Source organism: Lonchura striata, chromosome 4 (genome assembly GCF_050655825.1).
Source record: "Lonchura striata isolate lonStrDom1 chromosome 4, ASM5065582v1, whole genome shotgun sequence".
Lineage (NCBI taxonomy): Eukaryota > Metazoa > Chordata > Aves > Passeriformes > Estrildidae > Lonchura > Lonchura striata.
The window spans coordinates 21,284,624-21,356,712 of record NC_140706.1 but is presented as its reverse complement, the minus strand read 5'-3'; positions in this window follow the sequence as shown (position 1 = coordinate 21,356,712).

Here is a 72,089-nt window from a genome sequence, read left to right as displayed (position 1 = left end):
TAAACAATCTTATTCATATTCTCCTGCCTTCATGAAAAGTGGCCATGCCCTGTCTGTTTTTCATGTTTATATATTTTATTAGTTTCTCAGGAGTGTAAACTATTTTTAATTGGTGGATATTTCTAGTATGTATAAGGGGATGGAGACTTATTTAGGCTTTCCATTCTATATCAGTTAAAGATTTTTTGAGTCAATTCATGTCCTGTGAAGAGTCAGGAATCCTATGCTAGTGTTAAAGAACTGCCATGGAAACACAGAAGCAATGACAAAAGAGGAGAACAAACTGAGTATCACTGTGATGTCATGTGGTGGAGAAGATCTCTGACTTAGCTGAGATTGTGGGAATTTCATTGCTGTGTAGTCATTAGACTAATCAAAGCTAGAGATGAATTTGGTTTGGGTATACACAGAACAGAGGACTGAGCATTATTAACTAATGACTGTGTGAGTTCAAATTGGTCTGCATAATGTGAGTCCTTGGCCAAAATGTTTATTTATATTTAACATTTTGGTTGTCTACTATGTATCCTGTAATAAAACATTTTATATTCTTATGAGCTATTTCAATCTCTGTTCACAACTTTGTGCAAATAATTCCACTTATATAATCCAGTTCTACTTGGTTTATACTTTGATGTGCATATGAAAGCATTTCCATGTCACTATTTAACATGAAAGACAATGACACCTGTCTCAAAGCAACTGCTTCCTAACCTTACTCAGCAGAGCACACAGAATTTCAAATTATTGGACAAATATACACAGTTCACCCCAAGTCAAATCTCTTTTCTAATAATTGTAAAGATTCAGTAATAATGAAAAAAAAAATATTTGAAGTTGTATTTTTCTATACTTACTCAGTCCTGCTATGATAAGAAAGTTGATAAAGAATGGCATCAAAATTAACCTTTATTTCTGTACTAGAGAACTAGTGCTCTGTTGCCACAGATCATAAAAATGGGGTGAGACTTTTGACACATCTTGTCATTTCTACCCTAAATATCCTAGAAACCTAGTTAATTGAAATTCATGAGGAATTTTACTGCCTATGGAGTTGGAACTAGATTAAGTTTAAGGTCCTGTCCAACCCAAACCATTCTGTGATTCTATGATCTAATGAAAATTCTTTCAAGTTCCTTCTAGGCAGATGAAATTAAATAATTTCCATTGCCATTAGAAGGTAATATCTTGCCTCTACTGTGGTTCGCAGTAAAGAATATTCCCTGCAGTGTCCTTAAAGAGAGATATGAGATAGAAAATCTGAATTTTATTTGCTTTATTTGCTCTTTCAGCTTTAGCAGAGTATATACATGTAAGAAAGATTTGTTTTCTCCCCACTATATTTTATCAGGTAAGATTTAGAGACTCCAAGTGTTTTTTCCAATTGAATGACTCTCAGGAAAGTATAAAAATGGAAATTATTTAGGTTTGTTTGAAAAAAAGATTCAGTTTTCCTGGGTATTCCCAATTTCCATTAAATCTGAAAAAAAAAAAAAAGAAAATTATGACTGTATAAATAAAAAGGGGACCTGAGACATGGTTTAATTTCAGGAGAATGAAAATATTCTCAGTTCTGAAAAGCAAGCAGAAATGAGAAAATAGTATAATAGTTTCTTAAGTATTCATTAAAATTTGAACTGTTGGGAAGCCTTAGCTTTCCTTCCACAGTGGAATGATAAATCTCTGTTGATAAGGGAAACAATGTGAACATTAAAATCATTAATGTAATTATAGAACTCATGCAATTATATAGGAAGAAATTTCATAATATAGAAATGTAACCTTTGTATATGTACTGAACACAGCATTTGCATATCAGATTTGCTGAGGAATTTGATGTTAGGCTATCTGTAAAGTACATGAGGTTTGCTCCACCACCACCCCTAACAGGCAAACAGAAACTATTTTGCTGCTATCCTGTGTCATAGCTATTTTTAACTGCAAAGAATGCATATTCTGTGTTCTTGATAATTTTCTGTGAATCTTGTAGGAAGGGTTTATTAAAAAAAGTGATGAAATTGCACTCAATGCATACTGAAATTAGAAGAAAATATGCTTGATATAAAGGTGGAGAAAATTATTTTCTAGGACAAACTGAGAGAGTGAAATTGTATTTGGGATTGTGATTGTGTGCGCCCTGCACACTGGGATGAAGCAAGATTGGACATACTCACACACTATACAAAGAATGGATTTATTCCGAGATGTGGGCTGAATTTCAGATAGATTACTCTTTTAAAGGAATGATCTTTTCTTTCCTATTCTATCACTTCAACTTCTGGACATGAAGTTGCAGTCTTGGTGAGAGCAGCACAGTTGAAATGCACATAATAATAGGTATACTTCCTTTATTCAGCAAGATATAGAGGTCAAAAATGTTGTTTATGCTGGATGGATGCTTACAAACTTAAGCTTTTCCTTATGGAACAGTTTTGACAGCTGAGATTGGTTCAGAAATGCATCAGTACATATCATATTCTTTACAGCAGGACACTTTATGATTATGTACTGTAAATTCTTCTGCAAACTGATAGGTATAAAATAATTCTAAAATATTAGGAATGAGGAAACAGAAATCCAATTAAAGAATATTGTGACCATAAAATATGACAATATTATATCTAGGGTAAAAAAGACTGTTAAAAAAAGACAAATATGCCTCTGTGAATGATTTTATTTGTACAGGTGAAAATCAGTCTTACAAATAAAACTTAGCATTATTTCATCAGCAACCTTACATATACCACGAATACAATCATGAATACAATTAAAATTTTATTTTGAGAGAAGCAGATTTTCAGAGGCTTTTGTCTCTTCTGATATAACCAAGATGAACCTTAATAATACTCTAGTTTCTTTGAGCTTGTAAAAGTTGTCTTCAGCTATGTGAGATGCGCAGCATGTGATGGAATTATTGTACTGTGTTGTCAGTAAGGAATAGTAGTCTTAGGAATGGCTAATTCTGCCAAGTATTCTCTGAGGTGATTAATTGTTACTCCTTATTTCAGTAAGTGACTAATTTATGATGCCAGAGATTTACTGCCTGTTGATTAGCATGTGACAATGTGATTACAAACTGTACGAAGTTACTTGAACTACAGCGAGGCTGGAGTAATTACAGCGTTATATGAGTGGATTTCAAGGGAAACACTATGGGTAGACCCAGGGAAGTGTAGAGTGCTCTTTTTTTTTCTCTGTATAAGATGTTAGTGCTATACCTGAGTGTATCTGCAAATAAATAATGATGAATTCGATATAGAGATTTAATTTATTTATTTTGTATAATTTATTTATTTAGTTTAAATTCAACAGTACTTTGGAAGAAAGAATAATACATTACTTATCAGCTTTCTAAAAGACTACAAGGAAAAATTGTCTGTTAATTTAGTAAAAAGTATGGTTAAAAAATGGAAGGAAAACCCATATTCAACAATTGCTAGTCAACTCTCTTGAAATGGACACTGGAACAGTATGTCAGTGTCAGATATAAAGAGACAAATTTTCTTGTCTTGGCCACATGTTCAGCTGAAAAAACAATGAAAGAGCTTCTACTAAACAACAGTTTTAGTCCTTTACTTATATTTATATAGTCTTTCAGCTACTGCCCATTAGATAAACTTCATCATATACCCACTTTTGTATTTTACAGTCCTATCTTGTTCTTTGACTTGGGACTTGAGAAAAATACATAGTATGCAATCATTTTTAGTCTATCTCAGTTCATTCAACTCACATTTCCAAGTGGTTTGTTTTGGTTGTTTTTTTTTTTTTTCTATAGCAATAAAGAACAGAATTTTTTATTTAATGGGTGAACAAATTTAAAAACATACATTGGAGAATGCACATTATCTAAACTACTTTTCAGTCTTTCACCTAGAGTAGACAGTGCTGTGAAGAGACAAAACAGAATTTCAAAGCTTGAGCTAAATACTGTGAGATCTGGGACAGAATCAGAAGACCCAGAAAAATCTCTGTTTTTATGGAAATCAAAGTTGTGGTAAAAAAAAAAAATCTTCTGGAAAGGTGATACTTGCATTATTATTGTAAGATAAACCGAAAAGACATGCATCCAAAAAAATGAATTGATCTTCAGTATATTCTCTTTGAAGTTATTGTGATGAACTAGTGATAGAGTTCCTCACAGAGAATCTACTTTTGATCAGCAGTATGATATGTCAGAGATTTTTCCTCAAAAATAGATTCCACCATAGAACACCTGTCCAGAACCTTCTATGAATATATCCAGTTTCTCTATACCAAGGCTAAATCAACAACCACAGAAATTTGAAACTAATCCTAAAGCATGCTACTGAAGTAATGACTCTGACAATGAAATTTTAATGACTCAAGAGACTTCTTTATTAATTTTTTAATAAATCAACCAGCTTTATATAAGGATCAGATTAGGGATTTTTATACTGGCCAAAGTATAAGTAAACATCTATGCAATTAGTATTTTTAATTTACATCTTAAATGAGGTGTATCACCAGAATTACTGGTATGACCTCCCTCTATTTTACTACATTGCAGTCATCTCATATATAAAAAGTAGAGAAGCATACAAATTTAGAAGGTAAAAATCATAAGATTTCCTGCTTAACAGAAAACAATTTGCACGCAGATAAGATATTTCCATGGACCATTCTAATGCAAGCATATCATCACCTATCAGAACATTGGAATTGCTTCTAATTATAATTTTTTAAATTTAGTAAATTTCATGCCAGCATCCTAAAATCTCAGGCTTACAATCTAATGTTTCTCTTTGCAACCAGAAAGTGTTGAAAGAGTTTTGCTTCACTTTTTGTAACTCAAACATTGTTTTTTAGGTTACATTAATAATGATTATGTAAAAAAGGGTTATTTTTGTTTGCTTTCTCTCTAGCACTATAAGTAGAATCTTAATATAGAAGGGTGTTTTTTTCCCTGGTGACAATCAGTGCAAATACATATGGGAAAATTCTTCTAAAATCACTGTAGATAAGGGAAAATAATGTTTCATCAAGTGTTTTCCTGGCCTTTTTCCTTCTGCCATTTCCAGTCTGTTTCCTAGTGCACAATTAATGCATTGCAATAGCTGGAGCTGCATTGAATGCCTGAGTCAGGGCCCTAAGGAGGAGTTTCAGCTACCATTATCTTCACATGTAACATGTTAGCTGACCTAATGACATTCTTAAAGATCTTACCCCAGATATCAATATTTATCTTCCACAAACAAAATATAGGTTATTTGGATTTAATGGGGCAGGGGCAAAAAAAATTTAATAAAATGTGATTCTGGACTTTAGTCTTTTTATTCAACTGTGTCTTCACAAGAATATGTCTAAGAAAGTAAGTAATATGAAAACTCATATAATAATCACATTTAAAACATATATGATTGTTGTAGTTCTGAACTATTATTGAAGTTTTCTCACAAATTCTTTTTACTTTTTTGACTTCTATTATTAATATTCTGTATGACTGCCTAGGGGAAAAATAATATATATATATATATAGGGAAAAAATTAAATCTTTCACAAGTTTTTTGTTCATTTCTGGGAGGGGATAGGTGTTTTGACCTTAGAACAAATTGAAATTATGAAGCTTTACCTTCAGCATCCTCTGTGGATTCAGATGTTTCAGCACCATGAAATGAAGCTGCCAGGAATTCAGATTTATGGAACTTTTTGTAATGTATAGAGTGAATAAGCTAATATTTTTGCATATTATATTTATAATATTGATTTCAATGTCCTTGTTTTTAAAACAAAGGCAAAAGATAAAAAAAGCAAAATTAGCTAGTTTGATTATTTTGATATATCATTCAATCAAAAAAAATCTGCTTATTCAAAATACATTAGGTTTGATAGAACTGAAATTTGTTTTCCTTGTAGTAGCAGCATACAAGACTCTGCAACACAAAAATAAATAAGGAAAGTAGGGATCTTCAGGTAGCTAACACTGAGATAAAGAGAGAAGGGCATTTTAACTCATGATGGCAGCTGACAAAGGGGAGGTAACCCTGATATGATAACCCTGCTGACTTCCTCCCTGCTGATCTGAGAATATTGTGTCTGCTTGGGGCACCCTGGCTGTACTGAGGTCTAGTGCCTGCCCTTCAGAACACAAAGTCCTTAACAGGTGAGTGCTTTAGAGGCAAAGCCATCAGCTCAACTTTCACCAAGTCCTTGGAGAAACCTAACTCCAAATCAAAATCCAAGAGTACAGGTGCTCTGGAAAGGTGCACTCTATAACAATGACACCATAATTTTTTCTGCTGAATAGATGTCCTTCAATTTAGGGTGTATATAAATATTCATGTTAATATGCAGATTATAATGTAGAATGATCCAGTATTTCCTTAACAGTAAATGTGGTCATTAATTGTATTCTTAGCATTTCATTTTGCTTAGCAATGTAATTTGCACATTATTACAAGTGCATTTATGTACATATACACAGTCTAATAAATCTATACCAAATTCTGCTATATGACTGAATAATACAATGTTTAAGTAAAAACTATTGAAAGTAATAAGGGGTAATAAAGATATGTCTGTCAGATCATGCTAAAACAGATTTCATTGTTGACAACAGTATTCATACATAGCAAAATCTGAAATTTCCCACTCTCTTAACACAGACCTGCAAGGCAAAGGAGCAGCAGAAGACATTTTCACCACACAGTACAAGGGTTTTCAAAGGCAATACTGACAGAAATGGGCTCCCTGAAATAATGTGAAACTGGACTTAGCAGGGGAATTCATGGATGATTTCTCAGATCCTGATCCATGCTGGGGATAGCGAGAAAAAGGGGAGGGGTCACAATCTGAATTGTGGAAAAGATTTTAGATTCCTGTAGAAAAAAATAGGTACAAAGATAAGTAGACTTTAGTGAACACTGACTTTCATACCATATGGTCCAGTGCAACAAGTGTAATTGCTTGCTGACTTTGGGCATGAAATTAGAAACACTAAATTATAGTGGAGTTTGAGAACTGATAGGCATCAGCACAAGTTTCAGTCACAGAGCCTCAGATCTTACTAAAGCCAATCCCAGCAAGGGATTTTAAAACTGCCTGTGGCATTTTCAAATCAATCTATCAGTCTGTAGGTAGCAGTGTAAAGAATGCACAGCCAGCACAATACCTGTTCCAAGCAGTGACAACTCTGCTAGTGCATTCTGAGCAAGCCACAAGCAATTCAAAAGTCCTGAGAGGAAAGAATCACAATAAATGAGTCTCTGTTCCCAAGAGGTTGAAACATCATTACAAGGACCAGGAAAGAGCAGTGTCGCTTGAACAAGGAATAATACATTATAAAATTTAATGCATGAAAAAAATGCTTTTGCATTCAGATCACCCTAGCTTATTACAACATTCATCTTTCTAGTAACTTTTTTTTTTTTTTTTTTTTTTTCATGGAATCTAAAGTCTATTTTCTTCATTGTTGCAATTTCTTTTTCACAATTACTCAGAGAAAAACTGTAACATTTCAGACCAAACTTAAATTAATCCAATAAGGCTTGATCTGTTAATGAAAATGTTCTCATCTGTGCAGAGCAAATGAAACTGGTTCAGGTGAACAGAAGCCAGTTGCTATTGAGGTTGTTATAACGTGCTCTGGAAGAACATGGCAAGACAGGCTTTAGAGTCAGATTTTAGTGACAGTATTAAAACAACAAGCTCACATTGATAATGGTGCTTTCCCATGAAGTAATATCTGTAGGTGAACTCAAAAATGGGCTTTCATTTCTGGAAGATGATGTTCAATTGGTAGTGAAACCTACAGATAGTGAAAAGACTTGCACAAAAGTTTCTCTGAATATTACTGGTTGAAAATAGCCATATTTCTCTGTATACCTGCATTTCCTGGAGTCTGTTGGCAGAGACATATTTTATTTCTGTTCTGTGAGTAGTCATTTGGTTGATAGTTTCCAGTACATTTGGAAATCTTATCATCCAATCATCAAGTACACAAACAGCCAATCCAAAAGCAGTATTTCCCCCCCTAGGTAAAAGCCAAACAAAATGGAGAATATTTGTTTTGAAAGTCTTATTTTTCATGGTGTTTAACTCAACATTTTTTGTTCTTGAAGGCCAGCTCCTGCCTAGGTTTACAGTGATTAGCACACTTATAAATATAATTTTAAACTTTAATATTTCTTCTAATAAAGGAAATACAACAATAAAGAAAGTTTATTTCCTTATACTAGCTCTATATTAAAACCAATATTCACAACTTAAAGAGCAATTTATGAGCCCTTGTTAGTCATACTCATCAAAATTGTGGTTAATGAGGTCTAAATCAAGTCTTACTGCCATATTCCATGATTGACTTGAGTTTAAACTGGCAGTTGTCAAACTACAGAATATTTTTATTTTATTTACTGCTCTGGATTATTTGCTGATGTAAGTGTTAAGGCAAATAATTACACCAGAAGAACTATTTAGATGGAAGTGGAAGAATGTCAGTTCATCTGTCCCACTTGACTATTCCTGAAAATGTTGAAGAAATATCAGAAAATAAGAGTGAATAGATTATCACTAAAACTGCTAAGGGGAAAAAAAGACTGGAACTAAATTCCACCTGTTATCTGCCGTGAAATCCACACAGCATTAAGAAAAGAATGGAAGAATGGAATAATATACCAGAAAATAGAAAATCATATTTGTTTTTCCTATTACATACATACATATATATATATATATATACATATATATATATATATATATATATATATATATATACACATATATATATATATATACACACACACATATGTCACCATTGATATCGTTCATATTACCTTTCGTTTCTGCATGTATCAAGGGAGTCCTAAGGATGCTTGGATACCTGCTTGCATGCAAATCTGCTTGCATTTCACAGAAAGCCTCTTCCCTGAAAGGCTTACAATGTTTAGATTAGATTTCTTTGCAGATTATATGCACCTCACATTCTTGCTAAACTTGGTTATATTATGTTTCTCTATATTAGATAAAGCTTTTAGACAAACCCATCACATTTGGGTTTGTAGGGGTTTCCTTTGTTTTTGGGGTTGTTGGCTTAGTCTGGTTTTTATTATTTCAGTGTTTCTTTTTAGTTTCACACAGTTTATCTTCTTTTCCATATTGATTTTGACTGCCTAGATTCTTAGCAGTCCAGACTTCTAGGACTTCATACAAATTCATTCTTAAAAATCATGTTTTGTATGGTCATGTGTTCAGTATATGGCTTCAGATAAATTCCCATGAGATTACTGGAGTATGAGATATAACCTAAACCAAAACTAACAATAAGCAAGTACTTAAAAATAGAGCTGAAATCTCCTAAATTTTGCAATCTGCAATATGTTGTCATCACATCCAGTTCTGCTATTACCCTCGGTTCCAAAAGGAAATTGTATATAATGCTAATACATGAGTATAGTTATTGTGACAATACAGAATGAATTTTTATACCAGAGCAGCTTATATAAGGTAAAAATTAGAAGGAAGTTACGGAGAAGGAAAGCAGGGATATTGAAATATATAGCTTTTGCCAATTCTTTCTTTAATCTTTTCCATAACTCTTTATTCAACAAACTGCATAATTTTGAAGAGCATAGTATTTATTTTCATAAAATCTAAAACAATAGAAAAAAAAAAAGAAAAATATTTATTTACTTAGGTGCTGTCAATGTCCCCTCTAGCATTTCAGTGCAAAGTAACAGCTATGCTCTAGTGTTTTACAATGGTTAATTAGAATCATATTTTTCTACTGGTGCATTTTATTTTTGATCTTTTATTAGATAAACTGGTTTTAAGTGATAACAAATTTTGTGGCATTTCACTTATGTTTGCTACAAATTACTGCTTGTCTATAAATTTGCATTAAAATAGTTTCTACTCAGGAGTAGAAATAAAACATGCATATTATTTAAAAATTCATTTAGTGCAGTTAAAGGATTTAAGTTTAGGGAAACAAAGAAGAAAAAGGTGTTTAAGAGAATAAAAGTATACTAGGGAAAAGGAGAGGTGATAAAAACTGTTTCTAAATAATTTAAACTCAAAGAAGGATGTAGATTAGGATTATGACACAAATTATAGTTTTTTTCTCCCTCTGTGAGATGGAATAACAGTAACAAAAATAAAAAAACAGGATGATGATGTCTAAATCAGGTCAGGTTAGCAACCATAAGCAGATCAAAGAAATCTACAATTTACAAGAGAAAAATCAACCTTCTCACAATGTTGTTGTAGGTACATTTTGTTCTGTATATAATTCTATCAAAAAACAACGAAAGAACAACACTAGGAAATTTACAAATTTGCAGTATTTAACATGCAGATGATGATGAAGATTTCTGGACTGTAATGGCATTATGTCCAGACTAAACCAAACCCTCTTACTAAGATATGCTGTTCAATATAGAAACAGCTACTGCAGTCATTTTCAAGTGGACTTCTGGGCATCACCTGCTGTTGCCTGCTGTGGTGACTTGATTGTGGTAAGCAATGAAAAAGCATCACTTCATGGACGTTCTGACTTCTCCATGAAAAATCATAGCATGAGACTTCAACAGTTCCAGGGTCTTGGGAACTGGGTACCAGAGTGAATTATTCCCAAGAGCCACACTCCAAAACATATATTTCAATGCTTTTAAAACAGTGATGCTCATCATGTGTTTAATGCAGGAGTGGAACTATGCACATCTGTACACAGCCAAGTGTGTGCATGCAAATTTACTCCACACAGCAAGAGCCATTCCAGGACCAGGCCTGACTCTGACTGCACTAAATTCAGTAATTTGAAAGACTGCAATGGTACAGCACTGGAGAGAAAAACAACAGTGCTCTCAAACAAACTATTGCTACTACCTTGCCTCAGAGATCTGGTTAGTGCAAAAAAATGCAGTGTAATAGCAGTTAACACTTACTGTTATCTTTTATCCTTTCCAAAGCACTTTACAAGCCTTGGCTAATTAATTAATATGTATAACTCATCATTAGACAACATTTGAAGAACTCAGTATATGATTCTCTAATGGTTGTTACTAAGAAGTCCCTTTGGGAAGCACTCAAAAAGGTTAATGATTAGTGTTGCAGAAGTCATTAACTGAGCCTTTCTAGAGAAGTTGCTCTTGTACATACTTAAGATATCCCACTTACTCATAATTTTATATAGATTTATGTGTTTAAAGCATGGAGTTTATATAATTTCTTTTTTCTAGAAAAAATTCTAGAGGAAGATATATTTTAATATAATTTTACTTATTGTTTTGTAGAAATTTATATGCAGTCTACATTGTGCAGCCTATAAGAAGATAAGTAAAGCAAAAAGCAGTAATATAAGGGTATTATACAGTGTGCTTTGTATGATGCTTTTCAAAAATATGCAGTGTGGATCAGAAAGGAAAAAATATTCACTTGCAATGTTGCTGCTTTTTTACAGCTTTCTGAAATGCTTTTTAGAAATTTGCTTCTTTCAATTAATGATAAAATCACAAGATGCTTGTCTATAGCTGTCCAAATCCAGGGAGTTTTGAGTTTCAGCCCTTCGGTGAGTTACAGCAGGAAGTCTTTAAAATCTCTACTTTTAAGACATTAGGGAAAAAAGAACCCCAAACCCCTTTTCTAGTCTTCTGTCTGGGGATTAGGTTAATATAGCTCATTTGGCCTTTAACATGCCACTTGGCAATAGTGTGCTGAAACTGATAGCTGGGGCATGACAACATCTTCTTTAACAATATTTTGCCAGTGTTTGAGCAGGTTTATGAGAAAGGCTGGCATATTTTGTCAGTAGTATTTATATTTAAGCTTCACATAATGTAAATAAAAGGAGAAAATGTGAAAAATGCACACATGTAAATAGCTACTGGTCCAATTTAAGGAATTTCCCTTTTTGAATTTTCACTGAACAAAAATAAACCCAAAACATATCCCTTGAGTTAGTGTACTTCAATTATGCCAAAGGTCACATTTATCTGGAGTCTGGATCTGTACCTTCCTGCACCCAAGCCAATATTTTCCATATTTTCTTTCCCATGCCTCAGTTTCCCTGCTTCAGGAATGAGTTTGTTTCTCCAGAACTGAACAAAAGAGAGAATTGCAATAGGCAGTATAAATGATTAGGTGCAGAAGGAGACAAGCAGAGTTATCTTTTTAATCCCATATTATATTCAGCTGTACTAAATCCTCCTGGAGGAGAACTTTTTCTTGTGTACATTAGCCTTTCTTTGGAAAAAGATTGGCGTTTTTTGTTTATTTTGTTTATTTTTAGATTGAGGCACTTCAGTTTGTTTCATTTTTAATTTTAATTTGCACAAACCCCTGACAAAAGATGAAAGAAAATATTAGGTTAAACTGTGTTCTGACTGTATTTTGCAATGATGTTAAGATAGTTGTATTTTACTGCATTACATTTGCACCAAGCTTTAAAAAAACATTTTTATGTTTTTCTGAATGTAAGACCAGATCTTTTTGTCAAACACTTCACTCATTATTTTCCAAGTACATGAATTGCAGAACAGATTGGGTGAGTTTTGCAGGTGGAATCTGTAAATATTTGAAAAGACCATTTAGCATGTGGTCTTCAGGAATTACTTAGGATTTTAAGATTGCAGAATAAAAATAGAAACAGTAAATAATTGATATTCTATAATTTCATCAATGTTTTTCTATAACTTTAATCCAGTCTAATTATAGTATTTTATTATATCTTAATTCAGATACTAAATAAAGTGAACATTTGGTATAAATTTGTTTTGGTGTGTATTTTTTTGGTTTTTTTTGTGTTTGTGTTTGTTTTTGTTTTTGTTTTTGGTTTTGGTTTTGGTTTTTTTTTCTAGTTTGGTTTGTTTGTGAGTGTTTTGTTTGTTTGTTTTGTTGTTTTTTTCTTTGTTTTTCTCTCAAGGAGGTAGAATCCAGCAAGTTATTTATCAAAGTTCTTTTGAAATTTTTATGAACAGTAAGGAGTATTTTCTCCTTTTCCCTTTCCTTTTCTCCCTTTTTCCTTTCCCTTTCTCTTGATGCTTTGTGAAGGTTGACCTAGAACAGAGGCTAGACAGAGTTAAAGAATAAAATCGGTATTTATTGAAAGGCCTCAATGGATACACCCTGGGCAAGAGCCCAGCCAGGGCTACACCCAAGATGGACTCAAAATGGTCACAAAAATGGACAACTGGTTATGAGGTTTCTCACTTTTATAAATTTTGGTGCATTTGCATATTGGGATTAATTGGCCAATTACAGCTTCAGGTTATGAAGTCCCATCCTCCTTGTTTTTCTCTCTTCATTCCACTATTGTTTATGCTCTTCGGCCTGAAAATTGTATCGATTGTCCTTGGTCCCAAGCTAGAAAATGAATTGTTTTGTCTACCTACTCTGTGAAGAGAACTTACCATCCCTTAATAAGAACCTCAGAAATGCACACTAAAGCAGCAAAGAATCTGAAAAAATATAAAAGCCAAAACTTAAGGTATAACTCTTTCTTTTTTTTTTCTTTATCCCTTTTTTTCCCCTTTTCCTTTGGTCTTTTTGGTTTCTGTAAGGGAAAAAGAAATAGTAGAGAGACTAAAATGATCCCCTATTTAATTTGCGAAAAGGAATTAGATTAAAATAAAATTAAAACATATCTAGAGACTACATTTGACTCCCTGAAAGGACTCTCGCTTGGTACTGATCTTGCCATTCTTTTACTTCACTTGCTGGTGCAGGAAATGTCTTCTTGTACTATGACATTATGATAGGTATTCCTTTCCCCCAAATTCTCTGTTTGGAGAGTACCTAGATGATGGCTAACTCAGTCTGCATTTTGCCAGTAGGATTGACAAATACTAAATTTTGGAAACAGACACTATTTCACCATGATAGTCTGGGACATTGAAGGATTAAGAGATTATTTAATCTATACAACCCATCATTTGGTCAGAAACTGGAAAAATAAAAAAGTTCTATTCATTAACTCATGGTATTTTTTGTAGTAACAGTCATCAAAATGTTCCAATTGGCTATTAGTGTACATATCACAAGTGTTATTGTCAGATTTGCAGTATATCTCATCATTGATTAACTGGGCAATCATTTTAAAGTGCTAGAGGAATTATACAAAGTAGCTATCATCTGCTTTCAGCTATCTTTAATTTAGGCTCATTACAGTTGTCAAGGATACATTTTTTCCTGCATATGCAAATGTTATAATGCTCTGTTATTTAATAAATCCAAAAAAATATTTTGACAATGGAAGTTTCAAATGCAAAAAAATACAATTTGTGCACAAGTAGTATAATATGTTGTTAGAGAGAAAAATGTTCCTACTTTCCTGTGTGTTTTAAAAAATAAAAATAAAAATAAAAATAAAATTAAAATTAAAAATTAAAAATTAAAACTAAAACTAAAAATATAGATAAAAAGAAAAAAAAACAAAAAATAAAAATAAAAATAAAATTACTCCACATCTATTAGTGCAGTGCTTGGAGGTACTAAAAACTGCAGTTAAAACCCAATTTAAAAATATCCAACATAACAATTAAAAAATAATCCAAGCAACCAGTGGAAATATTCATGTGAAAATTCAGTTAATAATGTTTCATTTACAGAAAATACCCTCATATCTCAAAAAAAGACTTTGGAACACTGATTAGCATTCCAATTTAAAAATATCCAACATAACAATTTAAGAAAATCCAAGAAACCAGTGGAAATATTCATGTGAAAAGACAGTTAATAGTGTTTCATTTACAGAAAATACCCTCATATCCCAAAAAAAGACTTTGGAACACTGATTCATCAAAAAAAAATTACCAAATTTACTTGTCTCTCAGATGCCAACTGGGCTGAGCGTCATTGCACAGCAAAACATAATTTACTTTAAATTTACTACATTTAGAGGACTCCAGTAATACATTGTCAAATGATACTCAGACATTTCCGTTCCTGTTTATGCTGCTACCTGGACAGTATTTCTTTGAAAGAAGTGCTTGAAGATGTTCCACAAGGGCACCTTGGGTACCTAGGATGTTAAACATCAGAGGGTGCACAGATAGAGGGATAGAGGCATGCAAAGACACTCCCGTGATTATGTTACAATAAAGGTTAAAGAGACTTTTCGTTTACTTCAGAGAAAAAAATATTGCCCAAACTTATTAAAAACAAACACCTGTTCCTAATGAACAGTAGGAATTAATGTCTCTGATGCAAATCTGAATACTGAAAAACGTCCAAAAAGAGGGGGTTTTGTAGTAAATATTAAGGCATGCCTGAATCTGTCTTTAACATATAAAGATAGAGAGTTCTGGGTGAAAAATCAAGGTCTTAACTTTCACACTGATTATTTTTTTTTTCTCTCTTTTCTTATAATATGAACCCTAACTGAGACTTTAATATTCATGAAAATTGAGAGTTCATGACTAGAGAGTAATGGCAAGAAATTAGCACCCAGATACTAGGCAGAAGATTATCTAGGTTGTTAGCAAATGATGAGTCTTGCAATTAATTCTATTATTTCTTTGCAGTGACTTAATTTATTCTTCTGCACGTGAAAGCATCTGGTCCATCCACTAATTGTGTTGCTTCCTCTCAATTTCGATGAACATATTTTAATAATGTTATGTAATTTGAATTCTGCTTATTTTCACCCTGATACAATGGAATTCCAACCATCAAGAAGAGAGGAATTTTGTTTTTCCTTTGTGATGTGGAATCTGTGTTGTACCAGGAACAATTTTAGCTTCAAGGAAATAAATACATTACAAGTTCAGTTTCCTTACTGCTACTTAAGACCGTCGCTTCATTTCAGCTGTAGAAACAGGTATAATCCTACCATAATCAGAAATCAACATTTTTAATCTTATGGAAAGAGAAAAAAATATGCTGTATTTTAATGATACATTCTTATGACAGATAATACTTCATTTATTAGGTAGCATCACTACTGGAAGAGCTAGAATGACCCTCATAATCTATTTGGAAATGAAACTTGTAGAAATCTCAGTAGGCAAAAAGTTATTTTAAATGATTCATTTCATTATTTAGACAGGACAGACATTGCATTATGTATGACATTTTGTTCATGAAAGAAGAAAGAAATAGGCTCCAAAGTTTCTGGGGAAAAGCTTAACCTGTATCAAAGTGATTAAAATAAATGGAAAAAAAATAACTGGGCAATGTGCATTTAAGCCAATCTTCTACAAAAAATATTTTATGATTAGCTAATTCTACTTTTGAGGGCTGGATGGTGACTTAGATGCATTGTGTGATTACTTTGGAATGCTCTTTCAGATAGCTTAAATGGAAAAGAAAAACATGAATGGCTGTAAAAATAACTTACTACATTTGGACACAAGCTGGTGTTGAATTATTTAAAAAGGAACTCTATGACAAATATCAAATGAGAAAAAAAAAACATTTTAATGTATACCCAAAAATGAGAGCGATCTTTTATGAATTATTTTATTAAGAAAGCTTAAGAATTGACAGTCTAAAAGTACTATGTGCAAAGTAAGGTTAAATTGAAATAATATTTCTTTAAGTATGTTAGTATCACATGAATTTAGATGGCATGGACTTAATATAAGGCTACTTTTACAATTAATTTATATATTACAGTTACTTAACTGTCTTTAGAAAGAAATACAAACTGTTGTAGGGTTATGATTACCAAAATAACAAAATTAGAACTATGGAAATAAGGGTTACTGAACATCTGCAGTTATAATTACTCTGTGAATGTTAATATTGCCACAAATTCACTGAAGTATCTAAAAGCATAAAATTTAACAGATTACAATTTAAAAACTTTGTACAATAAAGTCCTGCAGAAAAAGTAAATATTACTCTAGGAGTAGCCTAGAGGAAACTGTCTATGTAATACATGTACATGAGCTTTGAATAAAAAGCTGCCTTGCTCTGGACCCAGTAAATTGTACAATAAAATACTTAGATAATCAAGAGCCATAAAACTCCAGCTTCTATCCTGTGGAGACTAAGGACAGAGGATTGAAAGGAAGTTCAAAGGCTGGACAGTGTTGTGGCAGTGTGTTATGATGTTTGTGTTTCCCATTACAAGTTAAGATGGTGTCTCAGCAGGTCTTGGTGCTTTGCTTCCTCCCTCACTTGGCATTATATTCACATCTGGTATTATATCAGCATGGTGTAAAAGCTTCCTGTTGTAGGACTTGAACTGACAAGGGATGTAACAAGAGATAGGACAAGAGAAAATGTCCTCAACCTGCACCAGGGAGAGATGTAGATTGGATATTGGGAAAAATTTCTTGACTAAAACCATTGTCAAGCACTGGAACAGGTTGGTCAGGGAAGCTGTTGACTCATCATCTCTGGAGGTACTTAAAAAATGTGTAGTTGTGGCACTTAAGGTGGTTTAGTGATGTACGTGGCAGTGCTGAGTTAGCAGCTGGACTTGATCTTAAAGGTCTTTTCCAACCTAAAATATTCTATGATTCTTATACCTGTTTTCAGGAACCACATATTGGCTAATGCTTTTACATTCATGGTGGAATTTGAAAGCTTTAGATAAAAAAGTCAGAAAGTATTTGTATCTGATAATGTAACATTTAAGTAAGAAATCTGCCCAGAAGTTTCAAAATGGAAGGTACTATTTATTTTTTTTAATGTTAAAAACTATCTTACACTTCCATAAAAATTTTAGCTTTTCCAGCTTATAATTTCTTATTCTTTTATATTTTTCTGTTACCTTTTTCTTCCTTTGTTCTATTCGAGTCAGGATCCTAGTAAGTTCCCCTGTTTTTTAGTTTTCTCTATAAATGTACTGATGATGTGATCTGAAGCAGAGTAATTTGTAATCTGAGAGTAATCTGCAGCAGAGTAGTTTGTTTTGCTCAGTGTTTTTCCATAACAAAACTAGTACCCAATAGAAAATGTTGTGCCTAAATGCTTGTTCTAGTTAGCTGGACTGCTTTACCCAAATGGAAAAGAAAAGCCTTCAGTTATACAGTGCTTAAATATGAACATTTTCATCTCTCTTTTAAATAAATGATTTGGCACAGAGCTGTTACTATTTTAATAACAAAAAAGAGCAAATGTTCAGATAGTGACTCTGAGGAACTGACTCAGTATTAAAAAAAAAGATATTAAAGAAAAATACATTAACTTTGCTCTCATGATTTACTTATTGCAAACTGGAACTTGCAGTTTTAACTTACATTACCATGTTTCAAGGCTTTTTTTTTTTAAAGATAAGTATTTATAACTATGAATGATTATCCTCCATTTTCTGTTATTTAATTAATTTCTAAGACAACATGTACTAATCTAAAGCTGTGCACTATTAACAAAAGGGAAACACTTCTGAGTTTAGACTAATGTGCAGTAGAGATAGGAAAATGACAGTCTTTTCTTTTAAAAAAGATAAGTAATGTTGTTTGTCTCCCACCTGAACACTTAAAATATAAATTAAAAATTGCCCTTCTTCAAAAAAATTGACTACTCTAGATTATTTGATGAAAGTTTTAAATTAATTTTTCATGTCTCATGTGAAATATCCTCTCTTTTCTGACAGCTTTCAACGAAGACACTAATTTACTTTTACATGTAAAACCCCTCCTGTATTAGTAAGAAGATGACTCCTGGAGATGTGTTCTATAAGATAATAATACTGTTGAAGAGAAACTTCAAGTAACTGTACCTTGAAATGTTTCAGGAGTCTGATCTATAATAAACAAAATTTGGATAAAATATGTATGAAAATAATAACACACACACAGAGGAACTCTTTGGGAACTGTACAAATTACATGCTTCTGGAAACATTTGCTTCATATGATACCTTCAGCATTTTTTAATTAATTAAAACTTTTCATATCTGCTAAGAAGTAAGTGTCCAAAACTCTTAGCTTAAAACCATTATCATTTAAATAAGAAAATGACCAGATAAATCTAGGTAAAATTTTACTGTGCAATCTACACTATATTCCATGAGCTCTGAATGAAAAAGAAAACAGAAGTCCCTCCAAAGTTTTCAAGAGGATAAAGCTTGGACCAGCAATAAATAAATAAATAAACCAAGAGTTTTTGAGACCAAGGCTAATTTCAAGGATATTAACTTGCAATATTTATAACATTTATTGGATTATCAGAGCATAACACCTGTGTTTTATATAGCTCTCATACTTATTTTTTATCCTATACTGAGATGCAAATGAAAAGCAGGGAAGATCTCTAGTAACTATTTTAGCAAGTCATTTAACTATTTTGTGTAACAATTTTAGCACTATTGAACTTTACCTGCAATTCTAATGGGAAGCTGAGTGTTTGAAAATTCGTGCTACACAGGAAGTAGTGATTTGAAATATTTGCTAATATTTGCGGTTCACACATCTGACATCCTTGGTTGTCAATACTTTCATTCAGCTATGTGGTTATCAAACCCCTCCCTCCTCCTCTACCTCAATGTATACCAGTACCAGTTTTGTGGAACATTTCCAGAGTTGTAAGAAATTAAGACTTTTTGGATAAGTAGTGGTTGTTGACTTTTAGTAGAAGATGAGAACTACCCCTGAAATGTGCTGGAAGATTGTTAATACAAACATGTAAGGAACTACATTATACTACATGTAGGCAGCTGCTGTAAGTATTATTATGATACTTTCTAAAGGAAATTCTTGAGATATTATAATTTGCATTAAAAAATGCCCTACAGTGTGTAAAATTGAATTTATAGGTATTCCAGAGCACACTAGCTAGTATCATTCCCTTCCAGTCACATGAGATTCTCTTAGTGATACAAATACAATAATTTAATTTTGATAGTTATAGGCCAGATCTTGGCAGGAAAGTCACTATGACAAACTACAGATTTTGCAAACCATTAAATATAATCCTCTTTGCCACTGAAAATTAGTTTATCTGGTTTTGGTTTTTAGCTCCAGACTCTGTGTGGACTATTTTTATCAATATAAAACATGTCTTGAATATCATGTTTATCCAAACATTTATTCCCCAATATAACATAGATGTTTCGAACCACTCTTGACAAGCACAAAACTATTGTTCAAACAACTGCCAGTGCCTCACTTCTTAGGTGAATTTTTCAGGTTATCAGACACTGTAAAAATGACTAAGAAAAATGATTGCAGAATATACCATTCCTAGTATAAAGAAAACTTCTCAGTGAAGCTGAAGAAAATGTAAGTGACTCAGGTGAGAAATAAACAGACACCATTACAGGCTGAGGCATAACTGTGCAAAGCAGCTTGGAAGAAAAGTTAATAATGAGCCAGCAGTGTATCCTTATGGCAAAGGTGGCCTTCAGTGTCATGGAATTCATCAGGCAGAGAGATGCTAGCAATACTTGTGAGATACACCTGGATTGCTGTGTCCATGTGTGGCTTTCTGGTATGACAGAGACGGGGAATGAGGTCAGCAAAGGGCCACAAAACTGAGGAAGAAATTGGATTCTTTTTCATAGAAAGAAAAGCTGAGAGAGTTGGAGAAGACAGAGCAGGTCTCCAGGACATTCTAGTAATTTTTTATTTAATAGACATTAGAGAATATGATTTCTCTTGAGCAGTATAAATGGATCGTTAATCTTTTCAAAGTAGATGTTTTGCTGTAAGTGTGATTTTTACAAAAACCTCTGTGCATACCTGCACAAAATTTTGGAAATTTAATCAGGACATTTTTGATCGCAGCAAAAATGCAATTCTAACTACCTTAATACAAAAAAGTTGGTTTGATTGGATATTCTTTAAAGGACAACTAGGGCCCTGAAATTAATGGCAGCAGCAACAAAACCAACGGGTTTTCCATGTAGATGTCCACAGGCAGAGGAGAAAATCTTGGCAAGGATCCTGTTCAAGTAGTGCTGCTGTCAGGGATTGCCCCTGAAAGTAATTTTTTTTTCTCATTTCCAGTTGTTTTTTTTTTGTCAGTTGCTGGCAAGTATCTATGCCAGGAAGAACACTGTGAGAGAAAATGAAGTACTCTGACAAAATTAGAGATGGATAAGTGCCAACATATGTCTGCTTATTGAGGATTGAGAGAACTACTGTGTTGGCACATAACAACATAGCATTACACTGAAAACATTTACAAAGAGAAAAAGCCAAGATAGAAAAAAATTATTCTAAAGGCAGTCTGCCAGTTCTTTTAATATCATTTAATTTGCTAATTGAGAAAAATGCTGGTGCAATTTACTCAGCTTGCACATGCTACTGCGTCTTACCAGCCCTGCAGAAAAAGGACTATTTGAACCATATGAGTGCTATTAACTCGAAAAAAAACCTTTGCTTTCTCATTTTCATACAAAGTTTCAATATCTAATGATGAACATCCAATATGTGTTACTTATTTAGCTACATTTTATCGCATTTTTGCCCGAGGTTATTTCCTCTCATCTTGGCTTCCAATTTGCTAGGAGACATCCAGGCATTTTGAAATCAGCAAGGACTTAATGTATGATATGTTTCCAAGTTCAGCAAAGAAAACTCCTCCTCTATTTACATATCCTGAGAACAACTGGCTGCAGAGCATATCTTGAGGGATAAGAGGGCCCAGTTGTTCTGGTTGAGAATGAGTTTATTGTAAGGAAGTTCCCCAGGTTTTGGACTGCAATTGGTGACAATTCGCAGCAAAGAAAATTCCAGGTAGTAATGAAGAAAAAAATCTTGAAAATTACTCAGCCCTGGAACAAATACCATAGAGAGGCTGTGGTATGTACATCTTTAGCCATTTCCAAAACTTGACTCCTAAAAGCCCTGAGCAACCTGCTTTAATAAGATTAGGGTTGATCTGGAGAGAAGGTTGCATTAGAAGATTTCTTGCATAAAACTTTGTACTTTTCCGTGGTTGTATATAAAATCTTACACTACAGATAATTTTATTATCTTTCTCTAATGTGGAAATCTACTGCCATGTTTTATTTTATTTTAATTCTAATATTAATTTCCTTACTGATTATTTTGATGATATCAGCCTATTTTTTTAAAATAGTGTTCTGTTGTAACTTTATTTGCTGATTCAAATATTCTTTTTTTCTTTAGTGAATATATTCAGAAAGTTTGAGTCATAGAGTTTTAGAATAAGGAATTTTGTAAAAAGCCTTTTCCAATATCTTTGTCACCAAGCCCCTTGTCCCACTGAGCTCTTAAACTTCTTTCTTGTCACAATTTCCTAAAGAAATCTTTCATGTTACCCTTCACTTTCTTTGCCTTCATTAGACAATGCCTTTGTATCCTTCCATGTAGCCTGTCCCTGCGTCCAACCACTATGGACTTTTCATGTCTTACTTCTGTCAAGAGCTCCACATTATCCATGCACAGCTTCTGCCTTGCCTGCTTGATATTTTGTCCTTTGAAATGGACCATTCTTGTTCTCTAGAAAGCTACACTTAAATAAATGGCAGCAAATAAATAATCTAGGCCCAGGTTATAAACCACTATTTGCTTTCTTTTTTTACACAGTGTTTACCCACGTTTTCTAAAATTTGGCATTTTAATTACTATTCTATCAATTTAAATGTTTTGTTTTATTATGTTATTTATTAGTTGATCTAATTTTTCTTAGAGCCTTTGGAATCTTCAGCTAAGTATTTTGAATGCAGATAAATTATGCATTTTTAAGTCTTGTGCACTTAATCTTAATAAAGCAGGAGGCATGATTGCCTCCAGAATCATAAGTAAATAGAAAATAATTCATTGGGACATCTCACAGATTTATCTGCACCAGCTTACTGCTTCTAAACACAGAAAATGAAGCTGGTAAATTCTTGTCTTACTTGTTTTTAATAGTATTCAGTCCAGTATTCACTCATATTCCAATGCTTACTCTGTCCTACAGCTCATTTAATTTTACTTCAATTTTTAATAGAATTCAGTCACTCATATTGAAGTACTTTCCCTGCCATACAGCTCATTTTGCTTCAATTTTAGCTCATTTCTTTTTGTTTTATACCTCACAGACATGAAGAACATTCATTTTTGTGACAACTCTTATCATATAGCATTGTTATTGCATATCTTCAAGTTTCCTCCTTTCTGAATAAATGAAACTCAATTCAGTGTTTTTTTTCTGAAGATGTTTTTGGTTTTTCTTTTTCTGGATTACTTCTCACTGTTACTATTCCCTTCTTCTTCTTCATTTCCTACCTAAAGGAGTCATTCTCCTCAGGTACTGAGGCTAGAATTAACAAGTGTTTAGCTCCTGAGGATATCACCAAGATATCTCCTGAGTGTGACCAGACAGGCTGTGCAGGCCAGGTAGGGAATTGGTATTTTAGTCAAAGCAGAAGTGATTGTTCAGTGCTAGTCAGAAAGTCTACTTGGATTGAGCTAATCAGTTGTGTTTGGGGATGTGCTTAAATCCTAATGTCTCCCAGGGAATTTAACAATGATTCTTGTAGAGAAAAAAAACCAGTAAGATAAGCATGATATTCTGCCTAGTGGAATATTAATACAAGATGACATATTATGGAACCATTAAAAAAAAAACAAAAAAACAAAAAAACAAAAAGAAAATTATCTCATTATTATATTCAGTAAGGTGTTTCCTCTCTGTATAGGAAAAAATTTTACAATTGCATACAGCTTCTTGGAAAGGCTTTATTTGGACTCAAACATATAATTCTGCTATTCTGGTATATAAACTTAAGACATGAGTGCAAGTAAGAGCTGTTAATAAAAGTACTGGTCATATTATATTGCAATATTTAAGAGTCTCTGAAAAAAATTCTAGCAATTGTAAACTCTGAGAAAGGTAAAAATAGCTTCCAAACTAAAGGGTGCTAGTTTTATAATTACAAGTAACAAATGAGGATATGTTGATCATTAATATATTTATAATAAAACAAAATTCATAGCCATTTGAGCAGAAAGAATCTGGAGTAGAGTCTTATAAAGGAAGAAGAATGAAGATTAACAAACATCTTTACTTCTAATATTGAGATTAATAAATATATGGAAAAAGGGGAGGTTCAATGTCTCAGTATCAAGGGCTCAGTGATCCATATAGTCACTCTTTTGTGCAGGAGCAGTCCCATGATGGCCTCCCTGCCTTTCTCTTCATAGTATCAGGGAAGAAGAGAACATTGTCAGGCTTATAGTCCTGACACCTTGAATTTCATTAATTCCTTGTGTGTGTAGGAAGAGCAACTGAAAGGTTGGCAGAGAAGTGGAGGACAGGACTGTTTTCCCGTGTAAGGGAATGGTTCTAGTCACACTATATGTAATAATATAAACACTCCATATTTGCTAATTTCTGATATATAATTGTTACATTGTGATCATGGGCATTCTGTTCCCCCTTCCCCAGGACCCTGTGACTCTGATCAAGATAATCCTGGACCCCTCCTTCCTGCCCCAACGGGGTTGCCGGAGAGCCAGGGAAGCCCACCCTGTCCAAAGTCTATATAGACCCCTGACATTTCCTGTTCATCCTCTTTTGCCCTGCTCTCCACATGGACATCACAGAATAAAGAGAGCTGAACCAACGTATTTCAGGGTAAGAACCTCTTTTGGGAATCTTTGCCATCTCCTGATATTCCTCTCCTCAAAACCTTGGATCTCTGGGCTAGGCTGATAATTTAGGGGGCTGGGAGGGGGGGAACATAATATAATTATTTAATAAATACTAGTGTTCTCATGGTAATTTTATGTATAACAGCAGTAATGTGGTAATGTGATATATTCAATTATTTGGGAGGGGAAAGACTGTATTTGAACATCTAGGGAAGAGAGGTAACCTAGGACTGCTTAGCATGCTGAGGAGGTGGTAGTTAAATATTCGTTAGATCAATGGTCCAGCCAAAGTGTCATGAACCAGTGTTAAGTCCAACTGAGGACTGAAACTGAGATAGAATTTTGCACCCTAAAGACAATTTGTAAGGCATTACCTTACTGAATTTTATTGAGAGTTTATAAAATATCAGAGCTTGATATATTTACTGACATTTAATATTATTTATTCTATAGGCTTTTGTATCTGTGATCATGATTTAACTAGGGAAGAGTAGTCAATAGCTCTGATTTTATAATGAAGTTTTCTTCCCCCTTGTTACCCTACAACAAAGTACAAAAACTGTAAGGATCCTGGTCTGATGCAGAATGGATTCTCTTATCTTCATCTGTATCTGTTGTCAGTATTTTTTGTGTTACATTAAATTTATCCAGATTTTATCAGGTGAGATTGGATGTCTCAGTTTTTTAAAATTAACTTTAGGAATTTTAATGCTTAGGACCATGTTGCATGCATCCAAATTTATGTGATTTATGCAAACAAATTTAAGATTTATTTATATTTTAGTATTCATTCTAGCTATGAAGGTATATATATATATATATATATATATATATATATATATGCTTATACTATTATCTTTGTCACATGCACAACAGCATTAAGCATTCATATGCTTTTAGGTGTACCAGGAGCTATCTCATCAAGCTAATAATTAGACATTGGGGATCAATTCCCATCTCCATGGTCTGAAGCTCCAACTTTTTATTTAAAATTATAGCAGAGATGGTTTACAGGCATCTTCTCCTTTTGAGAGTGAGAGTGGATTTGCTATAATGTACAATATTGGAGAAAAAGCTTGAGTACAAAGTGATTTCTCTCACTCACTGCAGCTTTTGGCAGTTGAAGATGCTGTAAATGAAAAGGAAAAGAGATATGGAGTATTTATGCAGAAATAAGAAACTGATATAAGTAGAAAAACATATTTGATTGGCATGCTGCACAGCATGTATAAAAATGAGTACAATACGTTGAGTTCACATTAAAAGAAAAAAGGTAGTACTTTTTGCTTGCATGATGCCTGGAGCAAGACAAGTAATAACTTAAATATCTACCATAAATACAATAGTATTTTAACATGCAAATAACAAATAATGAAAATCTAGTGTTTCTTTGGCTAAAATAAATTATGTAGAATTTTTTTTTCATGCTATTGTGTTGTGTCATATTGCAATTATTTCATTATTAGATTATTTGATTATTTGTTTCTTAATTAACTTAGAATCAGAGTATTGGTCTATATGGTTATAGACCGTGTTCTCAATTTTTTGTATAATTGTAAAAATACTTGTAAGTACAAAAAATAAACATAGATATATACTTTTACATGTACTTTAATACATGCACATGTTTTAGTAAGCCATAGAAGTCAGGTGAAATCCCAGGTGACTGGGAAAAAGGAAGATTTTGCCCTCATCTTTAAAAAGGCAAAAAAAAAAAGGAAGACTGTGGGAACTACCAACTTGTCCACCTCACCTGTGTGCCCGGGAAGATCATGGAACAGTTCCTCCTAGTAGCTGTGCTAAAGTACACAGAGAACAGGGAGGGGATTCAACACAGCACGCTTGGTTTCAGCAAGGGCAAGTTCCTGCCTGAACAGCCCAGCAGCCTTCTATGTTAGATTGACTTCAGAATTGTGAGGGGGAGGGGCTACAGATTATTTATCTTCTCTCAAGATAAGTATAAAGACCTCTGTAAAGCCTTTGACATGGTCTCCTACAACATCCTTATCACTATTGGAGAGAGATGGAATTGATAAGTTTACTGATAGATGGATAACAAACTGGACATCAGAGGCAAGTGGTGCCCCTCAGGGGTCTATATTGGGACCGATGTTAATTAACTTCATTAATGACAGAGACAAAAGAATCAAGGGAACTTTCATCAAATTTGCATATGACACGAAGTTAAGTGGTGCAGCTGACACACCTGAAGTACAGGATGCCATCCAGAGAGACCTGGACAAGCTCAGGAAGTGGGCCCATAGGAATGTCATGCAGTTTAAACCATATGTGAGGTGATGCACCTGGGTCAGGACAACCCCTGATATCACCATAGACAAGGGTATGGACAAATCCAGAGCAGCCCTGCTGAGAAGGACTCAAGGGTGCTGGTGGATGAGAGGCTGAACATGACCCAGCCTGAGAGCCAAACGTGTCCTGGACTGCATTCAAAGCAGGGCAGGGGCCAGGAAAGAGATTCTGCCCCTCTGCTCTGCTCTGATGAGACCCACCACCTGGAACCCTGCACCCAGTTCTGGGGTCCCAGCACAGGAAGGACATGGACCTATTGGAGCAAGTCCAGAAGATGAACACCAAATTAATTAGAGGGATGGAATGCTTCTTCTATGAGGAAAGGCTGAGAGAATTGGGATTATTTAGCCTGGAGAAGAGAAGACTCTGGGGTGACCTTGTTGGAGCTTTCCAATACCCATAGAAGTTCTACAACAAAGCTGAGAAGGACTTTTTCCAAAAGCCTGTAATGACAGGACAAGATTGGATTAAAACTAAAAGGGAGTAGATTTAGATGAGGTATTAGGAAAAAATTCTTTACTGTGAGGATGGTGAGACACTGGAGCACAACATCAGAGTTGTGGATGACCCATTACTGAAAGTATTTAAGGCCAGTTTGGATGGATCTCTGAGAAACCTTTTCTAATGAAAGGCATCCCTGTTCCTAGCAGGTGGCTTGGAAGTTGATAATCTTTAAGGTCCCTCCCAACCTAGGTCATTCTATGATTCTACAATTCAATATTCTCTATGTGTGTCTTAGATGTGAATACAGATGTGAACAGTATATAGTGCACAGGTGTCTTCAACTATTTATAGTAATGATTAAAAGAATCATAATCATTATATCTGTCTGAAGATATTTATGAGCAAAGAGGAAATACACCTGGTATACTGGAATCTGGAAATTCCCAAGTCTTACATAAAATCAAAGTATTCCACATCATCTGTCATATTTCTTGCTATGGAGCTGCAGCTATGTACATTAAGACACCAGTTTTGTGTCACAAATTTTACCTCTGAGGATATGCACTAAGTACATATCTGCTTTTTCCTAATAATCATTCACAACAATTAACACAAATTAGAAACTTATTTATTAGATGGGGTCCCTTACAGTTTTGCATGTAACCTGTTGTAGAAGCAATATTGAGAATCCATAACAATTAAACACATTGACCAACATTGAAACAAACTGTGTGACAGAGTGGTACCCAAACAGAGTAATACTGGCAGTGACTGGATTAGATCAATGTCTCAAACCAATGCCTCTGTGTGTGTGGTTTGGGGTGGGTCATACCTTGCTTTCTGGTGAGAAAAGGCCCCATGAGGCAATCACATGTTGGACCCTGCCAGCTCCCCTGGAGTTCCTATCTCATGCACACTGGAGCCTGAGGAGTTGGTAGCTGTGTGTATGGTTTCCTAAATCTCTTCAATTTTTTTCCCTCTTTCTTCTCCTTCTAATCCTTTTTCATGGAATGTTTTTGGGTAACTCATAGGTTTAAAGGTTTACAGGTTAAATGGGCTAAGATTATGCTATATTAATGCAAAATTAATGCTAAGTAATGCATTAGCAGTACTTCATAATTAGTGTTTTATATTGAATTTGGTGTTGTATTTACTCCTTTGCCAAAGTTCTTTAATTTCCTATATTAATTTCCTATATTATTATATAGGAATATATATTCCTATATATAGAAAACTTTTATGTGATTTTTACCTCTTACTTCTGGGTTGGAGTTCTTCTTGCACCAGCTAGAGTAAAGGAACCTCAGTTTAACTCCTGAACTTAAGTTTTCCAGTGTGTTACAAATACTCAACTTGGTTGTCATGACAAGCAGACACACCACTACCATGGTTTGAATTCTCAGATAAAATATGTTTCATGAACTGATAATTTTAGCAACTTTTTCCAAGTGAGGAAATTTGCTGGGGAAAAATAATGTTGAGTCTCTTTTTCTCATTATTTGCTCTTTTTATTGTGCTTTTGTCTTTCTGTAAAGAGATAGAATTAATCTCAGGCATCTACAATTTTACACAGCATTTGGAACAGTTGGAAAATACACTGTTAATTTTCCATCTATTAATTAGTGGAATGTACTTACAGAACAAGTAATAAAATAGATCCATTACTACACAAACTATATAGGAACTTTGGGGCCTAGGGCACTGCCTTTTGGATATCTTTAGAATATAGCCTTATCTATGATAATATACTATATTATTATTAGAAGCTCTTCCACCCGATACCCAAATTTAAATTTTTCTGGATTGGATCATTTATAAATAATGTATATACACTCTGTAAGTATTTTCACAGTCCATAGCTCTTTTCAGTGGATATACAGATCTCTGACTTCCTTTTGAACTCCTTGATGCTCCTGTTAGCCTATGTCTTTAGCCTGTATTATGTTTTTAACATACAGAACCTTATCATTTTCTGTTGTGTGAGTGAGAAATACCTATTCTTTTCCTTACCAAAAGAGCTAGAAAACCTCTTTCTCACCTCCATAAACTGTAGTCTTTCCAAAACCTTTCTTGCTACAGACACTTTATCCAGTGTGCTACCCACTAGAATACACAATCACTCAAATCCAGCATACCAATTTTACATTAGCGCATTTCAACTCATGAGCTCCTTCACAGAGAAAGGTGGCATAGTTTGCTTCACTAAATTCAGATTTTATGAATGGATATGCTTACAGAAATTGTTAAAAAGGACTTTGCAGTCTATTATGTTATTCAATATCCAATTGGCATCTTAATTCTTTGTTTGCAAAGAAGGATGATTCTGTCAAAAATGGCAAGACTCCCTACACTCCAGTAGTTTTCCTGGAAGTTACTTCATACACAGCCAATTTAAAACCCCTAATTTTTCTCTGATTTTGACACTTTTCAGTGCCTACGGACTATATTTTTCTCTAGCTCTATACTGAGATTGAAGATGTTTTCTTGAGAAAAGAGTCATCATTCCTTTAGAACAAATTCTGAACTGAAAAACCATGAAGTTAAATTATGCTTGTACTGTACCATTTTTCTTGACAAGTTGCTGAAATAACTGATTTCTAGCAGATGAAGTTTGAGCTCAGATATCTATGAGTTTGAAGGGAGAAAATTCAGGATTATATTTATTTTCTTAATGATTCCCCAATATGAATGAACATAATGTTCATATAAAAGATTTTGAGTGTCAAAGATACTCAACATTTACTGTAAGATATGCATACTTTTACAGGAAAATCAATACAGTCACCAAGAATATTTTTTTCATCCGATCTGAAAATGACAATTAGGATAATAATATTTTATTTAGAAATGCACTGTCTTCTAAACAAAACCACATAATGTTTTTAAACATAAGAGGTTGGCCTTCAATTAATTATAAAATAATATTGCATTTCATTTTCCTACAGTTAAAAGTTAGAGCTATTTTAAACACTTTTTGGTCATACAATTCCAAATTATGTTTACATTCTGGTAAGACACCACCTGATGCAAATCAAATAAATTAGTGTAATTTCTTCTTACACTTATTTATTTAGTGTGCAATTCCATTCTCTAGTTTGAGCAGCTGAATCCCAAAGTTAAGATGTTTTAAAAAAAAAGAACAAATAAACTGTGAAAAAAAAGACTACTAAAATTTTGAAATTTGCAAACCTTTTATTCTCTGTGGAATATGCAGTACAATTTTGAAGCACATTATAAAATCAATATTCACTTTAAGGCACTTATATCTGGCAAATACTGATGTGATTTATGGGTCAAGTGCAGATTATTTAGATCATTCGAGGTCTGATGATAAAATGTCAGACTTCTTTTCATGGTCTCTACTGCAAACTCCTTTTAATAACTACAAAGAGACCTAAATCTTTCAGTTTTATTTCTTCTAATGTGCAGAAAACTACTAATTTAATTTCCAGTTTTATGGAGTGATGGATAGTTCCAACAAACAAACAAAAAATATTGGTGTTTACTGACCTCTAAATGTGTCACAATTTGTGTTCTCAGGGTTGAGTGGAAGAGTCTTGAATGCAAAGGAAAAAGGACATAATATAAAATGTGCTAACAAAAGGACAAGTTATGAGCAAGTTTAATATCAGAGAGTCTCAGCTCACTTCTTGTAGGCATACGCCTCTCTTTCTCATCTGTCCAAGAGGGTTAACTGAGGAGATGCAAGTTCTTGGATAGCACATGTGGAATAAAAAAAAAAAATGCACAGAAGATTATTATTAATGTGGCTATAATGGATTATAAAAATTAAGAACATGTAATATATTGCTCTCTTATAATTTGATGTAGAATTTAAAGTAGTTTTTTTGTTTTATTTTAGTTAGTTGTTTTTTTTTTTTTTTAAATTCAGTGTAGACTATATAGAACCACAGCAATTTTCCAGGTCAAGAAACTTTTCATCACTCTACCAACATCCTTTTATGGATCTGTTCAGTTTAATATCCTTGCAGTTATTCAACTTCAAATAGGGTTTTCTTTCCTTCACTAAGTGATGTGGAGTGGCTCAGTCATTATTCCCCAAGGTCAGAGTTTGCATTTTACACTGATTTTATACACTTTGCCTTGTGCTTTAAATTTTTCCTTGTTTGCCTTTTCTGATGTGACATACATACCTTCCCTCAACAGTTCTGTTTGATAATAATTCTGTGCAATACACTTCACTAATCTATTATCTATGACAGCAGTGTGAAATAGTTTATATGGACATAGATTTTTTTTAATTTGAAAGAATATCTTTCTGTAAATTTCAGTGTTACCTTTTTAATAACCATACAGCTCATTGCTTAATTTTCTAATACTAAGAATTGAATTTCCATTATTAAAATACTTGTACATACATAAACAAGTATATGAAATACTAAAATATTGGTGGTAAGAAAAATGCAATAATGCTGAGAGTAAGCAAATGTTTTATAACATAAGTTTTTTTTTTTTTTTAAATAAAAGTTATGTTAATTAATCTTACTTTATATAGAATTTGTTGAACTCTCAAACTCATTAAGAAAAAGTAAAAATTCCAAGGTTCATTCCGGAATTCTTAAATACATTCTGAGTCTTATTTATACAAGATCATGAAAATGTTTTGACAGTGAAACTATGGAAGAATCAACCTTTCCAGAAGCACATTAAAATTAGAGACATTTAAAGTTACTCTATTTATGACCTACAAGAAATAAAATTATGTTTACATGTAATATGTTACTCACAAAACATAGAGACAGCTAGGTCAGGCATTTATATTAAGGCATTTACATGCAATACCCAAATTAGGAAATACTCTGGGCTCCCTCTATTATCGGTGTAAAGAGATGAACTCCTCCAAATCCTCATTCTGTTCTTGCAAGGATTGTATCATCCTTGAATCTGTGGACCTTTGAAATTCTTTCCAAATTTAGCACATCCATGTATTTTTGTGGCAAAAGCCTTTCATCAACAGAAGACAAACATTTTGGAAGTTAAGTTTCACACACAAAATCTCATTCAGAAATAGTTTGGGCAAAATGTTTAACTGTATTTTGTGGGGGAAGAAGAAAGACACTCCAGGGCTTTTCTTGAGTCGTCTCTCTTGGCTCCTACTGGGATGCATACAATTTTCCAGTTTGAGTGAATTTGAGGGGTTAATAACATTAAATAAGTGTATGTCTGGAAGGAAGAGGAGAGCAATTGTACAGTAAAGAAGTGAGTTTTTTCTTTTTATTTTTTTAGCACTGGTGAATCATTTGTCTTTTTTTTTTTTTTGTATTCTGAAGCAGCAGCAGATTTTGTGGTCTTAACTTTTTATGAGTTAGCTGGCAGTTACATGTCTGGAGGCTCATTTCTTTGCTATTGCCAACATGTGAACCAAAATAACAGAAAAGGTGCTAAAAAACAATCAAAAATATGCTGCATGTTCATCTTTAGCAAGAGAAAAGGAAACTCAGAATCACAGAATGCTCAGAGAGTAGTGTCTGGTTCTTCTACTTTGAGACATGTATGGCTATACTCTTCACTCTGCAAGAATTTGCAGAATTTTGGTCTTCTCCAGGCACAAAAACAATTTGAATTTGAATTTATTCAACTGTGGTCTTAATCTGTAAATCATTTGCTGAAGGTTCACTGAAAATGATCTAATTTAGGTGGACATTTTAGTTCCAAAAAAGTCTAGAACTTTTGTTCACCTGTGAAACATTACTTGGCTCTGGCACAACTCCTGTGCTTTTATCTCCATGCTGCAGCAGTAAAGTGGATTTCTGTGCCTGCAGGCTTTGGTCCAGCACGAGTGTAAGGCCATAGAGGAGGAAACTCTTCACCAGAGCCACAAAACTTGAAAATGTTCCAGATTTTACCAGCTGAGATACATCCTGAGGTGCATGGTTGCATGCAGATGTCTATTTTCACTTTGTAGCTGCATGAGGAAGGAAGAAATTAAATACAAATTAAAGAAATGAAAAACCAGCAGGAATTAACATGAATATATTGTGTAAAAGACAAAAGCATATATCTCAGTAGAAATGCAAAACCATTAAAATATTTCCTACAATAATTTCAATTTTATTTCGACTGACTGTGCACTTTTTCAACCTGTCATGAAGTCTCAATAACAAAACAAAAGGGAAATGAGATCTGTGCCATTGCCAATTGAAAAGAACAAATGTACAGCACAAAATGGACTGTTGATGAGAGTTGCAGAACTCCTGTTCTGCTCCCTTAACTGCTGAAACCATTGGTTCCAGAGATCTTTGTCTTTTGTATTGGTTCGTGTTGTTTATGAACCATCAATCCTTACGATTTCAGCAAAACTGCATTAGTTTAGGTTCAGCCATTCTATTTTATTCTTCATACTTTGTCACTATGAAACCACAAAATTTTAATGAAACTCCTATGCCATTGTTTAAGACCCAAGAAAGAAAGCCAGTCTTTGTTTATTAGGGATGCGGATGAAGTATTTCATATTTCAGATGGTCATATACAATGTCAATAAACCTGCAGTTTCACATACCTATTCTTAGTCAAGTGGGCAGTAGTTTCCAGGGAGTTTAGCTGTCCTATATACTGAAATAATAAACTCAGTCAGAAAAAGAATATAAAATTCATAAACCATATTAGACAAAGAACAGTCTAGGAAATGGAGTTTCACCTATAAATTTCTTGACTGTAAGCGGTGAAACAGCAGAAATCATAAATAATAAAGGATTTTATGTTTTGCATTGTGTGAGTTTTATAGAGTTCAAATGGAACATAATAAGGAAACAACAAAGCTCTCCCTGGGTACTTCATAAGTTGTGGGTTGAATTTTCCTTATTGACACCAAGTGAGCTTTTCTCCCCCCACTGCAATATTCATATCAACAGCAGGGATGCATTTAATTTCAAAATATCTATATATAACAGCTAATTATAAATGACAATAATTGATTGATGCATACCTGATCAATATAAATTTTGTTTTAAAGGATAACCCTCTGTGGTCCAAATACTAGGTTTTGAGAAACCCATTTTGCCTTGAAATTTCATGGGGCTTCTTTGTTTTTTTTGGGTTTTTTCTTAGTTTATGTGATGAATCTTCAAAAGCACATTGTATAGAGATGGAGATTATACAGAGAGTCAATTAAGAAAGCATTTAATAAGAAAAAAGGACAAAATGCAGTGATGAGGAACAGAGCTTACTGACCAGCTCCATTTTACAAGGGACCAGCCCCTTCCATACCCCTTTCTGTCTATTCTTTCTTTGTTTCTACTTGGTAGCCTTGCCCTGCACATTCCCCCATCAGCTTGCCCCAGTGACCTGTAATAACCTAGAGCTTAGCGTTTACATCCTAATCACCTGCAAGCTTCTGGTGTGCCTGCAGTTTCTTGATAGCCCATGAGTTTATGTGCCTGACTTGGTTTGTTTCTAGGTATTATCTCGCTTAGTTTCTCTCTTAACTCCATGCCTCTGTGTATTTTGTTTATTTTTTTCCCCTTCTTGTCATGCCATTTTGACAAGGTCCTTGATTGCATAATGTTACAGAAATATGTTCTCACATCCTATATGCCCTCATCAATTAGTGATTGAGTAGCTTAGGTTCTCCTTATTGCTTCCTTTACCACTTTGTTGATCATCTTTGTGTCTTGGTTTGTTTGTTTTTGACTTCTCTCTTTTCTTCTCTTCCCCTTTAACAATAAAAAAGTCCTTGAGCAGATACATTAGGGAAGGAGGAAAGAGACACTTTCTCCTTCCACATACCCTTACACTTAGCCTCAAAAATTTCTTTTCAGTAGACACAATGTCATCCCTTTAGCAGAGCAGTGGTCATGTGTATAATCAAGTAGAATCACAGAATAGCTGAGGCTGAAATACACCCCTGGAGATAATCTAAACCTACACCCTGCTGAAAAAGGTTTAAGTAGGGCAAACTGAACACCCTTACCAGGCAACATGATCCAGTGCCCAGCCACCCTCAAGCTGTGTTTCTCCCACCTGTCCTAATATTTAAATGGAATTTATTGCATTTCTATATTTCTTCTTGATCTCTTAAAGGGCATCTCCGAGTCTCCTTTGTCTTCTGGTCCACTGTGTCATCGGATAATGATATACATTCATAAAATCTCTGTGAATTTATCAATATTAAACACCTTCAGCCACTTTCCATCACAGATGCTCCAGTCTCTTAAAAACTTTTGCAGCCCACAATGGTGTCCTACTGTCATTTCACTAAAATAGTGATATTCTATGTCCAAATAATGATATTTTTTTTACACCATCAGAGCAAGGATAGATTAAAGCAGAGGGGTAGGAGTTAGAAACTTCGAAGAAATAAAAGCTTGGGAAATATGAATTTTAACCTGCAGGTCAGTAGACATACTGAGCCAAGTACTGGTGCCGAGATCCTACGGTTGAGCCTGAGTTAGTTGTGGTGGCATTTTAAGCATGCTCCTTTAGATTCTCTAAAGATTTAACTGGCAAAAATAAACACATTTTTAATAACTAAATTTCATGGATAAAGGAAAAAATTAAATAAGGCATGAAAGTAAGCCTAGTCTTCACACACGACCATTATGTTTATTTATGTAGTCATGCAGAAATGTACACTTTCCTTTAGTTTGATTAAGAAATTACTTTCCAGCAACCTCAACAAAACAGGACACAATTATCTCTGAAAAACATGTGGAAATAAACTGAGTAAATAATTACTTATTATTTGAAGAATATAAACAAATAATAAAATTAGTTATAATAATATTCAAAAAGCCAGACATATCTCATTACATAATTGATAAAAAATAGGTATCACCCTTCCTTCCACTACTCTAGATGAGAAAATATACTTCAAAATTAGTGTATTTCTAACAAAATGAAATGGCTATGAAAATGTCAAAATTAAGCACATAATTTTTAATCACCTTTAAGCATTTCTACAAAACACTTTTTTTACCCCACAATTAGCATTGTCTGATTGACACTTTTTTTAATCTGTGGGGGTTTATTTCTTTTTATTTGTTGGGTTGTTTTAGTGGTTTTGTATGTGTGTATGGCTTTTTTTTTGTTTGTTTTTAGGGTGTTTTTTTTCCTGTGGAAAACAGTCCTTTGGAGGAATTTCTTGCTTTTTTTTCTCTTGTGATTTGGGGTATTATGTATTAGATATGTTGAAGCACACTGTAATTATCAATCTATTTCTGACCTTTACACTAATTTTCTCTTCTGTAATGTGTGTTCATTAGCAATAACACTCTAGCTGTTTTGGCTAGCTAGTTAATGTGATTTTTCTTCATTAGGAACTGGAAAAATTTCTTTCTTCTCTCCAGATGGGGATTATGTAAAGTATAAACTCTACACCTGTGCTCCTTTGTGTACATATAAAAGTTTTACAAAGTCTAAATCTTTGTAGGCCTCAAGGTAAATAAGTTTATTTTTTTAACTAAAGGGATAGCAACTATAAATTGTGAAACAGACTAGGGAAATTTTTGTAAATCAAGTTAGAGGTACTGTCAGCTTCAAAGCATCATCTCAGGATTTATCAGATTACTTTTAATTGAAATACAGATTTGTAGTAAAAGTAAAGTTCCTTGTATGTTTTCTCCCTCAAATATGCACTGTTTAAATTGTATTATTTAAGCAATCTGGACTTTAAACTGAAGGAAATTATTGGCATTTTTTACAATTCAGAGGATTTGTAGCATCTTTTCTCATATACAGGTGATCCTCAGAGAAGTTGCATGTTTTGAATCATGCGTTTACTTTTGACAGACCTCTAAATGAATAAGGTAGAACTACCAGAGTAATCACACAATAAGTGCATGTACAAAGAGGAACAGATCTATTTTAGCTCTATTTTAGCTTGTGGAAAATCAACCAATTTAAGCACGCAGAAAACAGCATTAAACTGTACCTCTTACAAAAGATCATATCTCTCTGGTTTATTTTTCCTATTCCATGAAGGATTGTTTAAACTCAGGATTCAATACTAGAAAATTTTACTTTCAATATCATTAAATGAGTCAGATTTGTTAGACTGACAATCACAATAATGGTAGCGTACAAATCTTTGTTGATAAATTTATAGTCTTATGTCATAGACAAAGGATATTCCTGTTTTATGACCAGTTTCTCAAATTTATCAGAACTGTTAAGTGCCATTTTTTTTTTTTAGCCTGCCTTTCTCTTTTTCAATTTATATTTTGACAGAAGATAGTATTTTTCATAAAATTCAATGGTAAATTCCAAGTGTGGAGCAGTGAAAGTTTTAAGGATGCTTTGGTACCAAATGTGTTCTCAGAAGAGTTAAGAAAGCTTTGGATGTTTATGTCTCTAAAGTGTAAGTAAAACTGGAAATTCCTCTTGTAAGTCAAACCAAAATTAGATCTGTTTTAAGAATTCCAGCCATGAACAGAAAACAGATGGAACAATCTTGAAATCAAAGAGAAAAGCCTTTAAAAATTAAATACCTTTATTGCTATTATCAAATGGTACTTGATTATGAAGTTAGCCGTTTTCTTCTTTTTTGAATGAACATTTAATTACTTACCTGGTATGGCCAGTAAGAGTTCTGAGGACGAGGTAGAAAAGGAGACTATTCATTCTGAAGCAAATGGCTTTCAGTAGAAAATAATTGCTGTCTAAATTATGCTTTGTCTCAAGTATTATTGTTGCCTGGTGGGAGCATTCTAAAGTGATATGAAATTCTCTATTTGTGTGAAGGCATGTTTTCTATATTACTTAAAAGAAGAATAATAAAAAAAGTTCCACCTTTGGATGGAATGAATTTATTGAAATACATTTAATTTGAAAACAGATGCAAGATGCAAAATATGAATCCTTAAAAAAAAAATTGGAGCATCATAAAAAGTCTTCCTGAAACACAGATTTTATTCCTTCTTTTACCTGATCAGACTTTTTAAATAAAACATGAACTGATTCTAAAAATTTTGTTTCTAGAGGAAAAAAATCTATGCTACCCTTTTTCCCAAATAAAGTCTTATGAGAATGATAAATACAGAGAGAAAGTAAAAAAAATATTTTTTTGTGTTCTGTTGGTTGTCAGATGAAAATATTTTGTGAAACAGCAGGTTAGTGGTCTTTACTGCCTCTCAGAAGAGATCCTCTTCTTTCAGGTTGTTTGTTCCTGGAGAAAAATTGTCTTGACATCTGGTAAGACCATCTGTCCTTGTAGTTCTGTTTCCTCTGTGTTCTTAAAATGTCTCTGGATGTCAGTGTGTGAAATGTGGAATATTACTTTAAAAAGTAAAATTGTAACAGCTCATAAGTCCACAGTCATATGTAGCCTAGCAACCTAGTAAATGCAGTACTGCATTTAGCTAACAAACAGAGGCTACAAAGCTTATTAGACCTTTTTAAAACTTTGGCCTGTCTGGAGTTGTGTTTAATCTTATTTAGCAGTTACAAAAATTAGCTAAGGCCGAGACTTATTGACTGCTATTCAGTCAATAACTATTTGATTTATTTGACTTGTTTTTTGCAACCATTATCTTGGTTGCATAATACTTATTACTGTAAAGATTTTTTTTTTTTTAACTCTTAGATAATGAACCATCTATGACCCTTGAGTAGAATGCAGTGTAATATTATCTATGGTGTGACAGCAGTAGACCTCGCAGTACAGGCATGAGATGATGCTGGAATTTTAAAGAGCTGACCAGTGGTTACTTACTAATGCAATCTTGGGAATTGCAGTTTTAGCTGTAGTAAGACACTCAACCAAAATGTGTAAAACACATGATACAGCAAATTTGCATGGAAGAAGTGAAGAAAGTACAAGTAGTTTTTCTGTGATAACATGCTGCAAGTGTACTAAGAGTGAGGAAAAAGAAACCATGAGCACAGCAGTCCCCCTGGAAAAGGATGTTGTGAACTGAAGACCTTTTCTACACGTGCACAGAGCAAATCCATTTCCTTGAATATCCAGAAGGTGGAAAGTTCAGGATAACACATGAAAAAAGATGTGTAATTTTCAAATTATGAGGGGAGGTACACCTATATTGTCCAATTTATGTTCTCCTTGGTCACTGATTACCTACTGTCAAATAAATGAGAGATCTGTGACCTCCCACCTTAATGCTTTAGGAAGAATTTTTAAATTTTTGCCTTAACTTCAAATTGTACAGTTTTATGACTTAGTTAAGTTCACAGGTGTGGTCTGAAAGAGTATCCTCATTATTAACTACTTTAGAAAATTAATATAATGTTCATTATCTACTCCATTATAGGAAGGTCAGACAGTTCTCTGTACAACTGTGTTGTCTTTTCATGTTAAATTCAAATTTTGGCTATACCATTGAAACTCATATATAGAAAACTACACAGCAGTAGATCTAATTTTATATGCTTCACAAAGTATTAAATAAATTAAAATGTTTCAAATGTGAAGGAAGTACTTAATTTTGCTTTTTCAGCAGCTTCCACATAATATTTCAAAGACTCATTCCAAAATTTGGGAAAGAAACCTATTTTTATGATACTCAAAGCTGGTTTAAATAATTTAATGTTTTCCTGGTTTATGTATTGCAACACGGAGTATTTTATGACTTAGGAGTGATATGTCCTTTACAAGCGTGCTCCCTACAAAAACAAAAACAAGACAAATTTTGCTCAAAGAATTTCTATTGCATATAGGGGGAAAAAAAAGTAAAAAAGAACCACACCACCTTCCAAATACAAATGAACTTAAAACAACATGGAATAAATCTCTTCAGTCCACAGACCAACAATGGTAAATATCCTGCCTTGGAACAATAAACATGTCTTTCTTTTAGAAACATCTTTTCTAAAGCTAAATTGTGTTATTGAAGGCAACCAAATGTTTCTCTTTCCTGTCATTTAAACTAAGACCTACAAATCTTACATCTAAACTCTTAGAAATTAGAGGGCAACAACTGGGAAATTTGCTTATACTTTTGTGCTGTCCTGTGAGACTGAAGATTGACAAATTTTTTTCTCTCCTAGTATTTAAAGCTTGCTTTCAATATGTGCAATAGGATTTGAATCGTATATGTGAAATAGCAACTAAAACTACTATTAAAACTATATGTGGCAGCACATAGAAGGTTGAAAAGCCTTTCTAATGTATTCAGACAAGGAAAGAGGCACATAGTTTGAGAAAGCACGTATTAGCAAAGATTATAAACTCTTCAGAAAAGTTTTTCAACGTAACATTTTTATCATGTTTATTGGAAATGTTTGTCCTAAAGCATAAAATAATTTTATTCTGTCTCTTCTGTAACCACAGTTATTCAGTGATAAGAATAAATTAGCTGTGTAGGTGTGTCTGCTGTACTCTGACAGTAACTTCTGTGAAGACCAGAAATACCATAGCCTTGTCATTGCAGATATTCCTCTGTTAAAAAAAAAAAAAAAAAAAAAAAAAAATCCTAACTATCAAGAGGGAGCATGATTTTAACTCAGTTTCCACTAATGCCTTATCTATTCACTCCAGCACAACACAGACTTCAAAACAACAGGTAATTTGTTGAATTACAGTACATGCTGTCTCTCTGTTCTGTGAGAATCCATTAAGCTCAATTAGTACTTCTGTTTCCATAGAGCCTTTAATAACCCTTTTCTGAGAGTATTTTGCAAAGATTATCACTGTACATTTTCCTGACACTTACAGATCACTGTTTTGTCATTTTTATACTTCTATATAATCAGTAACATTTTAAAATTTAAGTTCTGTATTCTCCTGGGGCAAATAACTTAGTATATTCATTTAGGATGCTTAATAAAATATCAAATTTGGCTCTGGTCAAATGACTTCTTCCTCCTACCAAGACTGAATGTTCAAGTATGTAGCAGGCAGAGGCCCTGTAAGGGCGGTCACTTGCCTAAGATAAGAAATGCCTGGTCACGATGACTGGACAAGGTAGCCCCTCTTCTGCCTTGGGACCCTCATTATCTCTCTGTAAGACCATAGGTCATATTGATCTTGACCCTTACTTTTGGACCATTTCCCAAAACCCCTACACCCTCTATAAACCCCCATTTCTGCCCAGTTCAGCAGTAGAGCTGTCACTGAGCCCCTTTGCAGGAGCTGCCGATAAAGACACCGCTGTGGAACCTCATGCAGCCTTCTCCTCTCTCTCCCTGCGTCTGCCCAGGCACTCAGCGGGCAAAGAGCTGAAACCACTGAACAGCTGAATTCACCAAAGAGCTGAAACCACTGAGGAGCTGAATTCACCAGAGCTGAAACCACTGAGGAGCTGAATTCACCAAAGAGCTGAAACCACTGAACAGCTGAATCCACCAAAGAGCTGAAACCACTGAGGAGCTGAATTCACCAGAGAGCTGAAACCACTGAGGAGCTGAATTCACCAGAGCTGAAACCACTGAGGAGCTGAATTCACCAAAGAGCTGAAATCACTTAAGAGCTGAATTCACCAGAGCTGAAATCACTGAAGAGATGAGCTGCTTGCTAAGATTGCCTGTTGCTGGGAGCTTGCCTGAGGGACCTGGGCAGGTTGTGCTTAGCTGGACATCGCTATCCGGGACACCTTCGGCAGCCGGTGTCAGATGGAGCCTGGGAACCCCAGGCCATAATACAAGTAGAAGCATCTGGCAAAAACTCCATTAGCTAGCTGAGAGGATGATGAGAACAAGTAGGTAATTCAATTCATTCACTAAATTAATTTTACTTTAAATATGCATACCTGAGTACCCGGGGATCTTTTAATGGGTTTGTAGTGTGGGTTTTGTATTGTTGGTGGAGTTTTTTGTTTCGGTATTTTCTTTGTAAGGACAGGCATGGTATTATAATGATTTAATATTTTGTGAGAGTTTCACTTGTTTGTCACACCTGACAAATGCAATGAAAAACCATAAATTGCTTCACTGTCAGTGGCAATAAAAATCTGTATTGTTGCACTGCTCTCAGTAAATATTCTCTTTCCACAATTTATGTAGATAAGAATTAAAAGACTACTGAAAGGACATTTTGTGTATACAGAATCGCTAAATTTCTTTCAATGTTGATTCTACAGCACCTTCCTGATACTGCCATTTCATATGAAAGGTAAAATATTTAATTGCAAAACTCAGATTAAAAAAATTAAATCACACTGTGTATTTGAAAACTTAGTTAATATAGAAACAAATGCGGACTGATAAAGTTTTTAGCCAGTAATCTCATAGAATAGTGTGGTTTATCACATATTTTGTTGGAATTTTGAACACATTCTGATGAATTCACAAAAACAAAATGTAACACGTCTATTTTCCGTTTGATCATTGGCAAGCACATGATCATAATTCATATATAGAATATTTTGTGAAATATTAAACAAATGTGTGAAGAACAATAATGTGTCTTCACCCTGCTCATTTGCTTAGGAATGACAAGCTAATCAGCTGTAGTATATCCTTGTTTAAAATGGTGGATGATGACACTTCACTCCTGTATATAATGTGCAGAAGGATTTCTGCTGATCTGAAAGAAGCAAAAGAACATGTATATTGTCTTGAAAGTCATAAGCTTTCTTTCTGTTACAAACAAATGAACAAATGGAAAACAAAAACAATCAACCAAAACCAATCAAACAAGCAAAACCCCAAAACCAACCAGTCAAAAATACAAAACACCACCAAAAGCCCCCCAACTCTATGTATGGAGCTGTACCCACATGAAATTGAGTAACTTTACTAAAACTCAGTTCTACTTGTTTTCTCATATTTAATAGATTTTATCTTAAAAACAGTAAAGAGATAAGTGATTTTGTAACTTGATGGTGCTGGTCTTGTCTCTGTTCTAAGATTTTAAAGTTACTTTATCCAGATATGCATATTATACTAATTTCTTTACTTTCTGAAACTGGCAAAACTTTTGAAAATAAAACTCACACAGGAATTTCAAGACCAGTCAGTATTGCTCATACTCTTTGCTGGTGTAATGGTAGAATAATTATTGACTCCAAGAGGAACACAGTTTGATAACAATGCATTTTAAGCCCTTCTCTCCCAGCTAAATCCTGTATCCTGTATCCTTTTAGGTAGCTGTTTCTGTAAAGAGTACAAGTATAAGCTCCATAGCTTAAATTTAAACACATCTGTCATCTGACTTACTCATCTAAAAATCTACTACAATAAAAAAGCCTTCTGATTCATAATTTAAGGAGGTCTTTAGAGGAAACTATTACATTTGTCTCTAAATTATAAGTGATAGGAAAGAAAGAGTTATTTTAGATTGCCTCTGGCAAAGAAAAATGCAATATAAAAGCAGTACAATCTTGAAGAAATACATGTAAAAAGCTAAAATAATGTAGCCATTACACTACTATTTAATTTTTCATGAAACTTCTGCAGGTACTGAAAAAAAAATAAGTGAAGTCTTTCAGGCAAGTCCATCAAATTGTAAATGATGACAAAGAGCATTGCAAATCCCATGGGGGAAAAAGAAAAAACACACATCTTTGCACAACTGTGGCTAAAAAAAAAATAATTTTTAAAACATAGTATTTGCATTAATAAGTTTCTTTCCTAATGCCTTGCAATTTCCGTAATGAATCTCTTCTAATAGTGTAAGATTAAAAAAAAAAATTCTATGTATTTATATAACCTACCAGGGTAAAATTTAGAAAAGCAGTGGACTGTGGGGTTAATATCTTGCTTCAAAGACCACTCAGTCTTCAGTTTGAATGAATAGGAGTTTATCTTGAACCATGCCTCAGAACTAATTTCTGGTTTTAATGAAGACAAATGGTTGCAAATTTTTAAGTGAAATTTGGGTATTTATAATTGAAGCTTTTAGGAAAAGAGAAAAATAAAGGATATGCACCATCTAAATATTTTTTCATATGTCATCATGGAATGAACTGGTATTGAAAAAGTCAATGACAACTTAAAAGCTACCTAAAAATTGCTTTTAAACTTTTTACTAGTGTTTTAATCTGTAACTGATATGTAGTATCATATGTATGTGTAGTAACAATGTCTGTAGTCTCCAGATAAATAGGTGTTGATAAAGCAGGAAATTCCAAGGGATATATAAAGAAATGCATCGTGGTAGTTCAAAAGGAACTTGAAAAATTCAGTAAGTCTTAAGTCTAAAATGATAGAAGCAAGATATAGTCAGCTACTTAAAAAAAACCAAATGCCATAAATTTTTTTCTCCTTTTGTCTGTCTTGTCTCATTGTTTAACTGTCTTTCTTAAATTGTAGTTGGCTATGTCTTTTTCTGTGATTTGTCAAGCCTTTTAACTTCACATGGAATCTAAAATTTTTATTTTTTTAAGTAAGTTTAATGAACTAAAAAATTGTGGGTAAACCCATGATGATCTAAGTAGTTTGGAGTCCTATTATATTGCTTTTTGTAATCTGTTTTGAGACATACTCCTCACTCTCAAAATAATAATTGAGAGCATTATTTTCATCATCTGCATTTACCTAAGTTAAAGATTTATGCTTTATTAAGTAGTCTGAAAATACTTTTTGCCTTAAAGAGTGAAGAATCTTAGCATCTGCCTTAGAAATGGTCTTAGCATTTGTCTAGACATTTACAGTCTAATTCGATGTTTTATGCTGCCTCTTGGATTTTCACTTTTATGTCTGAGTTTGGATACTGATGCCTTTCTAAGGGGCTGCTTATTGGGGTTTACTTTTTATGATAATTTAATGAACTGGAAAACATTTCCAACAAACCATTTTTATTTAAAGTCTGAATCCCTTTAAAAGATTGTGATGGACTAGAATACAGTCATGCTATAGATGCAAATTATTCACTTTGCAATCTATTTCACATCCACTGAAATTCGTGTTCAAGCTTTGTTTGATCGTGTTAGCTTACAAGCATTCACTTTTTCTGTCCCACTTCTGCCCAAAGAAAACTGAAATAAGGTAAAAATGCTGCCACTGAAACATGCAGCAGATTTCAAATCATGCAAAAAGGAGGACCAACAGCCAGTGTTAAGCATAGATGGCTTGTAGACAACTTCAAGATTGCAGAGGATATAGGGGAACCTCTTACAGCTAAAGCAGGAGGGATCATGGATCTGGTCTTCTGCAGGTAATTGCTACAAAACCAAGGATTGCATCCCTTGTTCTTCTGTTTCTCAAGTTTTATTTCTCTAAAACAACTCTGTGTTTTTCCAAAACTACTCTCTTTACAGGGAGACAATGCTACATTAAAATGAAACTAGCCTCTTATGGGCTGTTTACAGATGAAAGGGGAAAAACGTTCTGTATCTTTTTTCATAATACAAATTACTTTCATGTAAATTCTTTATTTAGAGTGATTTTTTTGTCATAATTTACAAAACATGTACATTTGTGCTTCTAATATTGTACAAATGAATAAATTTCTAACAGCCACAAGAGTACTGTTTTGAATGACTCAGATTCTGTCTCAGCAAAATGTTTGTTTCTATATATCATTAAATGCTTTGAATGTATGAGTTTGTGCAATCTAGAAACTAAAGTGTCAAAAACCAATGTGAAGAGATAATACTTTAAATAAATCATTTTTTTTCAGCTACTTTTTATCTGCTTCCTATTTGTACATATCAGCTCCTATCCAAAGACTTAACAGAACTTTAACTTCTACATAATAGTTTTCAATATCCATCTGTAATTATTTCCACTCAGAAGATTAAATAGCTTCACAAACTGCTGCTGTTTTTCTACATATGCACATGCACAGCTGCTAGAGCTACCAGTCCTTAAAAAAACCAATACCTAAAAATAAAGCCTGAAAAAGAATTAATAAACTTAAAAGAAACTTACATTAGATAAAATATTTTTATGTTAACATTGTATAATTTTAAATAGTTAAATATTTAGAGCTTTACTACTTAAAGCTTTAAAAACACATTCACTAGTGTCACTAAACTGCAAGATGAATTATTTTAAATGTAATACATATTGCTATTACAGAATTTACATTTTCTATTTGCTATCTACTAAACAAAGGTATTTGAGTTTCAAAGACCACAATGTTAAATGCATATGCAGAACAGTTTACTACAGATTACCTGGCCAACACACATACATTTCTGTTGGTAAAATTAGGAAGTTGTGTACAGCATAAGGCCATGTCTAGGAGAAATATTGAATGGACTGAAAAAATGACTGGAAATATTGAATTTTGTTGATTGCTACTGTCTCATTTTGTAAGCAGCAGGAAATCTTTAATTTCCAGAAAGTATAAGAATTGCACTTGGATTTAAGAAGAAATATTCTACAATGTTTTACATAAAATAACTGGTGGCCTTTTTTTTTTTTTTCCTTCTAAGGAAAAAGAATTAAAACATTAAGAGATTTCTATAAGTCACTAGGAGACAAATTTTCTTTTGAATACCATTTGGAACAATTAAATCTTATAATTTCAAAAATGTTATAATAAAATTTGAAACCTTTTTTTAAATGCACAGGCATTTTAAGCAGAAATACACTCCCTCAGAAAAAGTATCCAAAACTTCTATTATTTTTTTAAATTGGCTTCTACTTGTTGTCTTCATAGTAATCATGACCCCAGAGCAGACTCTGCACAAGATCCCAGGCCTACCAGAGCTTCTAGACCAGCCTTTGCCACAATAAGTTGCATGGGTTTTTGCAGTTGCCAGCACCCTAGACAGATCAGGCCCTGAAGACATAGCTTGAGTTTCTTCATAAAGAATGAAGAACATTGTCAGACACAGGCATAGAAATTTATCAAAATCAATGTTTTGTTCTGTGTGACTTGTTAAGTGAAGTGGGATGACGCCATTTGTTGAACGTCGGACATAATTCTTCCTTCATCATACACCTCCCATTACTGGTGGCACCAGCACCTGAAGCACAATCTGATTTCTCCCTGTCTAATACCATAACAAACAGTTCTGCACTGACTCTTTATTTGTCCTCATTTGAGACAGCTGGCAGCAGGACCACAAATTCTCAGTAATGCAAGACTTGCCAGGTGTTCAAGTAGTACTTGCCTTCTGGCTTCTTTCAAATTTTTCCTGAGCAGTGGATATTCTCAAGACTTCAGATAGCTTCATGTTTTCACATAAACTTTATTGGCCATTGGTGATCAGAGTTATCACTGTTATCTACCTAGCAGATGTCACTATAACCCAGCCATTGTGCTTTTCCTTCAGCTTTGCTCATTGAAGATATCATCAAGACTATCATAAGAGGAAAGCAAATAAAATTGAAGACTCACAGTAACTACACAAATATGTGTCTTTATAGTCTAGTATGGATTGTTTGTCCAAAGTACCAGTTTCTGGTCACTTAATAATAAAAAATATTTCTATTAGTCCATCTCACAATGGATCTTGAAGAGATGCCAGTGTTTGCAATCTAGCTGAAAATAATTCACCAATGTTTCAGTAGCTGAGTCTCCATTTCCCCACCAGAAGACTCCAGGAAATTAAAAAAAAAAAAAAAAAAAAAAAATCATAGATTTGGTTTGGGGTTTTGTTTTTTTCTTTTTTCATTACTTTTTCACATGAATTCAAAAGATAACACTTGTAAATGGCAAATAGGAAATTACTGATAAGTTTTGCCTAATACTACTTAAATATTAGAAAACCACAGCTTTCTGTAACACAAGCTGACATCTTAAGCAGTTGTTTTGGTGAATTTGCTCTAGAAAAATCAAAATTAAAAAAAAATCCAACAGCAATCAATGACTAAAAATAATTAAGCAAAACAGGGGAATAGACAGCAGGGTCTTGGCATTGTTATTCTATTGTTTGTTCTGCCAAACAAATTCATGCCTGAGGGGTTTTGGAATTGTATCAAATATCTGGAAACAATCCTGTCCATTTCCTTGCTGCATCTGATTTTCTGCATGGTACGAAATAGGGCATAACATCTGAGAATTCCTCTCTCACAATGAGATTTTTTTGGGCTTGAAAATTAGAAATGGTAAAAACATTAATGACTTGGTTGCTTCTGAAAGTAATATTGCCAGAAGAAAAATGAATATTTAAGTATATGTGGCAAAAGAAAAAAAAAATGTTCAGTGCAAGTAATCAGTTTTTGGAAACAGTCTGGAGACCTTGCAGAACTGATAATATGCATTTCTGTATAATAACTTATATAAAGGTCATACTCACAAAAATTATGTTACCAAATAGATATTTTGAGCTGTCTCCCATAAGAGGTGTGGTCCTGAAATACTAGAATTCCACTTTTATATTCTACTCTCTCAATATTAAAGTGGTGTATAATAAAACTAAATAAATGTAAAAATTGAGTCTAGTATAGAATTTGTCAGTCTTCTGGCTAAACAAGTTGACTTGTCTAGGAGCTACTGTTATCTATTTTAATCTATAGTTTGGGTTTTAAGTAATATGAAGGCACTGAACAAATGGGGAACACACTAATTATTATTGATTTTATAAAAATAAAGTATTAATTGAAGTGAGAACAAAATTAAAATGTTGAAGAATAATTTCTTATTTCTGTTCTTCCCTAGCTGAAATGGATAAAACCTTATCCAAATATATGCTTTCATACTTATATATGAAGTTTTATATTAATATAACTCCAAATATATCTGTCCAGATAAGAATATGGAAACTTGTCCAAATGTAATAGCTGACTTTTGATAATTATGCTCAGTTAAAGAAAATTCAAAGCTATATAATTTCTGAGTCATTAAATTATTTTAAAATTGTCATGGAGAAAGGTAATCAGTATCGTGGTCCATGGGAACAAAAGAGGAGCAAAAATTTCAGTGGCTAAAATAAATACAGAAAATTAAATATTTTCTTGTGTGAATAGTAGTATTGTTTGGTAACCTGCAAAGAAGTAAATAGTTTTCCATTTCTGTGAATATGGAAAGATAAAGAATAACTGCTGTTCGATGAAATAAAGATTTTCAATTAAAAGAAGGGCTTCACACATTAGTGTATTCCTGAAGAGCAGGATGTGAAATATCAAATGACCACAGCAGAGACTGGGGTTTTTTACATGTTATATGTCTCAGCCATTGGTGTCAGGGGTGATTATAAACTCAGATAGACATATAAAAAGACTTGAAAAATATTTTTGTTACTAATAGGTAGATATTTTTAAAATAATTAAAGCATGTTTTTGAAGTTTTTTTTAATATTTGACCTGAACTATTTACATATTAAATTTCACCCACAAATAATGGTTTAGATGACAATGAAACAAATAAAAAGCTAGAGAAGTATAAGTTTTAACCACTTACTAGTTGTGCTTCTTAAAACTGTTACTGTTCAATAGTTTATACAGCAATGAGGAGTTTTGGAAGCAGCTCATCAGTTGAATTTGAGGGCTACCCAGTTTGAGGGACACCTGGATGTTTCTACTGCTGAAGTGAGGCCTTCATGATCTCTTTAACATAGGTAAAATGAAGTAGAAGTAAATGAAGAACCATGCATTTTACAGAATAGGTTTTTGGTTAGGACATTCAGAATTCACATCCAATAGCTTTTTCATGGTAAACTATAAATTTTCAATGACTGGTGTATATACATATATATACACATACACATACACATACACATACACATACACATACACATACACATACATATACATATACATTTACATATACATATACATATACATGAGGACACTCAAGGCTATCATAACACAAATAATTTAGAAGCTGTAAGAATTCTGTCCATTTGTTTTCAAGATTTTACTTGCACCCTTGAAAGGAAGAGAAACAAAAATCTTGTAACAGAATTCTGTTCTATAAAGCTTGGGCAGAGTTAGAAACCACTGCATGATTTTAAGCTATCTAAGAAACTGTAGCATAAATTCACTTAATCTCATAGCTGTTAGCTTTTGATTTAAGGTTGCTTTATCTTGCCAGCAGTGTAAAACACAAATGAATAATGGTAAATGGACTATGATGTCATACAGAACTAATGGCTATTCAGCTGAAAAGTTTAATTAATATTGCACATAAACAATTTTACCTGTCACTGTAGGTCTGACCTTGCAGTTTTCAGGTATGGACAGATAAATTAAGAAATAGGAATACACAATCCAGAAGTAAGGATATTTGTATCCTTGACATGTGGCAGGACAGCAATAAAGGTAATTGAAATATATGATGCATTTGGCATTGATGCAGATACCTAATTTTGATGGTGTAGAATGACCAATGTGACATTTTACTCATTTTTTTCAGCTGGAGCTTGTACAATTTCTCAAGAGTAAATGACCTGACAGTATTAGATAATATAGTCTTGACCCTGACTATCATGGAGGCTCAGAGTGTGAATATGCAGTCAGCAAAAGAGCCCAACTAAAATTTGGCTACATTTTACTGTGGGGCAAAATCAATTAAAGGTTTCAATGATAACGCCTGATGGCCTTGACACCCTCAGTGTTCCCTCAGCTGCTTCTCAGTTTCTGTCCTATCTGGTTCTAACATTCTGTGTGTTAAATGCATTTTCATTGTGTTTTATTTCCAAATGTTTGTAATGGTTCGTTCTTACATACCCTTTCCTTTCTATAAAATGGTTTGTTCTTGTGTTAAACCCTTGCCTTATACCCATCCATCAGCCATTGTACCTACCCGTCTTTCCAGTCCCTTCTATGTCAATCCATGTAATCCTGCCCCTACTCCCCATCACTCATTGCAAACCCTTCCCTTCCATCAGAACCTTCCCTGGCATTTGAGTGATTCCCTACCTCCCATTGGTTACTTACATATGCTCTCCTTCCCTCATGTACCCTACTGGTTGTTTGTTAATGCAAGTCCCTCCTCATGCTCCACCCTGAAGTTAGCCTACTGGTGGTGAGGCTGTCTCCTCCCAGTAACCAGCCCCTGTTCATAAATTTTTGTAATCCCTTGTTCTTGGTTCTTTGCCTCTTGCCTTGTGTACTTTGTCTCTTTCTCAGGGGAGGAATAAAGCCACTTGAGAATTGCAAGCAAGAGTCACTCGCTCCTACCTTCACCACGATCCAGTTGACGAGGATTTTACCCTGCGGTCAGAGTGTGCTCCGCTCGGCCGCTCCTGGGAAAGTCCTGGTGTGTCGGCCAAGCCCGACCCTCCGCATGCCGGCGGCGTGAGCAGGGAGCGGCCACACATGATGTGCACTAAGAGGGAAGGGGTTGAGCGAGCCAGACTCACCCCTTCTCCCGGGATTGTAGGCATGGCATCACATAATGAACCAGGCTGCCTTTCTGGAGGCTTCGTTTTAGTAAAGAGGGTTAATTTTACAGCTGCAATCAATTAAATGACAATGGCTATGTCTAAAAACTGTAAAAATGGTTACTTCAGCTAGCAAGTATTTTTATCTACTACAATGTTTTCCTTTAACATATTCCCAATGTTTTGGCAAGGATTTTTGTGGTGGGTTGACTCTGGATGCCAGGCATCCATCAAAGCTACTCTGTCACTTCCCTCCTCAGCTGGTCAGAGGAGAGAAAGTATAATGAAAGGCCCTCAGGTCCAGATAAAAACAGGGAGAAACCACTCACCAGTTTCTATCTAGACCCTGATTTTTGTTTTAAATTCATGCCCTTTTTGGAAATATCCAAATCACTTTAAAGGAAGCTAGATATGTTTTTAGATACTGTGTGTTTGTCTCAGCCTTTTACACATATATTACGTAAATTAAGATAACTTTTGCAATAAAAAATAATGGCCCCAAGTAATGAATTTTTTAACAGATGCAATCTTATAAGTGGGAAGAACATTATATGAAATAATATTTTTCCATTTTGCAACTGCAGCAATATGAGTATCTTCATTGTGAAAAAATAAGGAATAAAATTAATATTATTCATAATATCTACAGAAGATATTACTATTTTGTATTATATTTCTTCTGGGAATTAAATTTTCTGATACAAATTTTCATTTCTTTATACGTAGCTTGTAAATGATACTAAAACCAATATAAGCTATTTTAAAAACTCAGAGAAGTTCCTTAATCCAAGCAATGGACTTTGGACTCATATTTTAAAAATTGCTTAGTAAAACAACATAATAAATAAATGAAGTAAACTGTAAAACAAGTTCCTAGCCATTCAAGTGAAACTCTTAGTCAAGTTAAACTGACTAAAGATAAATCAGATCCTGGGTTTCTCAAATGGCTCATCCTTACGCTGTATTATTGGCAAGAAACAGCTGAAAGTCACTGTGTATAATTATGTGTTGCACCAAGACTTCTCTTACCCACTATTTTTGCTGGACTCAGTAAAGGTTTCTGGTTCTTTGTACCTTGTGCAATTTTTTTTGTTGTTTTTCATTTGATTTCTGAATATAAACCACCAAACTAATGTGTAGGAATACTGTACTGAATCCATATACATTCTAAGGTGTTTTAATGTGCCTAAAGAACTAGCTTAAGAACCAGTAGAAGCAACATATTATAGGATCTGTTGTGCTGTAGAAGTAGTTAGTGACCAAGAATAGGCCCTATCTTGCTTTGGCTATGTTATCCATTTCATAACTTTCTCTTTCTCATCAATTAACAGTTCAGCCGCCTAAATAAATCTATCTAATGTCATTTGATGAATGCAAGGGTGGTTCAGACATCCACTTAAAGCTGACACATAGAACATGGGCAACTTTATCAGGTAAAATAAGTTGGTAGCAATTACTGCCAAAGTAAAACTAGTAGCTACTACTTAGATTTGGGCAATCAAATCCAACCCAAAATGCAATTGTAACTTCAGACTTGTCTTTATCGAAAGGCAAGAGTTGCAAACGTAGGTAGAGAAGACAATGGAAAGGAAGAACAAGAAGGAACAGAAACATTTGGCTTCTAAACTTTTCTCTCTGTGTTTAGAGCACTTATTGATGTCTCTGTGCCAATGTGATATACCTGATCTTTCTTTGGTAATGAAATTCTTCCCAGTGAACATTAATTAAAATTATGACTGAAAACCAAATGTCTCTGATCTCACAACACTAACCATTAGGGTACACAAAAGCTTGATCATGTTCTTTCTCATATTTTTTTAAGAATTATGTATTTATTCTTTTGAAAACAAAATGGGTTTCAAGAAGAGTGAGAAGAGATAGGTGATGGAAGTAGAAGGCAGAAGCTCAGAATGTCACACCACTGAATTGCTCTAATTATCTTGCAACTAATTTAGCTGGATACCTAGGAAGCCTTAATGTCAAATATTAACAGGAAAAAAATATCAGGCATCTCATGGATATTTAGTATTTTTATATGAATGATTTAATTATTTAGTATTTTTAAAATGTAGGCATGCAATTGACAAAGTTAATGTCATTTTATTTAACTTACTAGACTCATCAAATAATTTCTGATGTCGCATTAAAAATATTAACCCACAAATGAGAAATTAAAATCAGCACAGAATTTCAGACACATTTATTCTTTTTTGGTTATACAAAACACTTGTTATCAACTGACTTGTTAACTGTCTTGAGCAATTTGAAATATGAGGTGCTCTTCTAAGTGTGCTACTTCTGAAATTTGTAGAATTTCCACTACAGTAATATCTTTTTTCAATCCTATTTTGAATGTCATTTTATATTCCCAGTTAAGTAATATTTTCTCTTACTTTTCCTGTTTTCTACTGTATCATGTACTTGGACATTCCCTTTTTTCTCTGACTCCCTTAATAAATACCTTAGGTTTCTTTTACTTGCATTTTTCTTGGAACAGCGAGCCTGCGAGGGTAGAGGAAGAAAACTTCAGAGCTGTAATTTTTGCAATGTCTATTTGCTTGAGCTTGCTGCAGCACAAACAGCTTACTCTGTACCAGATTAATCACTGGAAAAAGGCCACTCTAGTTCTTAAATTTTATATCAGCTAAGTTGTCCCCTTTGGTGTTTTAATTTAATGAAAGAAGTTAATTGATGCAGAAATAGTGTGGCAGCACTATTATTTGAAGAGTCTGAGACATACTGAATAATGATTTCTCTCTGATTATAAACCCATATCTGTTGAGAGAGAATACAGTCATCACTTTCTTTAGTGATTCATTATTTTGGTTTGTGTCTTCATTATTTCAGTTTGTGTCCTCTTGAGGCCTTCCCATAAGTGCAAGTCTCTAAATTACAGAACCAGTCTTGACATTGCAATGCACGTTAGCAGAAACTTCTGCTGACACAGTGGCAGACTTAAGTCAACAGTGGTCTTTAATAGTTTGGAGATATTTCTTTGTGAATTGCTTTATAATATTAGCAGCCTAAGTCAAATCAAATGTTTACATTTATTTCAGAAAAAATAGATTTACAACATGACATGCATTTATATCATAAGTATTCTACTGGTCTTTTCTTGCCTGTGGATATATCATTCCAGCAGCTGGATTTTGATCCTCCTTGTGCATCCCTTCCAGTTCAGGATATTCTATGATACCCGACTATATTTGTTAATTTTCTTGGAATGATGCAGTCACTCAACTTTTTCATCTGCCTTTTTTAGGAATCCTGTAGTTCTCATCCAGCTCTTTGCATAGGTCTGTAACTATAATGCAATTGAATCTGCTCTTCAATGCAGTTTGTCTGACACTTTTAAATTACGGATTATGGGAAAATGAACCACTACAGTTAGAAACCTTTCACTGCTCTGTCAGAACTGAAAAAACCATCACTATTGTTCTGTAGTAGGGAAACAGCATTAGGTGAATCAGGATGTTCCAGCTCATTGAATCTAAACTTATTGTATGCTCAAGTAAACTAAGTCTACTGCATAATTATGGAGAATAATTCTTATGCTGCATATATAAGAAAGTTGAAGTAAAGCCTGTTCTTCCTTCTACACATTAGAATTTTATATTAATTTCTTTTTCATACCTATGTAAAATATTATTTGAACAAGAACGGCTTTGCTAATGCCTAGTTTGGTTCTTTCCCCTTAATAGTAGCTTTTGGGGATTTTTCTTTTTTTCTTTGGGGATTTTTAGTAAAATTATTTAAGATCTCTTGTACACTGAGGCCATCTGTATGGCTGGTACTTGACAGGAACCTTTTTTTGGCAGTACTACATTAATTATACAGAAAAAATGAAATGTGGAATATATACTTTGGAATGCAGACTGGTAACAGAAGAAACATACTCATTTACAAGCATTGTTTATCATTGTAATTACCTTAGTGCTGTGCATAATAGGTCACAGTTCAACAATAGTTCACATTTAATAGGTTTTTCAGGGTAAAGAAAATTCCAACCATGAAGCTTTTAAAAATGCAGAAATAGGATGTTGATAATACTAATTTCAGGAGTGATCAATGGCAAATCTCCTGGAAGACTGCGCCAACCTGTGAAGGATAGGAACACATTCAAGAAGAAAAGCAGATGCAACACCAAAATGAGAGAGAAAGAAAGTGGTACAAATAAGTCTATGTCTCCTTCTCAGTTCTCTAAATTAACATCCTTTGAAGGAAAGGAAAAGATCCACTGAGATCTTCAGGCATTTAAATAAGAGTTCTGTGCCTTCCAAGAAACTCTATACATGTTCAGAAAAGAACAAAAATTCTCTTTTTAAAAAGCCATTGATTTTGGTGCTTCTAATTTCCTTATACTTTTTAAAAATATTAAAATAATATAAATATTGTACATGAAGTCATATAAAATATAATAAATATGATTTTTTTTGTATAGCATTTGCTGCAAATCATCTACACTGAAGCATTCAGTATATTGGAGATTATTCTGACATTCGAGAAATGCTTTTACTGAATTCCTTTTGCTCTTCACAGAAAGAATGAAGGGGGTTTTGATTATTGACAAATTACAAGAATATAATTCCGTAGACCAGTATTTAGAGAACTTTCATATAAAGGAATAGTCTCAGTCCAAAAGCTGTTAAAAGGACTCAGCTTTATTTGTTATTAAGAAGTGATACTATTCAAGAGTTTGCTTTTTCACTTGGCAAAAAAGAGTCCATGTTATTTCCTTACAGTTTTCATTAGAAGCCAAAGACTTCCCATAGGTGTTCCTGAACAAAGTTCAGTAATGTTTACTTGGGAGGGGAGGAAATCATAAATTCATAACTATAGAAATATTTTAGAAAAAATCCCACAATAAATTATTATTTTCCTAAAAATTAGGATAATTTACATTATGAAAATATGGGTACTAATAACTTTGTATTTGTGTCATGAGCAACAGATTTTCATCCTTTTATTGTAACTTAGAAGTACATGTAAGAAATTTTTCTTTTGTCTGGTTTTGGATTTCATTTGGGATTTTAGCTGCAGTTTGCTACTGTGTGTAATGTGAGTTCATCAGTCTATGAAGAGACACAGTGAGGAAACTGCTGCCTCAAAATAAATTTCCTTATTAGTCACATACTGTGCAAGCTAGAGTAGTGTTCAGAACACTGCAGCAAAGTAAATGTTACAAACTGGAGAATATTTATCTTTCAAATGCAAACACAGTTTCAGTATCTCATTGTGAATTTAGAAATGTAACTTCATAATTTCTCCATAAGGAAATAAAATAAACATACAAGAGAGAAAAATAATTTAAAAAGCAGTAATCACATGTTAGGATAGGTCGAACCTTGACTTAAATTTACAAGTGCCTTTTAAAGTATTTGAACTGTTTTCTTGTGCAAAAGAATGAAAAAATAAAAATTACTCAGTAAAATGTTGGCAGCACCAAAAGTTTTCCCTGTCTCTGGGCCATTAGGATATAGGAATGGATGAGAGTATGACCTTCCTTCACTGATGTGGATAATAATATTTTTCTAAAATACAAGACTATTAAAGTCTTTTAATAAGAAATCTTTGTAATTTCAAGAAGATGGCCTTTATCATAAGTAGTTGCAACTCAGTAAATGAACTATGTGGATAACTTGGACAGACAATGTGTTTTGAATTCATATGTCAAATATAGTGAAGTTTTGGTAGCTTGAAAATATGATGGAGAGAAATACATATTGCTTACCACTGATAATGGCTGTCTGAAGAAGTTAATAAGAACCTTCAAGCATGAATTATGTGTTAAATTATGAATTTATGAATTATTTGTTAAGTTGCTTAGCAGTCTAAGTACTTCCAAATAGGACAAAGTAAGTAGTACTTACAGATGTAATTACAAATTAAAAAGCAGTAAACATTCCCTTAAGAAGGTACATTCTTAAGGAAATTTGCAACCTATTACTGTATTACCTATATAACCTATTACTGGTTAAGAAATGAGCAATCAAACTAAGGTCAAATTTAAAATTAAATAATATGTTTGAAGTTCAAGTAAGGATAATAGCTAATTTGATCTATTTAGAAACTTTTGTTATTGTACAGCAGTGTAAGTATGCAAATATCAATGTTGGCATATAAGATCAGAAAAACACAGGAAAATTACTCAAGCTGGCAACAATGGCATATTATCTTGGATTCAAAAGATTTTTCCCCTAGTAGTATTAGGTCAAATATTTACTCCTAAAGTCTTATTGCTATGTCCTTTTTCAGTAATTTTTCAACCCTCTTCCACAAAACCACATACCCTTTCTGTGAGTTTAATCAACCTTAAAGTTAAACCATGCATCTAAGAAAATTGTCCAAATGTTTCTTGAATTCTGACAAGCTTGTGGCCTTGACCACTTCCCTGGGGAGTTTTCCAGTGCTTTACTGTCGCTATAGGACACATGAAAGCACAATGCGAGCCACTGCTATTTGCAAAGTAAAGAAGAAGGTTTATTTTCTGACTCCAACTTTTCTGCTTTTCCAAAGGGGACAGTGGATTGGAGAGTGACTGTGCCACCTCTCCAAAGACATTGGACAAACTACTAGTACATCAAGTTTCTCCACCCCTATGAAGGAATGTAAACAATATGTAGTTTACAGAAAGTTGTGTGAGAAAGTTTTCTAACAGAAAATAAACTCAGAAGGCTTTAGAAAATCTTAAGAATCAGGGCTACACTTCACCATCCTCTCAGTGAAGAATTTTTTTTCTAAATTCTAAACGGAACTTTCTCTGATACATATTTAAGCCATTCCCTCACATCCTATCACTGGACAGCAGAGAGGTTATCAATATCACCCTCTTAGTGTATGTGTACAAGGAAATTGTAGACAGCAATGACTTCACTCCTAAGTCTCCCCTTGCCTAAGCTGAACAAACCTCATATCCTCAGCCACTCCTCATAAGTTATTCCTGCCTGTCCTTCCACCATCTTTGTTTTCATTCTTTGCACACAAGTTTAGGAGTGACAGGAAAGAGCATCCCTGTCAGAAATTTTCAATTACAATTTTTTCAAAATGAAATGAAAATAATTTCCCCAGGTAAGCCAGTGTTTGTAATGTATATTTTTAATTTGTACAGGTAGAAATGGTATACAGGGATAACATAGACTTTTATGATCCAATAGTTGCTATAGGCACTTAGTTTATTACTGAGAAGTGAGAGAAATTGAGGCTTCTGGTAACTTCTGCTAATGCCACCAGTGCACACTGGAGGCCAAGCAACATAAAGAAACAGCTTTGCAGAAAAGGAGCTTGAGATACTGGTGGACAAGCTGACCACGAGCCAGATAAGCGCTCTCATGGAAAGAAAGCAACAGCATGATGGGCTGTTAGGAAGTGTTGGCAGCAGACTGGGGACCTGCCTGTCTTCTCAGCTCTGATGATACCATATCTGGAGTGCTGGACCCTTAAACTTTAGTCTGAAGACTGTCAGAAAATTCCTTGATAAATTAACAGGAAAGAAATCTTTGTTGGGAGGGATCATGAGAACAGTCTGTGCACTGTTGCCATTACCCTCCTTATATTATGCAGTGTCCAAACAGCCTCATCACCAAAGTTGTGTAAACAGTGGGAACTTGCTTCAGGCGACTTATAAAATGATACCAGGAAAAATTACGACAGGATAAAAGTTCATTACTTTTACCTAGACCATATTGCTCGTCATATTTAGGGATAAAAACCTACAAGTAACCCAACTCCACTTCTTGTGAAGCTCAGACTAGACTCTTACTTTATGCTTTTCATTTCTATGATTAAGGATTAAAAATAAATTCAAAGAGTATTCTGTATCCTTGAAAAAAAAAAATAAGCTCACAGAAATAATCACTAATGTATATTCAAAAACATTTTTAAATGTATATTTAACCTTTCATATTAGTAAACTCTCATAGAAAAGAAACTAAAATAAACATGTTTTTATGTACACAATTCTGGGTTCCTTTTCTGGTTTTTTGTTGCAGTACTTTGTATAGCTAAAAAGGATTGAGTTCCTTCTAATTCCTCATGCTTGGGAATTCTTTATTAAGACCATTTCTTTTCTTTTGTCCTGCTTGTTATTCTTTGAACTTAGATCTCCTCAGGCTCTTCGATATTTTCTATTGACTATTCTCACTTTAATTTAATTACTTTTCCTTCTTCTGAGACTTTTCAGAAATGGAAAGTATATACACTGTACTGAATTATATTTCTTACTTGACCTTTAAATATTAAAAGATGAGGAAAAGTATCTTGAAATGCATTCAAACTTTAGATCTGTGATTTTCTTTGAATCCCATTAAAAATGGGTATTCTTTGTGAAGTAGGTTTGCATGCAGAAGCTGTGAATAAAATCAATAGCAAACAGCAGATTTATTCATAATATAATATGAAAAATAGGAATACTTGTAGTGGTATATGAGCTCTGAAAGTGAAACAAAATGAAGCGGTGAAGGGGCAGGGTGTTGCTTAAAAAACCCACTTAGAGTTTATGCAATTTCTTCACGGAAGATCTATACTTCAGACAAATTTTGATTGTCATAGGGTCAATAAAGAAAATAGTTTTATTTTGTTGTCTCTTTGCAATGTCATGTAACTATTCATGAAGCCTCATAAAGATAAAATTTATAACTCTTGTAAAATTTTTTTATGAAATAATAAAACTAAAAAAATTCCCTGTTTAGAAAGAAAATTTTCCTTTTTCATGATAATTCAGTAACTAGCAGTCCAATCATACTGACACACAAGTAAAATAATTTACTTACATCTCTCCTAGCAGGTTTAGGGTGTCATTATTCATACAGGAAGACGCTTTAAGCATGATGAAAGATTATGCATGATTTTTAGAAAATATAAAGTTTGGCAAGTTTAGGGACTAAAATAATGGTAATAATAGATCATTTTTTGATTAGGTAGGCAAGTGTAAATTGCTCTTATTCTTCTTTTATTTGAAACATTGGGACTCTGACCATGAACTGATGCTTTATCGCTTTTGAAAATACTCTCTAGGGAACAAAGGAGGAAGCCTACATAAGCCATGAGGAAATGATTCCATGAGGAAGGGATGTACTACTCCACTTAGATATTCACAACTCTCAGGGGTTGGATGGACTCCATCCAAGAAAACTGAGGGAGCTGGCAGGTAAGGTGTGAGGGGAAGATGTTTAAAGATTTGTTTTTTTTCTCTTTACCCTATACTGTTTTGATAGGTAAGAAATTTGATTTCCCCAAGGCGAGTCTCTTTTGCTCATGACAGCAATTGTTGGGTGATTTCTCCCTGCCCCTAACTCAACCCACATGCTCATAGTTCTATTTTCTCTCCCCTTGCCCAGTTGAGGGCACTGACAGAGTGGCTTTGGCGGGCACCTGGCATGCGACCGGGGTCATCTCACCACATCCTCCAACATACAGATCATTCCTGCCAGCCCCAGGCAGATGTTTCAGCTAAAAAAGGACATCTAAAATGTTTCTTATGCTTGAGTTTGGTAAACAAATCACTCTCCAGACTATTCCAGAGCTGACATTTATCTGTGGCTGAATTTGAACTCTAAGCAGAAGATTGTTTTTGGGAAAAGAAGAAAGCATATTAACAATTGACATACACACTGTCATTGTTCACACAGATTCATGTTTAAAGGATACTGACATGTCCCCTACTCAGAGCAAGGTCTCTGTCACAATTAAGGGAGAAAGAACCATAGGAACTCAATTATGCCCTTGAAAGGTCTTAGCTGACACCTAACTTTAAAGTGTAAAACATACTTATAAAATATTCCAAGAATAAAATATCTCACTCACTGGAAACAGAACTTCTTTCTATTTAATTTAATGAAGTCTGTTCTTTTTAAAAATGCAGGCATCCTGTGAGACTGTATCTGTGTTCATATAACTCGGTGTCTGGTTAGAACTTCTAGGCAGTTAAGTATAGAAGGCTGTTTAGGGCACTGCAGGTGTTTACTGACAGTTCATAGGCACCAATTTTTGTGTCTTTTCTTTCATATTGCATATATTGAAGAATAATATATGGTTCATAGACTGCCAGTTAATTATATATCAGTGAAAGGTCAATAAATTGCTTTACTCCTGATTTGGTTTAAAGTACATTAAGTTAGCATCTTTTTCCTGCAACATATCTAACTCATAGAGTACATATGTATGTCTAATCAAAATCTAGCTGAAATGGGAGTTGGAAATTGCTCAGGTTATTTTTTTAATTTCTTTGTTAAAATTTTGGGTCTGCAAAATCCACTGTTCAGAAAGGTACCTAAGTGTTGACTGCCTCAGTACTAAAAATGTAACATCTTCATACTTTTAAATTTTGAACATGAACTAACCTTTTTTTTTTTGAGTGTCCTATGCAGCAGTAAAATTAATTTAAATATTTATGACTGTCATTCAGAAATAGACAAAAACCAGATTGAAAATTATAAATATTTATTGGAAAATGTCTATTTGGATTATATTTCTTCACATAGGTTCCTAAAGTTTAGCTTATTTTGACTAACTTTTTCTTGTCTAATTTTATGAATTACATGATGACTGTGCTACTCTTAAGATGTAAGCCAACTTTTGAAAAACCATGTTGTATAACAAGGCAAATTTTCAATCCAATCAGGTAGCTAAATTTTATGACAGTCCACTGTTTGTCCTTACTTGCCTTCTAATTTTCCTCTTTTAAGAATTTTTTTATTTGACATGCTTTAAAAATTATATCTTACATTTTAAAAATTAACCTCCAAACCAATGTAATAATATGTATCATATATTACATTAGAAAATAATACTAAATTTGTACTAATAAAGTAATTAAATCCAGCTGGATTAAGGTTTTTTATGTAGTTCTAACATGCAGAACTTCAACATCTTTGTGAAGTCTATTATAATCACTTAATGTAAATATCATGTATCATATGTTTTTTAAAACCTGGCAGTCAGTAGTGTGGTTATAAACTAAAATTCTAACAGACTGAACTGTTGAAGAAATTTGAAGAATTAAAATTTACTATCACTCTTGATTCCAGGCAAAAATTGTAAAAATTATGTAGAAGCTCATTATTTTAAATTAATCATATGTAACTGATGATGAAAGCAAGTAAATGTCTTCAGATGATAAATCACAGTGCTTTTCACTTTTTTACAAGGGAAGTCAATTCTGGTTCAACAATTAGCAGGCAGTTTCATGAAATTAAAATGGCTAACTTCACATAATACATTTTCAACAAAATATAGCCAAAGACCTAAAAATCTATCTTGAAGAGGAACAGTTTTGCTCATACCTTGATGATTGTTTATACAAGATCAGTGAATTCAACTAGCTTATCTGAAAAAAATCATGTTTATGTATTAATGTTAGCATTTATTATACCCAGTTCCCAAAGGAGTAATTAGTACCTCAACTTAGATCATCTTTGGCAGATGAAATCCTGTTTTTCACATAGCATCTTAGGCTATTACTTTGTGCAGGTGTTAAGGAGCAAAAGGTTCATCAGTTTCAATGTCTGCCACATGTGAGTGATGCCCAGGGGACTTAAAAGACAGCGTTGGAGTGACCTGCTCTCACTCACTGGTTACACACTTCCATGCTGTTAATGGCCTCATTAGGCACACTACAATAAATGTGTGACTTATTAATTGAGGCCTCTCCTACCTGCAATTGTCTATGCACATTTGTTACTCTTTGAAACATCAAATAATTTTAAAACCATAGAGTCATTAGTGTTGCAGTATCACTATATTGTCACCAGACAAACTGCTCTAGTTTAAGTCTTGATATTTTTAATTATACATTCTGAATTGTATCACAAATGTGTTATGTACCATCTAGTTTAAAAAATCTTATTCAAAAGAATAGAATAATTTGCTTATTTTGTAGTAAGTTTAAGAGTTGAGAGTGAATTTACAAAAAATATCTTTGTAGCAAATATTTTTTTTTTGGTCACAGAAGTTTTGGCTAACAACTGGTTAAATGTTTCCTGATGTTTCAGTATTGCTAAGTAACATGATAAAAGTTATATTCTAAATTCTTGAGTAGAATCCAGAGTAAAATTCATAGATAATAGGCACATCAGCTGTAATTTCTCTCTCTATTCAATGTGTCCATCTAACCAGGTAATCTTTAATGTTTTTGTGTTTTTAATTAGTGCTGTTACCAAAGAGGACTAGATTAATTTTTAGTACTTTTAAAATCTTCTTTAAACAAAGGGTAAGTGGGAGAATTTTCTGTCTCAAACAAAAGTTTTGAGAAAAAGTATAAGAAATTTACAAGTGAAGTTTTAAGGTGTTTATATCTGAAATTTTAAAATAGCTTTAGCTGTTACTGCCACTAGGTATTCCAGATAAATAATCATTTATATAAATAAAGATATAGATAAAATCAGTGTATGTTTGCAAAAAAAAAAGAAAGAAAAAGAAAACTAATTGTATTTCAAGAACAGGTCAGGTGCATGTGAAATAGAACCTTTTTTCATATCATTTAAATACTTGGTATGAATGTGTCAAACATTTTTATAGTGTGGGAGGATCATAATTTAAGCTGTCAAAGAGTGAAATTATTTTGAGAGGTTTCATCAGCGGGGGGTTGGAAACAGTTTAATGTAAGAGTGCCTGCAATTAATAGAGTTATATCTAGCCAGAGGGTTGATTTATTGTGCTACTGTTGTCTTTCTTTTTCTTTTCCCCTCAACTCCACCCCAACTTTTCAAAATTCCTTTCATGAATCCTATGTGTCCTCAATAACATAAATTGGCACGAAGCGTTTGCAGCACTCTTAGTTATTCCTTCCTATTTTCTTTCCAGCTATTACTAAATTAAGGCTTTCAGGTCAAATAGGTTTATTTTAATATTAAGAGTGTGCATTTGGCAGTAAATTAAAACAATTTACATTGTATTTCTGATGATTTAAATTATTTTAAAGTAGTTTTTGTAGATGAGCATTAAGTATTTGTCTCTCAAAAAAACCCATTTTCCTGTAAGAGGTGTCAATACAATTTTGTATAGACAAGAAGTTTTTTTTGCACTGCACAGGTAATAGGTTTTTTATCAAATTAATCACAGAGAGACAAAGAAAGAGTCTCAGTGGAGTTTTCATTAAGAGATTGTGCCAGTTAAAAGTCCTGTATGGAGATTTTTTTATTATAAATTAGGTTCCCCAGATCTCTTCAGTATATTAGTATCCTTCATATTACTTATTAAGTACAGCTTCATTAGGATAATGAATCCAGGTGAGCAGGTCTGGAAGAGTAAGTATCTGAAAATTTAGATTTCTGAAAGACATGCTTTAAGCCATTGCTTGTTCCACTCTATACTTGAGTCTGCTAGAAAAAGTTCTTTTAACATGGCACCACTGATTTAGCTTCCTTGTGTTGAAAACAGGAGTACTGACAGTGAATATCTGAGTACTGCTGAGTTTCCTGGACACTTTACTCCTCTCATCTCATTTCTAAAGCACAGTCCAGAATTTTCCTCCTGAGAAGATCCTTTCTATTTTCAATTAGCACATACACTGTGATGTAGAATTGTCAGCTTTCAGCCACAGCACAAGGAATGGATCTCTCCTACACACCATGCCTACTGGACCTAGTGATTTTTCCTTTTTGTTCTTGGTTTGTTTGAATACACAAAAAGAGTGCAATCCTGAAATAGGAACTAGACACTAAACTCAATATTTCAGTATTTTCTATTTTTCTGCTATGGGCTAATTGAGGAACTCACCCAGTCTTCCCGCTGTTAGAAGGAACCTTGGCATGCTTATATTTCATTTTGTCTTATACCTTTTATAATTCATAATAACTATTAAAAACTATGGTCAATGCTTTTTATTTGTCACTTGATTATATTAATATGGTTATTATTAAGATCTGTGAGAGTTCTTGGAAAGAAGGGACTGTGGAACTAGGGAAACTCATTAAGAGATGTTACATTGTGATCATGGGCACTCTGTTCTGCCTTCCCCGCGACTCTGTGACTCTGATCAGATAACCCTGGACCCTCCTTCCTGCCCCAACGGGGTTGGCAGAGAGCCAGGGAAGCCCACCCTGCCCAAAGTCTATATAGACCCTTGACATTTCCTGTTCATCCTCTTTTGCCCTGCTCTCCACATGGACATCACAGAATAAAGAGAGCTGAACCAACATATTTCAGCGTAAGAGCCTCTTTTGGGAATCTTTGCCAACTCCTGGTATTCCTCCCCTCACAGCCTTGGATCTCTGGGCTAGCCTGATAATTCAGGGGGCTGTGGCGGGGGGGAACGTCAAAGAGACAACCTTATTAAGAAACAAAAATAATGGTTTCACAATAGGACCTACATTTTTTTTTTTTTTTTTATGGCTTCACCTTGCAGAAAAACGTCTTGATATTGTTCTGTGATGCGTCTATAAACAGGTTATTTTTTTGAGTGACAGCTTAGTTAGCTGATCCTTTTGCTCACTTGCATGAATAAAACCAGAATTTCAGTCAGGATGTGATAATGGAGCTCATTTCTTCATAGACCTCAACCACCAGCAGCTGGGTTGAGCAACTAGAAATGAGAAACTGCCAATGAGATAACAACAGCAACAACTAATAATACCTTAGAGAATTATATTAAATACATACCACCTAAAAAGATCTACCACAATTATTTGTTTCAAAATCTTTGTTTTTGGATGAAGACAATTCAGAAACAAGTGAGAAGGAAGAAAAGAATAAAAAGACAAAAGTTAGTTGAACGAAATAGAGAGAAGGTCTTTAAAAAGGAAGAAAAATTGTTTGATGTTGAGAAAAATATAAAAACCAGCTATAGTAACCATACAATTTTAGGAATGCATTTATTTAATGAGGCAGAGGATGTTAGTATGTTTTTATAGTCAAAAAACATTTTCTTTTTCAAATGCAAAAAAGAATTAGGACAAGTCATATTATTACTGAAAAAGTAAAAACTTGGTGGAAAGTGATATTGTTTTGTTTCTCAAGCCTTTAGTGGGACATTTTTATCACTTTACTAGAAAGGCTGTGTAATTTCACACTGCAGGGCCTTTTTGCTTATGCTTCTTTACTACTTTGCCAGACAGCAACAAGGAACAAAACATGTTTTCAAAGCAAGTGAGGAGCAGATAAATGAAATTACATTTATAGTCACAATATCTGAATGAAATATGACAAGTGATATCATCCTAAATTTTGTTTGTTTGGTTCTTCTTGGGTTTGGATAGCATTTTTTAGGGATAGAAAAAACAGGTGTATATATATATATATATATTAATTTTAGTGCCAAATAGTGGTATAGATGGAGAAAATCCCAAGCAGATTGAAAGCACTGCTAAAAATATCTTACAAGGCCAATCCATTAAATATAATTATAACCATAGTTTTATACTAGGTACTATATTCTATGTACTACATACTGTGTTTACTGTTTTATGAAGTCTCTCTTTATCCCAGATCCTCAGAAAAGTTTGATTCTCAAATGGTTTGTCATCAGCACTGAGAGTGTTTTGGAGTTTCTGTTTCTCCCCTCCCCTCTGTCTCCAATACAGAAGATTTAATTTTCTATTTTCTATGAAAAAAACATCATTTTGAAAGTTTCACCATTCAAAAATAGCTAATAAAGTTTAAAGTGTTTTGGTTTTTTTTACTGACATATTCTCCAACAAATTGCAACAATCTTCTTGCAGTTTTCATCAAAAAAATCAGTCTCAGTATCTCACATTCAGCATGTAAATGTAAACTCTCGTTTATAAGGATTATAAATTTAAAATTCCTCCTATTAATACTGTTGTCATTAGTATTGTAAGAGTGATTTGAAAACCCCAAATCCTCTTATGATACTGTTAGAAACAGCATATGACAATGTTTACATAAATAATTATTAGATCCATAAATAAAGATTTTTAATTATTTCAAATATGACTAATTCTTTTTGAAGTATTCTATTCAAAATCCTGTGTCTTTTAGTAGAGAGTTTTTTGGCTTAGTATTTACAATAGCAATATAAATTATATCTAGTCACAGAGTTGCTAATTATATTTTAGACACCCCTTGTTTAAATAAAAAAGTTGTAATAATAGACTTTATAACACTTTCATAAAGATAAAGAACAGGATACTTTAAAAAATATTTTCGGTTTTAAAAAACTGTATTAACTTAAAATGTTACATTTTTAGTAGCCTTTTGATTAAGAATGATACTTGAGTGATGAATTACAGTCCATGGTATAGGAAATGGAACTTTTGTCTTTGAAAGATATATAAAACTCACCATAATAATAGTCTAGATTTTTAATTTGTCATTTTGTGTGTCTGCAAATATGTTGTTAATTGAAAGTTTTTCATTTTAGCTATTAAATCACTTTTTTATTTTTGTAGCTTTAGTCCATATTGGTAGCATTAATACTTTTAAATAAGTAGGAAAATAATTATTTTGAAAGCAAAGGTAATATTTTTTCATAAGCATAATCTTCTGATAGAAATACTTGTGTTTCTATATATTTCTGAAGAAAACTCATAAACTACTGTTTTCTTCGAAAATTGTAGATGTCATAAATAAACTTTGCATGATTTAGCAGTTCTTAGTGAAAGTCAAAATTTTGCCCAATTTTCGCTATCATTCTGGGTTATATAATACCATCAAAATACTGTTAAATGTTATTTGAATGCTGCCTGTATCAGCTGCCAATTTTTCTTTAAGCTTCTCTTCCTCATAATAGCATCCAACAGCAAGGGGAGCTCTAAGACAAGTTGGAGTAAACTGAGAAACTTTTGAGAGAAGATTAGAAATACTGTCAAGAAGAGCTAGAGTTTGGAGAAAAGATTTAGAATGGGGGAGGGACATAGCTGTTTTTCACCATAAGTGAGGCAGCCAGAGGTGTTTACAAAGTACATGAGAGAGATTTAAAAAGTGTGGGAGATTATAAGAAGCAGTCAAGTGACTAAATATAAATGATCCAAGAACTTTGAAAAAAATCAAACTTGCATCTCAAGTGAAATGTGCCAAATAACTAAGAAAACCCCTAGATATGATCTATCTCAGATATAATAGTAGCAACTATGAATTACAAACATAATTTACCTTCAAGTAAGAGAAAAAGGCTATATGAAGGGATGTTATACCAACTTCACTGAAAGGCATGAAGATTGTACTGAATATTTTTGTCTACAAGGAAATATTCTTTCATGAACATGCCAAACTAGTCCGTTTTCCCAGCATTCTTTTTATTAAGTCCAAGATGGTAACTTCTGGCCCAAATCAGAAAAAAGCTGTGATCCAGCAAGAACCAGATTTGTAATAGCCTATTAATTGCCATTGACATTAGGGTTCAGAAAATATTTTAAGAATGATTCCTGTAACTTAAATTTGTATCTAGCATTTAGATATATTTAGTGCTAATAGTATAGCACTGTGAAATATTGATTGTACAAAACTGTTTGACCTGTACTGGTTTTGAATTCATTTTGCACATCCAGCATATTTTTCCCATCTGGCTTTATTTCTAGCCACTATAACCCATATTGTAGGATGTAGCAAGGATGTCTTTCGTGATCGAAGGCTGCTTTGCTCACAAAGGCAATGTACTTTGCCATATGAGAAATATATAAGTAGAGACGTTTATTATTATATGACTGTAATGGTAGACAAGATTTGTTACTCTATATATTGTATATACTGTGAACACAAGAGGCAATTTTTGTTAAGGCAGGAAGAAAAGGGATAGGCAAACCAGAAGGAGAAAGGAATATATAGCTCTATCCTACATCAGTACTTGGACCATTAATTAATCCTAAAGATGTATATTTACACTGCTTTGTTGCTAGCTTGTAACAGATGAAACTTCTGAATTTGATGCAGCCTAAACATCCTGAACTGAAAATCTAAGAGCTGTTTTTGTAAAGTGATTTCTTTTAGTCCAAATGTAAATTATTAGAATACTTACCAACCTTGCTCATGAGCTAAAAAATATTATGATAGATGTATTAAAAATAGTTGAGCATACTACGGTGTCAATGACCAAACTTGTCCTTCTTATAGCATTTGTGCTATTTACATTTAACAATTTTTTTGTCTAAGAAAGGGATTCTTTTTGTTTGGTATCTGAAAATTGCATAAATTTTGTTTTCTTTTTCTTTCTTGGCTATGGATACTCAAACTTGGCAGAGTGAGAAAAATTTGGTTAGAAAGTAAAGTTGCTAGTAATAAAAAAAAAGACTATGCTGTCACAAGGCAGGAATGATTTCACATCAACAATAAGAATTCATTTTAAACTGTGGGAATTATTAAATAGAAATGACAAGCACTAATCTTACAGTACATAAGTGTGAGTGGTGAGCAGGATAGAAAGATTCAATGAGCTGATTTTTTTCCCCCACGTGAAACAAGTTAAAGGGAAATATATATTCAAATTTGTATAGGAAAGTATACCACTTTCCTATATATATTCCAGTTTCACAGGAATAGAACATTTTGGGCTAATACTCCTAGTTACTAGAAGTTTCTTAATATCTGATAGATACTGTGGGTTGTAACATAAGGCAAATGCTTAGGGTGAGTTTATCTGAAATGCTATCACATGTTTAGAAGATATATACCACAAAAAATAATTAGATCCAGTCAAATTTTTACCACCTGGGGATTTGTCTGTGAATCCCAGTTCAGAATGATCAAATTTATCTGTTATGTGGCCATCAGTTCAATAGTAGTCCTAGCTAGAGGATGATGGCCCTGTCACAATGGACTGGCTTGATACAAGAAAATAATCCGTGAGATATCTCTAGTGTTCTGAGGTGTCAGTTGATAAAAGTCTTGCCATCTACTCTGCAGGTCTGACTTACCAGAGAGTTAGTTTGGCTGTCATGAAGCTGTGGTGATTGTATCAAAAAATATCCTCTTAGACTGAGGTTGCTTGTTTTGATTATCTTATTTGATTTTTTGGGGTTTTTTTGTTGGTTTGAGATTTTTTGTGGGGATGTCTGTTTCTGTTATCTTGCTTTGTTATCATTTTGTTATCTATCTTGAGAATACAGAAAAGATAAAAAAATTCATGAACATTTAAAGGTGATATTTAAATTCAACTAGATTTTGGAATAGATAAGGATTTACTTTATTTTCTCCTTTTTTCCTGATAATAAATATTCTTAGCAGTGGCAGCAAATGTAATTCACCAAGTTAATAAGGAACTCTTATCACCCTGGTCTGTTTATTTAACACATTTCCAAAAATCAGAAGACTGAACACTGTTGTTTTACTAAATACCAGGAATCTGATGATTTAATAAATATTTTCAAAATTTATTTTAGATTTGCACTGATGTAATTTAGTATGTAATTCTATTTCAGAAAGAATGCACAGATAAGGGACTGGTATTTTGACAATTATTTAATGTAACAAAACTCAGAAAATGAAAAGTAATCTTTCCACCATGGTTAGGTACCTAATCTGACACTTAAAAATAAACATAGATACATTGACAATAGCACTGTGACCTGTCCTTCATTGAGGCAGTTAAAGGCTATCAAAATGTTGATAAATTTTTTAGTTATGAAAAAGAAACTGAATGTGATAATAAGTGAATTTAATAAAAAATAAGGAAGTTGAAGAGGAGTGTAGCTGCCTATGAGCTGGGTTGCTAGGCTGAACCATATCTGGTTTTGAAATTCAGTGTAAAGGTAAGGGGGAAAAATGAATAGGCACTTTCAATTTTCAATTTTCATTTGAGCATTTTAAACATTATTCAAGCCTTTCCACAGTCTGTCAATGTGCTAATTTTACTGGCAAATTAAAATGTCCAGATATTTTTTCTCACAGCCTGATTGTGTTATTCTCAACCAAGAGAGAATGTTTGGTTATAAATTTCTATTTACTTCTAGATATACTCTTTACAGGAGCATATAATGGTCATGTGACAAGGGCTAATGGATTTAAACAGGAAGAGTAAATTAGAGAAATTTTTTACTGTGAGGGTGGTGAGACACTAAAACAGGTTGCTTGGAGAAGTTGTGGATGTCCCATCCCTGGATGTGTTCCAAGTTGGGTTGAATGGATTTCTGGGCAACCTGGTGCAGGGGGCTTTAAGCTAGAGGGTCTGTAGTGTCACTTTCAATCCAAACCATTCTTTGATAATTCAATACCATACACTATTTGGAAAATTAAGATATTTTAAGAGATTAGGCATGAAAAAATTGTTTGACAGATCTGCTGTTAATAAATTCCATTATTCTTACTCTCAATTTCTACAGTGAAGAATTTGTTCTTTACCTTAGAGTCTTTTACTGACATAAAATCCCATTATATGTGAAAGAACTATGTTAAAAATGTATGTATCTTGAAGTTATTTCCTCATATATTTCTGTAAGTAGGAGAGGGCTGGGTGGATTTTGTTTGTTTTGGGTTTTTGTTGTTTTGTTTTTATTTTGTTAGGGGTTTTGTTTGTGTTTTGTTTGTGTTTTGTTGGTTTGTTTTTGTTGTGTTTTTTGGGGTTTTTTTGTAGGGTTTTTGTTTTATTTTGTTTTTTAAAATGTATTTAAAGCACAATGCATTTTTTTTCAAAACAAGATTCATTTAAGTCCTGATGAAACAATATATTTTTATCGTTTCTGCCCCATGTGAGCAAGTAAGTAATCTCCTGTTTCAGTAACTATAAAGCAAGAGAAACTACTGCAATCTAGATAGCCATAATTGAATCCTAACTTTGCTTGACTGATCTTGGAAAATGCTACTTGAGCCTCTCTTCTTTCCTGTGAGAGGCTCTTCTACAGGAATCCTGTTTCTTCTGAATCTTTTCAGGATTCTTGTACCTTCCCCTACAATATGCCTTTCCAGTTAGCTGAAGTGATGGATTCTTT